Source organism: Panthera pardus, unplaced genomic scaffold (assembly GCF_024362965.1).
Source record: "Panthera pardus isolate Hobbes unplaced genomic scaffold, ASM2436296v1 HiC_scaffold_26, whole genome shotgun sequence".
In the NCBI taxonomy this organism is placed as follows: Eukaryota; Metazoa; Chordata; class Mammalia; order Carnivora; family Felidae; genus Panthera; species Panthera pardus.
This window is the reverse complement of record NW_026526832.1, coordinates 10,208,175-10,280,263: the sequence shown is the minus strand read 5'-3', so window position 1 is coordinate 10,280,263 and position 72,089 is coordinate 10,208,175. Positions and strand designations below refer to the sequence as shown.

The 72,089-nt window shown below is 42.9% G+C and overlaps 1 long non-coding RNA gene across 2 annotated transcripts; it reads right to left on the bottom strand.

Moving 5' to 3' along the window:
* Positions 1 to 13,807: 13,807 nt before the first annotated feature.
* On the bottom strand, positions 13,808 to 71,081 carry LOC109265722 (uncharacterized). 2 transcript variants are annotated; one of them, XR_002079341.2, is made up of 4 exons: positions 70,706 to 71,081; positions 36,821 to 37,061; positions 15,388 to 15,663; positions 13,808 to 14,805 (listed from the first exon to the last, which is right to left on the bottom strand). It is a non-coding gene; the product is annotated as an uncharacterized LOC109265722 (long non-coding RNA). The 2 variants fall into 2 exon arrangements; XR_002079336.2 differs by lacking the exons at positions 36,821 to 37,061; positions 70,706 to 71,081 and adding an exon at positions 20,770 to 22,204.
* Between the last annotated feature and the right edge of the window lie 1,008 nt (positions 71,082 to 72,089).

Here is a 72,089-nt window from a genome sequence, read left to right as displayed (position 1 = left end):
AGCCCCTCCAAGCACACATATACACAGGCCCTGAGAGGAGAGTGGAGTAGAAGAAACAGTCTCTGGCAAGCCTTTGACATGGGGGATGCGCAAGAATCAGTAATCAGACCCGTGCTAGTAGGCAGAGAAACAGAGATCGGGAGATGTACCAGGTGTCCGAGGCAACTGAGAATATGGCAGAGGGAGCAGCAGTAGGAAGCTGACATCACGTGCTGGGAATTGAGAGCATTCTTAGGAGTTCACACCCAAATCCTGTGCCCCACCTGACTTCCTTCTATTCCCTTCTTCCTGGTAATACACAGGCTAAGAAGCATAGAGCTAAAAAAAAGAAAAAAAATCGATCTCATTTCATCGAATCTCAGAAGCTATCATTGGTGGGATGCACTGTTATTTTATGCATTAATATAAAGGCGGGGGTGGGGGCTGCCATTTGTAATGATGCCACTGATTAATAAGACATATTCTAATTTCACAGACGTTAAAAAAAATTAAGTGTGTTTTAGGATCAACAAAGCCCTGTGCATGCTGGCAATGATTGTCCGGATCCTCTGCCTTTGTATTAAGTAGTAGTGGTCCTCGGAGCTCTTAGAATGAGACAGTGGGGCCAGGAGCGTTACCTACCAAAACCATCTCCCCTTTCATTTTTTTAAAATTTGATGTGAACAACTAATGTTTTCTCAATTCCATGTCAAGCGTGGGAAGAAACTGCTTTGGAAGATTTTGCTGATTTTATTGGCCTAAACAAACCGAAGAAAACAGTGCAGCTTAAGGTAAGTTTCTTAGCCCTCCTCCCCTTCCAAATGGAGTGCCCCACTAAGCTCTTTCCCTATAGTCTGGTATCAGTGACAGCCACAAAGCTACCCTGTATTGTTCCGGGTTCCCACCCAAATACTTTCATGTGTGTTTAGAAGTAAATGGGCATCAGTGTTTGCAACTTAGTCTCAAACAATTCAAGGCAAAAAGATGGGCGGGGGATGGTGTGGGGGGGAAGAGAGAGAGAGAGAGAGAGAGAGAGAGAGAGAATGGAAAATGATAAAGCAAACATGGTAAAATGTCCCTAATTGGAGAATTTGGGTAAATGAGAGTTCCTTGTGATGTTCTTGCCACATGTCTGTAAATTTGAAATAGTATCAAAATTAAAAGACACTCAAGAAAAAGTTAAAAGTTACTAAGAATAAAAACTAGGAGCATGGGAAAGAAATATCTTTGTAACCTTACGATCTTACATGTCTTCTCAGTTTTTATTGAGAGTCTCTTATAAGAAAGGACAGTGAAAATAACCCGGGACTGATGAGTCCTGCAGAGTCCTTCATCTGATACGGTTTTCTTGGAGTCCAGGGGCTAAGAAAAAATCTGTGCTCCATGGGAATGGTTTTCCTCAGCGCTATCTGATTTGACCCTTCCCTTCTTTGCTGCCCTCACTCTTTGAATGCTCTAAGTGTATCTGGGCCTATGATCTCCTCCAATTCTTTTTGAAGATAAAAGGAACATAATATGTAAACAGCTCCTGCCCTTGGTTTCACTGTGTTCTTGTTTTCAGGAGACAATCCACTTAAAATTTTTTGCGCTGCATAAAAGTAGCCAGGGGTGCAGTTCTCAGATTGCTTCTTCATGCTTCCTATGGTTTCTTTCCTTCTCCGCCATCTTTGTTCCCCTTGCTCTTCATTTTTCCTTCTTTATTCTCACCCGTTCTCCTTCCTTCCCCCTTTCCTTGGCTCCACTCTTATCCCACTTCTCCTGCATTCCCTCCGAGACCTCCATTCTTCCCTCAAGCTACCACCATCTCCTTCGTCCCCCTCTCTCCCCACCTCCTACTGCTCTTTTCTCTCTCACGGGACAATAAAGAGTGAGAGGCAGAGGAGAGAAGAGGAGTGAAGAGAGCAAGAAAAGGGGTCAGAGAGATAGAACAACTAAGAAAAGACAAAGGAGCAAAATATCCAATGCCGGAGCTAACAGATAACCTCGGCAATCAGTATGGGCTCCCACCCAACGGGACTTTCCTGCTCAGTGTTTGTGGGGTGAAGCAGCCTCTAACTCAGGACAGTGATGACTTCAGAGGAAGGGAAGGGACGCCAAGGTCTGGGGTTGCTTCTGTACATTTGTACCCTGAGTTTTGACTATCACCCCATCCAGTTCCTGAAACTCACCCTTTTGACAGTAGAACTAAGCCTGCTGTCCACTACCTTCCTTGGTCAACAGAAAACAACTTAAAATTTCCTAACCCTTTGATCGGGCAGAGAAAATCATTAGGCAGGTGAAGGATATGGTTTTTCATCTTTGTTTCCTAAAAAATGAATATTTACCAGGTTACCAAGAAAATGCATAAGGCAACAGCAAGTAAAGTACAACAAACAAACAGGCAAACAGAAATGTGCAGTGGGGTTCAGCTAACTGACAACATCTAGCCATAGGCATGCTGATTGGTACAGCTTCCCAATCTGGAATAGATTCTTGGTTGAGGATCCAGATCCCAGTCTTCTTTTACTCCATTCACCTCTTAGTTTTTAGGGTTAGATCTGTATTCCCTCACATGTTCTCTTCTCTTTCCACAAAGGAACAAAAATTCAGGTCAAGAACTGTAGTCACATCCAGGCTGAAGAAAATAATTGGTAGATAAATAACTCAAGTGGTTATTCCTCCCCTACACATTGCCGAAAGGGAACACGAGGGTTGGATAATTGTACGTTGGCTTGTTGACCATTGACCCCCAACAGGATTTTCCCATTCTACCAAGGAAGTGGTCATTTCTCAGCTGTCGCCTGTTCCTGTGGTTGGACTGCTCTGGTTAGAAAGCTCTCGATGTTGAAAGTTTCTTCCCAGTGTTACGAAAGAATGTGGAGTGAACGTTGTTGTCTTCTGCTGAACTTAGAGCTACCCTTTGGAGAGACATAAACCAAAACTAATTTCCCTTTCACACGACAGCCCTTCACATGTTTGAAGATGGCTATTGTGCTGCCACTGAAACATCCCTCCACCAACTATGAAACACCCCAGTCGCCTCCATCATCCTTGGAATAACTTGGTTTCCAGAACTTTATCCAGCTTATCTCTGCCTTCTAGACAATGCAGTTTTTCAATATGCCTAGGTATGTCCCTGCAGCTGAACACGATACTGCCAAAGGTGACAGCCTGTCTAGCACAAGGGGACACAGTTACTTCCCACCAGACACACAGTGTTTCTTTCAATACAAACTAAGGTTTGGGGACTATTTTAAAAATCTGCATCCCACTGTTATGCCCATACTAAGACTTATGATCAAGCAAAGTCTTCATCTTTTATTTTAAGATTTGATTCTATTCTGAGTCTTTAATTGCATTTATGCAATTGATTTTTTAAAAAACTAAAAGTGAGATTTGCATTTATTCCTATTAAATGCATCTTAGGGCTTTCAGACAGTGTTCCAGTTCATGGAGGCCATGCTGAACTCTCACTGACCCTGGGGGCCAGAGACTAGGAGCAGATATAGGGATCTATATGCTATATTTTTATTTGATATGTATATATATGTAAAGTATATTTTCTGTTTTGGTCAGATAGAAGTTCTTAAAACACACACACGTAGTCCATAAATACATTCTTGCTGCAAATGATTTAATCAGAATATAAGAATGTGCAGGAAGATGGGAAAGCCCACACTCCCACCCCTTCTCAGATGGAACCACGGGAACCGTGCGCCTTCTGTTTCTGTATGTGCATGTGTTTGTACCTATGTGTGAATTTGAATACAAAGGAGATCATAGAATTACTGTTCTGTGGCTTTTTTTCCCCACCTAATATTGTCTTGGTGGCCACAACAGCCAGTCTAGATCTACCTGATGCTTTTAAACTATTGTATAGTATTGGGGCCCCTGGGTGGCTCAGTCGGTTAAGCATCTGACTTCGGCTCAGGTCATGATCTCACGGTTCGTGCGTTTGAGCACCGGTTCGTGGGTTCGAGCCCCATGTCGGGTTCTGTGCTGACAGCTCAGAGCCTGGAGCCTGCTTCAGATTCTGTGTCTCCCTCTCTCTCTGCCCCTCCCCCACTCACGCTGTGTCTGTCTCTCTCTCTCAAAAATAAATCAATGTTAAATAAATAAATAAAATAAAAATATGAAGCCCTATTGTTTTAATTTAGCTTTGCAAATGTAGGAAGAGAACAAAACTACTACTTGTCTTTCAGCCCTATTCCTGATTTTAAAGCATACGCATGCTTGCATGCAGATGTCACCTCTTCTTGACCCATGAGGGAAATCCCCAGATTAAAGTCCGTGAAACGTCAGAGGTGGGGAACATTCTGGATCTCCACATCCCTACGGAAGACATCACAGAAGCCAGGGTGGGAGAGCGACCTCGGTGTGCCTTGATGTCCCCTCTGAGATGATGACAATTCTTCACAGGCCCCTGGGCACAGGCCCAAATGCCTGCCGGGTTTGTCTAATCCTCCCAAGGAGATTAAAAGCAGTAAAGCCTGGGGTGCCTGGGTGGCTCAGTCGGTTGGGTGTCCGACTTTGGCTCAGGTCATGATCTCATGATTCATGGGTTCCAGCCCCGCATGGGGCCCTGTGCTGACAACTCAGAGCCTGGAGCCTGCTTTGGAGTCTGTGTCTCCCCCTCTCTCTGCCCCTTCCCTGCTCATGCTCTGTCTCTGTCTCAGAAATTAATAAACATTAAAAATATATATATTATATATTTATTTACTGTATTATTATATTTTTTATATTTTATATTTTATATATTATTTATATATTATATATATTATATATTTATATATATTTATATATAAAAGCAGTAAAGCCTGCATGCCACCACTATTAGGAGTTCGACTCCTGGGGCCAGCCAGGCACTCTTGGGTGTGAGGCCAGGCTTTCTTATCTATAAGCAGTGACCTCGGCCAGGTTATTTAACTCTTTGGAGCCCACATCTCCACGTTTGCGCAAGAGAGAGAACACTATCCCAGCCACAGAGGGTACTTGTGAAGAGTCAAGGAGATATTGTGAGGACACCAGTCAGCGTGGCTGATGGTACAGTGAACTGTCAAGAGCCATTACTATTACTGCTGCTGTTGTCGTTTACTCCCAGTCCTAGCAAGCCGTTACCCCTTTCCAGTAAAATCTGAGTCACGCAAGGACTTGGAGCTCGCAGGGATAAAGATGTGGTTTTTTTTTTAATTTTTTTTCTACATTTTATTTATTTTTGAGAGACAGAGAGAGACAGAGCGCAAGTGGGGGAGGGGCAGAGAAAGAAGGAGACACGGAATCCAAAGCAGGCTCCAGGCTCTGAGCTGTCAGAACAGAGCCCGGCGCGGGGCTTGAACCCACGAAACGACCTGAGCCGAAGTCGGACGCTCAACCGACTGAGCCACCCAGGCACCCCAAGACGTGGTCTTCTTGGTTCAGTGTGATGGCTCCCAGGGCGACACGCCCTTAGCTACCTGCAAGCCTCTGAAAGCCTAGGGTGACGTGAGTCACCTGCTCCTTGTGTTTCTGAGGCAGCTTGTTGAGTGGCTACCAGCACCTTCCCAGAGCCGGCCAGCGTCAGAATCTGGCTCCGGTTGCTGCAGATCATTGCTCTGGGCCCAGGTGACGCTCGGGGAAAACTGGAAATGATGCCAGTACCTCGTTCACAGAGTTGTGGCGAGGACTCAAGGAGCTGACACTGTCTGAGCCCCTGCAGGGGCTCAGGTGTCCTTTTTCTGTCGGAGGCCATTCGCTGCGGCCTCTAGAAGGCCTTTGGAAGGCTGACCTCAGAGCCATCTGTTTTTGGCAGAAAGGCTCAGCACCAATAGCCAGTTGGCATTTTCCTCCAGCTCGCGGATGGCAGCCGAGCAGTAGTCTCTCCCTCACCTCGTGTCACCCCACCTTGGACGTGCTCCACTTCAGGACCCCAGTGCAGAGGCAGGTCTTTATGCAGGCAGAGGCCACGTTCCCAAAAGATTCTGGGCAAGGCCATGCTAGGTTTTTTTGTTTTTTTGTTTTTCCCTCTAAGCTCGGCTTTGGGCCAGTCCCACCATGGTTTCTGTGAATATTTTGCAGCCCTGCGGTGATGAGGCTCCGGGACGACACTCACGCAATTCCCTGCCAAGGGAAGTTGAGAAAGCACCAGTCCATGTGGTCCAAGTGGGAGAGAACTCCAGGGACCTCCCAGCGATTTGTGCAAATGAGACCATGCCATCTAGCTTCCCAGAAGCTCCGGCCCTCTTTTCCGACGTTACAGGTGTGGCTCAAAGCGGGCCCCAGACCCTGGCCCCAGACCTGCAGCCCCGGGCACAGCTAACAACTACACTGAAGAGGCTGAGGCCACTCCAGGAGCCAGAACCAGAAGGCAGGGCGGGGAGGCTCTCAGCATCCCCCTTTTTAAAGGCCAGGGGGTGGAAAATTGTCCAGAATGCTCCCCCATCCAGATTGCAAAGTTAAAGTCAATAGTGTGTACTTTAGTGGTGACTAACCTCCAATTTTCCTCTTCCCATTGCGCTGAGTCAGTCCCTGGCGACCTGTTCACTTTAAGGGTTTGGATGCAGAAGGAAGGAGGGGCCCATCCGTTTCTGGGCTTTGAAAGCATGGCATTCTAGTTTGTTCAGGTGTGGCCGGGGCTTCTCATCACTGACTGTGCTGTCTGGGTCCTTGCTGTCTGTTCATTATTTCAGGGACTTGACGCTGTAAGAATGTGACCGAGCCCTGAGTTTCCAGGCTCCCCCCCGCCCCCCGCCAAAGGAATACCTGGGGCTATGGAGTAAGATAGAAACCTACCTCCCCAGCCAGCACACATGAGGCATCCAGACTACCAGGAGCTCTCATTTCTGTTCTCTTTCACTGCTGGGCCCTGAGCACCATACCCGAGGCAGAGCAGAGAGGTAGAAACCCAATTACACATATCATTTAGTCGAACAAGGAATAAACACACCAACTGGGAGTGCCACTGTGTCCGGCTCAGGAGGATGATCCTCTTCTCTGTTTCAGTCATAAAGTGAGAGCCTGTGGTTTATGCCCCTCTATTCTCTCAGGGTGCCTAACACCACAGAGCGAGTTGGGACAGAGAAAGAAAGGGAGCTAATCTCCCCCCCCCCCCGCCGGTGCCAGGAACTTTTTTCTATGCTTTACATCTACTGTTTCATTTACTTCTCCTCATCCTCCTGAAAGTATTGCTGCTTTTAGCTTACATTACATATCAGGTGATTAAGGTTCAGAGGCAGTGAACTGTTTGCCCACCGTCACACAGATTGCAAGAGAGGGGGCGGAGATTTGAACTCAGGGCCGCAGGCTGCAAAGCTCATCCATACCCCAGCAGTAAAGATGCACTAACTTTCGCCTATCTTCCGGAATCTTATAGAAGCCCCTCCCTCCTAACTGTATGCTGAGTACAGACTTTTCTGCCCTATTATGGCTGCTGAGGGCCTGGGTGACGCCAAGCCTCTCCACCCACCCCCATCCTGCCAGGAGAGCTGACTCCCTTCAGGGGGCCAGACCCCCAGCAGGCAAACTATCTTGGTTCCAGTGAGGGATGCGATTCAAACCCTGTCCCTCCCCTCCCAGTGGAGACTACCCCTGGTGTCTGCCCTGCACAATTTAACCTCTGTAATTTACAGTCTGGTCTTGGGAGAGCCTAGAAACTCTTCCTTTAAAACAGTGGCTGGAACATGCAGAGAGCTGGGATGAAGATTCCACATGGGTTTCATGACTAGATCTACTACACTCGAAGCCATTATATTGAAATTACCATAAAATTCACACTATTCCAAATCCCCAGAAATGATGGTTTTATTTAGAAGTCAGTGAGCAAAGGGATGATTTCATAGATCCCAGTGCCAAAATCTGAGCTCAGTGCCTCTCAAATGTTTTGTTTTCAGGACCTCTTCATACTCTAAAAAATTACTGTAGAAACCAAAGAGCTATTGTTCGATCTAAGTTGCATCTACCAATATTTACAATTTTAGAAATGAAAATGCAACAAAACTTAAAATATTTATTCACTGGAAAAGAATAAACCCAATACATTTATGTTAACATAAATAACATTTTTAGGGAAAATAACTTTATTTTCCAAAAGCAAAAAGATTAGCAAGGGTGGCATTGTTTTACATTTTTACAAATTTCCTTTATTTCTGACTTAACAGAAGATAGATGAATACTCATATCTGATTCTGCCTTCAGTCTGTTGTGATCCCAAATGTGATGCAGCCCCTGAAAGGACCGTGACAGAAGGAGAGGGAAAAAAAGGCAAAGAGTATCCTATGACCATAGTTGTAAACTTGTGGATCCTCAGACGGGGTCTCAGGGACCACCCACCCTCCCAAGGAGTCCCAGGACCACACTCTGAGAACCACTGTCTAAGCTTAAAAGTGTGCTTTTCTTTACTTTGTTCTTTAAATTTTTTAATGTTTATTTATTTTTGAGAGAGAGAGACAGAGCATGAACGGGGGAGGGGCAGAGAGAGAGGGAGACACAGAATCGGAAGCAGGCTCCAGGCTCTGAGCGGTCAGCACAGAGCCCGACGCGGGGCTCGAACTCACGGACTGCGAGATCATGACCTGAGCTGAAGTCGGATGCTTAACTGACTGAGCCACCCAGGTGCCCCAAAAGTGTGATTCTTCTTTTGAGTGTCTCCCCACCCAAGCAATGTCGAAGCGACTATGGCCTTGATAGAGGAAGTTGGTGGGAATAGGGGTCAATTTCAGAGGTAGCAATGACCCAGCTACTGGTTTGAGGAGGAAAATCTCGGAGACAACAACCGTGTTCAGCCAGGCTGGGCTATCCCGGAAGTACCATCCATCCCCAGGGGTCTGGCTGCGACGATGCACCTTAACCACCAAGTGGGGACAGGAAGAAGAGATAGAGTGATCCCCCAATCTCTGCTGCCAGAGCCCAGGTGATGTCTGAATGAGGCATTAGGAGATCATGGCAGAAGTGGGGGGGCGGGGTACGGATCCTGCTCGGTTGTGGGACCGCGAGGGCCTCAGAGCCACAACCTGAAATGCAGCAGCTATTTGGATAGTGGATCTGCCAATCATAACAATGGCAACAATAATAATATACTACTAATAATGTAGAGCTACCATTTATTGAGCACTTTGAGCCAGGCAGTATGCCAAGGACTTGACAGAAATCATTTCATTAATCCCTCACAACCAACCCTTTCAGGTAACTATTAACCATAATCCCTTTTCGACAGACAAACAAAGCAAGGCCAGAGGAGTTAGAGTTATCAGCCAAAGGTCACACAGCTCCTGCGGTAGCTGAGCCAAAATTTGAATTCAGGTCTACCAGACCAGAAACTCTCTCCCACCACCCAGCCACACCAAGTGGGCAACCTCTTGATTGAGAAAAATCAAAGTTTGAGGGCAGGAAACATGAACGTTACTGCTTTTCAGTGGATGATGCATGGGGACAGGATAGACACCCTTTCCAGCTCTAACCACCCTCTTGGAGACCCCAGAGCCGAACTGTATTGGGGTCATCAAAGACTGAGGAAGGTGACGAGCCAAGGTGACAGCTCTGGGCGTATGGCCCCTTGCTTTCAGGGCCCTCCAATGACCCTCCTCCAACCCAACTCTGCCCCCCGCCCCCATAAGCCATCTTGCCATTGTTGCCACCAGCGGGGCAAGTGTGGGAATTGGCACTCCCACCGGAACCCTCCTCCGGAAGGTCTATGAAAACTAAACCCCTTCAAAGCTCTGCCTTGCAGTCCTTCAGAGCCCTGCTCCCCAGCAGACATCTGGCACGAGGCCACCTCCACAGCCCGCCCCTTCTGAGTTCAGCCTCCCAGAGGTGTGAACTTCTCATAAACAAGCTCTATCTCCTATTCCCTGCAAAAATAAACAGGAAGATTGTATGAGAATTCTCTTCCAAGGCATCCTCCCTTCTCCCTAATCAGAGGCTCCGAGGAATTCTGCTTTGCACGAACTTTTAATACTTTTAATTTGCGTGCAGACAAGCACAAAAGACCCAACCGGATATACCTGTTATTTCCCAATGACCTGAGAGCCCAAGTTTATATTAAGCCTTGGGTTATGGCTTAGCTTGCACGCAAGGTTCCAGGACTCCTGCAGGCAATCGAGAGGTGGTGGTGGAGAGGACAGGAACAACTCTGAAGTGACAGCACATAATTTAATTCCCCCTAAGCTTTCCAGGCATGCAGACTGTTCCTTTTTTGTCAGCATATAACCTAAGTGATTTGTTTTACTCAGGCAAGAAATGTCTAATTTAAACCATATTGCAGCTAAGCCTTCGGTGAAGAAAGAGAGCTCCCTGCAGCTTGGCGTGTGTGTGGAGAAGCCGCACGGGCGGCTGAGGCAAAGCAAACCCCTTACAGCCCCTGCATTTCTTACCCGGGTCATGATTGGAGAAGCATGCATTCTTGGGCTCTAATCGCCACGCTCACTCTTCGTTCTCGTGCTTTGTCCCTCGTGAATGGGTTTAATTTCAGTAAGAATGTTTATAGGAGCACGTTGACTCATTGTCCTCAACGTCCTAGGTTTGGGTTCCATCTGAGCCACCGGGGGCTGTGGGACTTCAGGCAAACCTCTTAAACTCCCATTACTGATTTTTCTTCTCTGAAATACAGCCGGGAGCGGTGCAGATTGACACATTTTGGTGGCGAGTAAGCTGGTTTAAGAAGGAAGAGATCTGTGCCCCAACCCTGCTTTACCCCTTACTAGCTGTGGATCAGAGACAAGAAATTTTCTCTGGGCGTCAATTTCCTCCTCTGTAAAATAAGTGAGTTGGATGAGTTGGTCTTTAAAGTTCCTTCAGCTCTAAAAGACTATATATGCCCTAAATCACTTCCAGTTTGATAAAATATCAGTAGCTATTATTACTATATTATTATTATCTGTGATTCCCTTCTATAATTCCAAAGAAGTCACTAGCCAGACAAATCTTCTTTTGAAGTTCTTTTCAAAAAATACTTTTATATGCCTAACTTCCATGAAACAAGGAGGATACTAGCCCCCCAAGCCCTCCATGGTGGGATTTGATGTGAAAGTTCGGTGTCCAACTCATTCCCATCAAATTATTGAATTTCCCCTGTAGCCTCGCCAGGAGGCTAAAAAGGGTCTATAAATACAGCCTACATTTCAAGGCTGTTCCCTCAGCCAAAATTGCCCCCTCCCTTTCTCTGCTGTGGAAAGCCTCATTCCCTTTGGCTCCTTTCCCCATTATGGAATGAATTGTTTTCTCCTCTTGATCCCTTGAGCACTTTGCACTATTATTTCATTGACTTCATTCGATCTGGTGTTATTTTTGGTTTCATATCCAATAGATCGCTACTCAACTAGACCTGGGGAGCAGGGACTTCGTCCTCTGTACAACCCAGACTCGCTGCCTTCCTTCCCTCTCCCTCCCTCCCCCAGGACCTGGTATACATTCAGTGTTCGTGGAAGAATTAAACTGTTGAGCCCCCGTGGATTTTATCACAATGGGATAAGAATGCTCCGAGGGTTAGAAGTTCACAGCCTGGGCTGAGCCGCACTGATCCCCACCCCCTCAAGGATCACTGATTAGGCTGGGGATCAGAAGGAGGCTGTGGGCTTGGGAGTGAGTGGGTGGTTGGGATCCGAGGAGCATGTGTTGTGGGGTGCAGGAGAAAACTGGCTTTCTGGGGGTGAGCAAAGGTTGGCTTAGCCTCACGTGATAAGATGGGCTATATATTCCCTTCTCCATAACCAGGCTTAGAACCAGCTGGTCGGCCCTCCTGTTCAGAATGCTTTGTAAATAGCACCCAACTCAGATTACAGGAGAGCTTTTCTGAAATTTAAAGAACAGTTGCTATTCAGTTTTACTTGCCCCAGGCCCTTCCTTCTTGTAGAATATGGTAACTCTCTTATGCACATTTCCCTTTGCCCTACTCTTTGTCCAAGGTGGACCCTTGAATGCATTGATGCCTTCCTCGCCTTTGGTGTAAAGACATGTTTGGAGGCATAAAGCCCTGTGTGGGCTTCTCTTTTTCTTGCTGAATGTAAATTCTAATTTAAAACAATTTTTTTAATTTTGACTAGGCAGAGATTTTGCAGGAAATCTGATTCTCATTTTAAAATGAACAAGGGTGGCACCTGGGTGGCTGTCGGTTAAGCATCCGATTTTGGCTCAGGTCATGATCTTGTGGTTTGTGGGTTGGAGCCCCACATGGGGCTCTGTGCTGACCACTCAGAGCCTGGAGCCTGCTTCAGATTCTGTGTCTCTCTCTCTCTCTGCCCCTGCCGGGTGCTCTGTCTCTCTCTCTCTCTCTCTCTTTTAAAAATAAAAATAAACATTACAAAAAATAAAAATAAAAAAATAAAATGAACAAGGATTTGAGGTTAGCCTAGTTAAGACGAGTTTAGACAAGGTGCTTATTTAAACACAGTGTAGAGAGATAAGGAAGAGCTGTGTTATTGGAAAGGCGAATTACATTCAGCAAAGCCTTTTTCCAATGAAAATGAACAAACAAAAATTTTGTAACGAAGAGTAGCAACCACCCCCCAAAAAGGTTCTGCCGTCCACCCTTAATTGTTGCCCTCTTGTGGAAGGAGTCATGGGTGCTGCAAACTTTGAATAGTTTCTTCAGAGAAAGAGCACTCTACTTGAAAAGCTGAATATCTTGGTAAAAATATTGTAAGTAGTGAAAGAATTAAGAGCTAAGATGACTGTGTCCTTGGAGTTACCTTTTTCTTAAAATATATGGATTATGTCATGAAGCAGAATCCGTGTGGCTGTTGCATGTAAGTAGCTCACAGCAAAGAAAGTTGGAATTTCATTTCTCCCAGGCTCAAGAAAAGCCAGAGGAGGAACAGAGGTCATTTGTGGTGACCGGGAGAGCACTGGGTTGGGGCTTCAATGGATGTCAGGTTAGTGTCCTTGTGCTTTAATAATTGGGAGAGACGTGACAGCCGCAACTTTATAAAACATTCCCAGAGAGTGGGAGAGCCAGAGAAGGCTGAGACAACTTCCATAAAAGCTTGGGAAGCAGAGCAGATAAAACCCGTGTGCTACCGCAAGAGCAGATGGGGAAGCAACATTCCAGAAATGGAGGGGAAATGAATGAAATCTCAGGTCCCAGAGGAGAAAGGCAACTAAAGGCTGACCTTTCCCCTCCCAGCTGGCCTGGAATGCTGGCTCAGAAGAAAAGGAAGGGTCGGGGGTTTCATTTCTTAAGCCGATGTCTCAGCAATGATAGTGAAGACAGCCCAGCTGGCTTTTGAAGATGAGGAGGGGAGTGAGAAAGGTAACAGTGGCCTGTGGGGAGTGTTGAGGGTGGGGGGGGGGGGGAGGGAAATGGACTTCTGAACCAGCACCTGGCAGCTTGGGTGGAAGGACTCTAAGCGTTGAGGTCCACAGACCAAGCAGAGATCTGGAAGGGCAACAAACACAACTTTGGGGGAAAGGCAGCAGAGTGGGGAGGGGTTCTCCCTTCTGAATCTGAGGAGGGGATTTCACCCTGAGGACAGCTGAGCAGGAGGGCCAGGATGGCCACCAGCAATGCCAGGAAATGCGTGTGGTATCCACCTGACTTCCAGCAACAATTTCTGCAAAGATTGTGACAGCGTGAGCATGTGTCCCTTCACCTCTGCTCTAAAAATGCCATTAGATAAATGCCTGTTTTATCAGCACTATGTGAGATTGGCTTTGTTTGTGGAATTCTGCAAGACAACTTGCAGTCATGGGAACGTCTATGTGACCCAAGGAGAAGCAGGCCCTTCTCTGAGGCCCCAGGGCCCTGGGGTTTGGAACATTTCCTTGGAGATTTTGTGAAGGGTGAAATGGGAGAGAATGTTTACCTTAGAGTAAGGTCGGGGAGCAAGAATACCTGTCCTCGCAAAGGTCCTTCCAGCTGGACTAAGCATCAAACTGACATGGATGGACCAATAGGAGAAAATCAAATTTAATAGCATACATACAGGGAATCCACACAGACATGGAAATTCCAAAGACAGGCCAAATGAGGTCTGTATGCCATCCTGAGGTGAGGAGAAGGGGTAGGAGTCTGGGACTTTGAAGGGAAAAAATGCAGTTGACAGGGCAGTAAGAAAAGGAGCAGGTGTTTGGTACTTAGATGTCTGCCCTGCCCTACAGATGGGTCATGCAGATAAATGTATCTGTGGTAATAACCATTATTCTGGGAAAGATTTCCAATCTAGATTCTCCTATGCAGCTCAGGGAGGAGCAAGGAGTTCCTCTTGACCTAGAGGGTCTCGACTGCTTTCAGCTCAAAACAGTCTTCACACCAAAGTGGCCCATCTTGGGACAGCCTGTCTTTGGCCCTCACAGTTCCGTCCCCTGAAACTTCCTGATGGTTCACACATTAAAAGTTGAGCTGGTAGATTGTTTTGTCTCACCGAACCACTCCCCCCGAGTCTTGATAATAGGTCAGCTTAGTTGAACTCATTTCAGAAGGTGGCGTTTCTCCAAGCTAGGCCTATGGTTCAAGTAATCAGGTATTAGATAAGAGGCCTTTCTACGGAAATAAAAGAAAAGCAGCGGTTAATGATTAGATCAGATTATAAACCTGTCTCTGAGTTCTGAGCCAGCCAGCTGACAAGACTTCTAGATGTCAGTCTCCGAGCATCTTCAGACAGAGTGAAAGCAGGCCGTGGCAATGCGACAGATTCTCCTGGTTTGTAGCTCACATGTCTCTAGCAATCTGTTGAGTGGCCCATAGTGCAGTAGGTACAAAGATTGTCTAGACATGAGCCATTGTGGCAATTTCTCTGAAGTTTACACCAAGCCATCTTATATTAAGTTTGCAGGGCTTCAAGGAAGAGGGAAGTTTTAGTTCTCAAATGATTCCAAGTCAGAAAGGTGGGAGAACATTCAAAAACATTAGTTTGGAGAGTTGTAGCCTGGCACTGGAGAACACTAGAAGAAATCAGGATTTAGGCCAGCTAATAATAAATAGTGTTAAAATTTACTATTTACAAAGGTGTGTTATCAAAACATTTTCTCTATAATCACCCTCATTTTTACCAACGGTAGCCAGATTAACACTAGTTTGCAAAATAAGTCTAGTTTCCAAAAAAAAAAAAAAAAAGTGGCCTGATTATTTACACAAGTGTAGCAAGAGTAGTGGTTGACCATATAGGCTTTTAAAACTCTGCTTTGCTGGAACTTTTCATAAGGAATCTCTAGAATGAACTTTTTTAAAAAATATATTTTTTTAATGTTTATTTATTTTTGAGACAGAGAGAGACAGAGCATGAATGGGGGAGGGTCAGAGAGAGAGGGAGACACAGAATCTGAAACAGGCTCCAGGCTCTGAGCCATCAGCACAGAGCTCGACGCGGGGCTCGAACTCACGGACCGTGAGATTGTGACCTGAGCCGAAGTCGGACACTTAACCGACTGAGCCACCCAGGCGCCCCTAGAATGAACTTTGAATAGCCTCTTAAGGCCAGAAGTCAAGCCAAATACTTGCCATCTGACTTAATCTGCAATACTTACAGACTTGGGTGAATTCCTCTCTTCTCGAGGTCCCCAGAACATCCTGAGCTTCCTGCACCTGCCAGGGAGTGACCTTCTTGATTCACCTGGTGAGGCTGCTGGGACCTTTGTAAGCAATGCACCAGGCTGATATTTTCCAAGGGGTTTTATTGGCTCCATAAAGTCAGGCTTAGTTCCTTAAAGCTGTCTGTTCATATCTGAGTCTATGCACGCCTCTCTCAAATACAACATTCCAGCCAAAGCCTTTGTAATATAACTAAGGCTTCCAATCATGTCCTGTCATAAAGAGAACAGGTTCTTGTTGAACTTAGGCAAATAAATATATTGCCATAAAAATATAAGAATACTCACTGAGAATTTCTGAATTCTGGGGCATTCGGGTAGGGAGAAAAGATAAATGTTACAATTTATTCACAAAGGTATATTTTATCAAATTGCTATCAACTAGTTAGCCTAAGAGAAGTTTTCTTTTTTAAAAACTCAGCAAGGTTTCAAACAAAAAGTCATAAAAATTATAATTAACCTCCTTAGTTTATGCAGTTCCCATGTTATTATTAATTCTTATTCTGCTTGAATCCAGTTTTTTCACTAGTTCTGGATTTTTTTTTTTTTTTTTTTTTTACTTAGTTCAGTTTGATGATCTTGAGCATATCAGGAACCTGTACTCAGAGTTCTTTCCATGAATCTCCCTGAAGATGAAGCATGTTTGCAGGAAGCTTTTATAAAATCACCTGAGTAAAAGTATAATTGCCAGTAAATAATAGAAGAATTAAAAATGGCACAGTTAACGATCTGATTAGACTCGTTACAATGCAGTTGACATGGAAATTTGGTTAGCTTTGGGGCCCACAACACGTCATGCCAGGACGTCAGATTTTTAGGACTTTCATAAAAGTCCTAAACTTTTTAGAACACAGATTTAATAATTATGATAAAAAGAACACTGATTTTCATAGTTTACCTGCATAAATATCATCTAAGAGGCTTTAATATCACTGATTGGACAATGCTACCCATGTAATTTAGCACACCATAAAAGCCTAATTAGTTTAATTTCTTGCAAACCTTTTTTGGAAATGTTCTAAGGGCCCCCTGTTCAGTTAGACTGTGGTCAAAAACTTGATTTTAGAATTTGATTTTGGGAAGTATATAAAAATTGATTAAATAGGATCACAAATCATTACGAAAGAATACCTAATGATACAAATAGCCAAAATGACAATATAAGTTTTCACAGGCAAGGTTACACAGTGGTAAGCAAAACATAGCTCTTTTAATAAAGACTCCATTTTCTTAACTAATCAAAGGCCTGATAAACATAGGAAATTATTTTGGCAAAAGAGAATTATTGTTTTTTAGGCAGATAACTTAAAATCTAAAGAAAAACTTTTGTTTACAGTTTCTCATTAAGAGCAGACCAATAGTTTAAGGAAATTTAGTCCTTTTCACAAAGAGAAAACAAAATTTTAATTTTGCCTCAGTGTGTTTTTGATATTAAAATAAATTTACTTACTTAATTTATCTTGATCTTAGCCAGGACTGACCACACATAAAATTTCTTTCCAAAGATTCTTTGTCCAAAAACCTTCTGCAACTTTCTTTTTTGCATTCAGCTGTTGCCCCAAGCTTTTCCAGCTTTAAATAACTAAGTCTCACTTTAGGACAAAATTATTTTGTTTTCCCTCAACAAAGATGTGTTCTTTTTCCTCAGACTTTTTCTTACCAAAAACACATATCTTACTTTCCTTGCATACAGGGTTGTTTCCCTTAATTCCAGTCATCTTAATTACATTCATCAGAATTCTTCATGCTTAGAAACCTTAATTTTTAGTGAAAACTAAATAATAAGAAGTTGCAAATTGTCTGCCGTACCATAATTCTTTAGATTGGCAAATGTATGAATATATTTCATAATTTCTAAAAAAACATGTGTTTTTCCATAGTATTATCTTTCAATAAAGCATAAAGCATGTTTATTAACAGATCCAAATTTATTATTAGTTTTTCTGTAATAAAACAAAAGCAGATAAGTTATATTCAGTATAAAATGTTCATTATGTTATCTTATTTGGAGATGATCTAGATAATCGATGAATTTAAACTTACGGCTCAACCTAGCAAAATTTTAAAGTTTTAGGTTACCAAAGATTTTGGAAGCTATTTAAAAGTTTATCTACAAACTTTTTTGTTTATCTTACTGACATCTATTTAATTTACTTGCTCCTAAGGATTATGCCTAGACTACCCACAAAACTTCATGAAGCATTAGACAAAGTCAGCCATTATTCTAAGGTTTTGTTTTGTTTTGTTTTTTTCCCCTGGCAAATTTGGCAAGAGAGAGATAACCTGACCGTCTCTGACTTTTAGTCAACACACGCAGAATACACGTTTTCTATTTAATGCTGATAACTCTAAAGATCTATTTTAATTAAACCAACAACCTTCAACCTGCTTTCTTTTCAGATATTTTCCCAAATCATATGAACCTGAAAAACATTTAGGTTAGTTTCTAACTTTCTGAGTTTTAGAATGCCCAATCCTTACAAGTACTTGCCTTCAAACCAGCTAAAATACACCTCTTTTACAAATTAATTTTAGCAATACCACCCAGAGATAGAGAAAACATTTCACCTTTACAACATATGTGGATGCAAAAATACAAAGACAAGGTACAAACAAAATCTTTCCCAGCTTTTGCTTTTTTTTTTTTTTTTTTACTGATATTTGTGTAGCCGACATTATAGACTCAATTTCTAAATACTTCTCCCCTCCCTCCCACGAGAAACTTCTTGAAGTTTGCATTTCAAGGAATGGCTCTTAGGTTCTAGAGAAGAAGGGGTAGAAGGGAGGGAGTTTACATCACAAAGACACAGAGAAAACACCCAAATTTTTTTCCAAGGTGGATATTTAGAACCTATCTGCCTGTTCTCAGATGTGATAGTTGGGACATTAGGATCCTTTTAGCAGTTTGGATTTTAAAAGGGCCTCTTCCCTGCCACCACCCTGACTTTTTTCCTTCAATCTCAGGAGACTGTGGGCTGTATTTATATTTCAAAGGTATGATAAGATTTATCATTTCAAGGGATAGAGAAAGAATGTAAAAAAAATGTTTTTCCCTTGAGTTTCAGGGTAATTTCTATTTAAAAATTACATTTTTTCCCCTTAAAATACAGGACCATTTTGTTTCAGTATCTTGGTCTTCTATAATATTCACAAACATTCTGAGAGGAATAGGTGAGTTTTGGAGATGGGTAAAGATAGGTGGACTTTGACTTGTTTCTAAATTTCATTTCTGGTTTCGTAGAGATTTGTAAAATAAAACAGTTGTCCCTAATTCCCCAAAGACCTAGATCACAGCCTGAATATCAAAGGACTGACCCACCTTTTAAACTAAATTTGTTTCTATCAGTGAGATTTTTAACCAAAATGGGAACCAAAAGATTTATGCCTTTGTAAAGTCTGTATAAAGCATTTTAACAAAGGCCTTTTTTCTGGGTAAGCCTTTTTTCTGGCTTCTATTAGCCCTTGATTAGTGACTTTTTGCAGATTATTTCTAGAAGGGCTTGTGAGAAATTTTGGTCCTCTGTTTCCTCTGTGAAGAGAAGGTTGTGAACATAGTCAAATAGTCTTTGTGATTTCCCTCTAAATTTGGTTGTCTTCGGAAAGTAGAGGGAAAGGGCTTTACAGTTTAAAAAATCTCCCGCTGTTCAGGGAACATGAATTCTTTTGCAGTAGGCCCTCTCAGATATAACAGCAAAGGACATTGTATAGGAATGCCCAAAGCAGGTAGAGCCTGACTCCAGAGTCCTGGAAGGTAGGGAGCCTCACTGCCAGTCTCACGGGCTTTTGCTAAATTTGTTTTTCTAGCTTTCAACATTTACATGAGCAACCTGTGTTTTTAGAACCTAGAAGTGAGGGCGGAGTGTTCTCTGTAGATCTTATAGGGACAGGGAAATTAAAATAGGCAGATGAACCTGGATTTTAAGAAGAGAAATATATGTTGGATACGGACATTTATCTTTAAGTCTTATTCTAATTTCTACTTTTTTATTTTGTCAAAGGAGTCCTTCAGACTAGTTATTGTACTAATAAGACAATTGAGAGACCTTCATTTTATATACGTATACACACACACACACACACACACACACACACACACACACAGGTATATATATAATTTAAATCTAGCCAATTTAAAGGATCCATTGTCTGGCCATTGATGAGTAGGATCTATTAAAAGTTACTCAAACCAATAAGCTTTCTAATGGCTTCACCGAAGAAGCAGGAAGTGTCCGCAGAGGGCATAGATGGTGCAGCCCCCATGATTCAAAAAGTTTACTCCTGCAATTAGTCTAGGAAAGCAAAAGCTTTTGTTGCATAGGCGGGAAGGATGGTGTAGTAATAACAGTGTCTCCAGTCTCCCACAAAGTCGTGGGATGCCTCCAGCCATCGACCTGCTCATCTGTGACACTGATGATTCCAGGCGCTACTGGAATTGGGCTTTCCAGCAAGAACAAGCAATGAAGGTTGAGGTGACAAAGGTTCCTACAGGCTGGGGCTGCTCATGACAAAGTCCCCTGAGAGCTGGAATGGCTGGACAAAGAGAGAGAGAGAGAGAGACTTAGATCCCCAGTCTATTTGACAGGCCGCCAAGGTGCCCCTCCACCATTCTCTGGATGGCGAAGACCAAAGAGAATGTTCTCACTGGCCACAAAGCCAAACTCTTGGGACATAAAACAAGACGAAAGGAAAAGTCTTATCCAGTATGTGCCCATTAACAGCTTCTTCTGAGCCCTGGAGCCAAACTAATACTTACTTAAGGAGGGATGTGCCACAGGGTTGGGGGTTTTGTGACATTTCACAGTGTACCTCACTGCATGGAAGTTTTCTTGAGGTTCAGCACTGTGGCTATTTAGGGAATAAAATAATTTATACATATATAAGCGTATTATTTTTTCTACGTGTTTAGTCCAAATGTTTGTTAAGTTAACCTGTTCCAGGGTCAACTTATCCTAACACAAGAGTCTTCTTCAGGTGGTGATTGCTCTAACAGTGTTTCCATGCTCGACCCCTGCCCGCTATTTTGTGGCTTTGTGGCTTTGGCTGAGATGTCTCACAGCAAAGTTTGTATGACAAATAATGTAAAAGACACAGGGACAGGAAAACAAAGACCATGTCTGGGAAGGAATGGATCAGCAACCAAAGAGTATTCTATCAAATTTAACCAAAGAGTCACTTAGCCCAAGGAACTAGTTTTGCAAACATTTTCTCCTGTTAATCTAAATTTACAAAGAGAGAGAAAGGACTCTCATCTTGTGATTCTCACTTCATCAGACTCCGCAGATAGAGATTCCGGCAGGCTGACGTGGTAAGAAATCTTACCTTCTGCCAGCTGTGTGTCAGATGTCCCAGGAGATTTCAGCTCCAGCAGCATCAGAGCGACTGGTGTCCAGTGACTTAAAACATCCTTTTGACTATGCCAACTGTCAAGGAGCCAGAATTCCTGTCCCCTCAAAGGCCCTTCTAGCTGGACTAAGAATCAAATCGACATGAGACAGATTAAAGGGAGAAAATCAAATTTAATAGTGTACAAATGGGGAAGCCACGTAGTCACAGAAATTCCAAAAACAGTCAGGCAAAAGGAGGTATATATGTCATCCTGAACTCGGGGGAATGGAATAGGGGTCTGGGACTTCAAAGGGAAAAAATGCCATTGACAGGGCAGTAAGAAAAAAAGCAGATGTTTGGTAGTTAGATTTTTGCCCTGGTATACAGATGGGTCACTCAAATAAACTTTAACTCTGGTAATAACCATTATTCTGGGAAAGATCTCCTCTAATTTAGATTCTTCCATGTAGTTAAGGGAAGGGCAAAACGTTTCTTTGGAGTTCACAGGATCTTGATTACTTTCAGCTCAAAATAGTCTTAATGCCAAAGTGGCCCATATTGGGGTACCCTCTCCTTGACCCCCAGCCAAACTCTTGGGACATAAAACAAGACGAAAGGAAAAATCTCACCCAGTATATGCCCATTAACAGTCACAACAGCACCAACCAGTGCCCCAGTGTCCAACAGGCTTAAATCTGCTGGGATAATTAGTCTAGAAAATTCATGAGTCAAGATATCCACACAGTGGACCCCACCAAGTCTGAAGAGGATGGAAAGATAAAGCCAGAAAGCTAGTAGACTAAGTGAGTGTACTGCAGAGACTTTCATCACTATGGCTATTTAGGGAATATAATAATTGATACATATATAAATGTATTATGCTTTCTATGTATTTGGTCCAAATGTTGGTTAAGATGTCTGAAAACAAATCCAGGCCAACCCCTGCCCCACCTTATTTTTATCCTAAAGGCAGTGTTATGGGATATTCGAATGTTCAGAGAGGAAGATCTTAAATACACAAGGATTTCCCAATTTATCACTACATGCATGATGTAAATAAATCCCTACAGTGCTGATTTGGGTAATGTCCTCTTAACTCTGAATTATAATTTAATTCAGGATGGGGGCCTTGATTTCAGACATTAGTTGCAGCAAATTGTAGAGAAAAAGCTATGATTCATGATCTAGAAAGAGCAGCAACAGCTTCTAATTTCCACTCATCCTTGGTGTCATGTGATATGTTTCAGAAACTCATTTAAAATTGAGAAAATAAGCCATTTCTAATTGTACTTAAGTAAGGAAATAGTTCACTTCTGACTCTAAGAAGATTAGAGAATCTTTAGTGTTTGTTTAGAAACTATGCCAACATTTTTTTCAGAGGTACAAACCTGGCTTTCCCTTTTCCTTAAAAGAAAAAAAAAAGGACAAAAAAAAAAAAACAACCTTTAATAAAGCCAAATATTAAAAAAAAAAAACAAAACAGCCTTCACATGCAATTATACCATTTAAGGATCACTTCTGCTTTGAGTGTGAGATTTTGCACGTTATGGTGTGTAACTTTGGAACAGAGACTTCTTATCTCTTTCACCATAGTCTTCCCTCAATGCTCAGCACAAAGTAGGTGTTCAATAAATATGTATTGAATGAGTGAATATATGATATGCCATTGATCTGTATTTATTTCTTTTTGAGCTGTCTTTGTCAATTTTTAGTATTGATTTTATGTGATGATTATTGAGACAGGGAAGGGGTGGGGATACAAGAGGAAGGGTCTCCAGGGCCAAGGACTGAGCCCTGAGGTGCTCCAATCTTCAGAGTTCATGTGGAGGGGGAGATGCCAGCAAAACAATCTAAGCAGGAGAAATGTGTAAGTTAGAAGAGGAACCAGTGGAGTGTATTATCCTAGAAGTTGGGGTGGTTGGGTTTTTCAGGAGAGTGGTTCCCTCTAGACACTGCCTCTGCCACTGGGAATCAGTCAAGACAAGGACCAAAATGTGTCCCTTAGATGTGGCAACATAAAAGGAATCAGTTGGATAAGAACAGGTGGGGTGAGTGGTAGGGCTCACTGGGAGAGTGTGGAGAGTGGATGGACAGTGAGGAATTTGTGGCAAAGAGTGTAGACAACTTGTTCCAGAGGTTTTGCTGGGAAGGGAACTGAAGAGAAATGGGGTGAAGGCTAGAGGGACCATGAAAGGAGTTTTGTCTTATTTTGTTATTTTTGGTTTTTGATTTGTCCGTATTTTGAGATGGGGGATGAGAGAGTTCATTTTATGCCATTGGCAATCATCCAGGAGAGAGAAGACAGAGATGATGAGGATGATGATGATGATGATGATGGATGGTGACGATGATGTAAGAAAGAAAGGGGATATCGCAGGACAGAAGTCCTTGAGCAGTTGGACAAATGTGGTTCAAGTGAGGTGTTAACCATGGCTAGCCACGTGGACACTGCTACAGTGAAAGAGGAAGGCAGAGACAATGGGGTTCTGGTACATAGTGCATGTGGCAGGGTTGGGGGTGTATTGATTTGAGGGTGGACAGGTAAGAGTGTTGCCCTCTATGCCTTCAATTTTTTTGCGGGGGGGACAGGTATGAAACCAGGATATCAGCTGGGCATGTGGGAGGGGAAGGGATACAGTAGGGTTAAGAAGAAATGAAACCAATTTAAAGGATTATCTTGAAAAGTAGGAAAGCAAACTATGGAGGAATGTGTGGTAGGATTGCAGTGCTGAGGGTCCATTTGAGTTTTATCGTCATGAATCTGAATGGAGACAGACAGATTTGGGGATTTTCCCAGTACTTGTGGTGGGAATAGAAATTGTTAGCACTCTTATGGAGAGCAGTATCTTTTGACCCATCAATCAGCCTCTAGGAATTCATCCTAAAGACAGTTGGACAAATTTATGAAGATGTATATACAAAGATGTTCAACAAAGTATAATTGATAGAAAATAGTTGGAAAGTACCTAAATATTCAACAATAAGGAATGGGATAAGTGAATTATGAGATATCCATGGGATGTTTTGCAGCTGTTGAAGACTATATGTCTACAGTCTTAGGGATGATATGGATGGAGAGCCAAGATATGAGATACTGAGAAAAAAATTGTGGTTTTCAAAGAGGCACATAGAGTAAAAACCCTATTTGTTGAACTCTGATGCAGTTGCTACAGAATTTCAGCTGATCCTACAGGGTGTACAGGAGCTGGGATGGCCCTTTCCACATGTCTGGAATCAAAGCAAGGGCCCAGAGAAGGAGTGAAACGTTGGTTGAGGCAGAGCCCTTCAATGGAGAGCAGTTCCCAGTGGGGGGGGGAGGGAGAGGGACTCAGCAGTGGACACTCCTACAGCTAGGGGGATGAGTTTCTCTGTCCTGAGGTAACATCTGCGTAGGACACCATAGCATCCGTTAGAGACCCGCAATTCTAAGTCTATAGTTGTGGAGATAATGGTAATGTCTGTGGTGTATTCCTCTTCGGACTATTGTGAGGAGCTAATGAGATAATGGATATGGAATTGATCTTTAAACTGTGAAACTATCAACTGTGATGTGTTCTTTTTTTTAAGTTTATTTATTTTGAGAGAGAGAGAGAGAGCGCGCGCGCGCGTGAGTGGGAGAGGGGCAGAGAGAGAGGGTGACAGAGGATCCAAAGCAGGCTCTGTGCTGACACAACAAGCCTGATGCAAGGCTTGAACTCACGAACTATGAGATCATGACCTGAGCGGAAGTCAGATGCCTAACCGACTGAGCCACCCAGCTGCCCCCGTGATGTTTAGTTATTCATTATTATCTGTGGCTCTAGCCTGCCTTTCCTCACCTTCCCTAGGCCTGACCAATCACATTTTCCCTTTCTCCTTAGTTTTATTCTTGGGTCACTGACACAGAGAAAAAATAAGAAGAAGAAACAGGGTATAATTCTGAAAAAGAAAAGTCTTGTGCTTTTCTGCCCAGTTTATGTACAGTCCTTAGTGGTCCTGTCAGGAGCCTGGGCCTTCCCGCTTGTCCAGAGGCAGACCCCCTCTTCCAGGGCGGGACTGAGTAGGGTCAGGAGAATAACCCTGTGAAGGTCTTCTTACTTCGCCTCCGGAGACACGGCCTGTGGATTATCTTGCAAAGATGGGAAAGAAAGGAAAAGTCACTTGAGCCAACCACATTTCACAGTAGCAAGAGGAAGTTGTGAGGGAAAACCAAAGCCGAAGTGAAAATCTGAAGCACGCTTGAAGAGAGGCTACAAATACCTCTCGTGTGGAGAGTCATACAAGGGGAAAGCAGAGAAAATGGAGAATATTTTCTTCAATTTTTTTTTATGGCGAATTTTGTTTTCCTGCGAAGCTAGTAAATATCTCTTAAAAGAATGTGTGTGGTCACACAAGTTGAAGGGCTGAACGAATTTCCTCCCTGCCTCCAGATGGTTTTAAATGGTAGCAGAGAGGAGGAGGAGCGGTTAAGGCTCCCCACCCATACCACAGGCCTACTGTCCTGGTCCAGCTCTAGAAGGGTGAGCGCTGCTTGTTAGACCCTGTCGGTCAGCCTGCAGGCATTCAAGAATCAGAGGTTTGTGTTTCCCAAAGTGCTCCCCACCCCGCTACCCCCAGCCAGTCAGAAATGCTAACACACAGACATGGGGATTCATGGAAAACAATAGACAACAAGTGAGCAGAGAGAGAGAAAAATCCCATCCAGTCACAGGAGGGAAGAAAAAGGTCTCTCTCCTCAGATACACACACAAGAAAGAGAACACAGCTGCCAGTGAAATGCTGGTGTCATAGGACTTTGGGGGTCATAGAGCCAAGCACAGAACTAATCATCTTTACTTATGCCTTGAGCCAAGGTTATGAGTAAATGTGCTTATCCCGATTGTAGTTAAAGTATCTGGCTGGGTGCATCCAGGCGTGGACTACTAGACCAGCATTGAAGATATCATGGGTTGGGGCACCTGGGGGACTCAGTTGGTTAAATGTCTAATTCTTGTTTTCCACTCAGGTTGTGATCTCACAGCCATGAGACTGAACCCGATCTTGGGCTGTGCACTGAGCATGGAGCCCACTTGGGATTTTCTCTCTCTCCTTCTCTCTCTCTGTCTCTTCCCTACTCGCGCACACACACAGTCTCTCTCTCTCTCTCTCAAAATAAATAAATAAACACTTAAAAAAATAAATTATGGGAGCATGGGGGAACATTCACCATACACCCTTAACTTAAAATGGTTTAATAGTACATCGTTAACATAAACAAACCAGTACGTTGAGTAAGATCCCAATTTCAGAAAACTAAATGAAGAACTCTCCATCTGCCACGTGAAAAGACGAGAGTGCCAGATACAAAATGTTTAAATGTTTCTCTTGGTGATGGGATTGTTTTCTTCTCTGTGCTTTTCTGGGTTTTTGGATTTTTTTTTTCCTCCAATGATCATGTTTTTACTGTCACCCGAGAAAGAGAGCACGAGTATAGTTTGGGGAGATTCCGTGATTGTGAACGCTTCCCAAACATACATTCACATCACGCACAGTATAATATGTGGGGTGTGGGCATGCATATGTGTGCAAGGCACTCACACGGGTGCCCCAAAGCTCCGGGCTACTCCCTTCCATCTCAACCACAATTCTTTTTGTTTCTGGTGAACTCTCAAACCCCACGTAACCTCAGACCACACGTCTGGAAAGATGATCTCCTAGAACTGAACCCCCAGCCTTCTACCAAGGGTTCCTGGCAGGTGGCCATTCCTAGTTGAACGGTCGTGGGGCCACCAGGGACCCTGCCTTTGGTCTCCACCGTCACACTCTGGGATGGGGGAAGGAGGAAGAGGAGAGGACCACGATTCGCTGGCCCTCAAGTTTGCTCCTATGCCCTTTAGCAGGAGCGCTCACAGGTGGTGCTGCATTCTGTAGGATTAGAGAGAACACCTCCAGGGAGCAGAACCCTCAAATAGCCGAGCTCCAGGGATCTGAGGGAGACTCTGCCAGACGAGCACCCACAGGCTGTTGGCTCAGCTGAAGGAGGAAAGAGACGAACTGCCTGATGCTCCAGCTTTATGTTCCCATCCTCACTTTCACACGCTCTGGATTTCTTCTGACAGTGACTGCTTCCCGTCCTCACAGGCTAGTGCCGCCTCTTCTAAGCATCTTAAAAGGCAGTTTAAACCGAACAAGGTATTAGGTGAAGGTTCATATTCGCCTGTGCCCTCTTCCTTTTGTGCCCCGTTGGCCCTTCTCCCATCCTATTGTTCTCTTGTCAAAGCCCATAAATCCTTAGCAGCCAGGGCATTGTCTTTGGGGGTTTAACTCTACCACCATCACATACCTGTAAATGATTAATAAGCAGTGTTTGGTTAATAAGTAACATTTGGCTCTGATATTAATAGCAGATTTGAAAAGCTAGACACAGCTGGTGATGATTTAGTGACACCGAGTCACCTTAGTTTTTTACCCATTAGCTTGGAGGAGGGACTAAACACTGCCAGATGTCACCAAGCTAAAAAACAAAACAACACACACACACACACACACACACACACACACACACACATACAACTGGGTCCTAAGAGAGGACCTTGGAGGTTGCGTGTGTGTGTGCATACATGCACAAAAGATTCCTGCTCTTCCCAAATGCCACCCCTGTTGTCATTTCCTGAGACCCGTGGGTCCATCTCATTGATAATGACTCTCCGCAGCTCTTCACATCCCTAGAGCAAGTACATTCTCCTGTCAGGGTTCACTGGTCGGCCATGAGTCAGAAATTAAGAATGCCCTAGGAAAGTTGGGGAGAATTGGTTGTTCAATAGTGAAGCATCAAGCAGCATTCCCAACAGGCCATATTTGTTCAGCCATATTGAAGAGCTTACTCAATGCTAAGTATTTCCAGGGACTGGGGTTACAAGAAAACTCCTGTCTTCCTAGGGCTTTGCTTGTGTGTGAGGGTGCCCTGAACAGGAACTCCATTCTGGTCTGTACAAGATGTTTGACCTTGCTCAGCTGTGGCAGATGGCTCCCCTGTTCAAGCCCTTCCTGGCACAAAGAAAAACATCTTTTTCCTAACTCTTACCCGGTAGGGACTAGAGTTCTTGCTTCAGTCAGAGAAAGGAGGTCCTTTTGTTGGCTTTTTCCAGACCGTAGTCTTGAGTTCAGTCCAACAGGATATCTCTCCTGTCCTCACTGTTTACATAGGAGCTTCTTTGGGTCAGGCCAAATTTTCCTTTTCCATCCCTAAACCTGGCTCTTCACACACTCATGGACTGGCTGCTTCTTGAGAAACTCATCTTCTACTTGTCCTGGTGTGATATTGGCTTTGCATCCATCTTTCAAGTTTCTCCCATCATACCCTCCTTATCATAAATGAAGATCCAGAAATGTCTTCATGTGTATTAAATATGTAACATATAGAGAGGGACTCCTTTCTTCTCAACAAAAATGAAAAGCTATAGGGACGATGTATCTAGTCCATTTTGACTACAAATGCTGACCTTACTGGGGAGTAGGGATGGGGGGGGGGAAGATCCCAGCCCACACCCACTACCTCTTAGGGGGTCCATAGTTTTTCTGTTTGCAATTCAAAGCTCCTGCAAAATGATGACAGTGAATTACTTTCCTCTTTTGAAGACAGAAAGAGACTCCTCTTTAGCAAGATCAGAGTGTTCACAAATTCTTGCCCCAATTCCCCTTTTTCCCCATCTGGACCCATCTCAGCATCTCTAAGGGCGGCTAATCTGCTGCCAGTCAGGCAGCCACTGCCAGGAAAAAACGCCTTCCCTTTTCTCACTCCACCGCTTTCTTCATAGATCAGCCCCCGTCTTCCCTTTCCACATGCTCTCCCTTCCTTCTCTTAGGAAAGAATGTGATATGTGATGGCACGTTGTCAGGCATGGGAGTTCTAATTATAGCTCCATCAGTCTGTGCGTGTTGGGGAACAGAACTCTAGTCAGTAAGAGATGACAACTTTCGCTGTGTAATTTAGTTCTTCATATCACTTCGTCATTCTGACTCCTTCCTATTTAACCAGATGCTTTGTCAGAAACTGCAACTTAACCATTTGAAGGGCTAAAAATAAAGGATTAGCAAAACCCTTTGGCATGAACATTTGCCTTTTGATTAACTTTCTCACTCTACTTACCTGAAAACCTGATAAAAGAAAGTAAAAATGGCCCTGATCGGTAAACTGTATCCAGACTGGGACAATTGTAAATACAGATTGGAAGCCACACCTTTGGGTGTCCCTTAGTGGGGTGACTCGTGTAACTGGCAAGATCTCACAGGGACTACAGAAGCTATGCCCATGGAGTATGGGGCTTCTAATCCAGGGTGACTTCCACACCTTTCTGACATAAGTCTCATTTCTTCACACCTGAGTCATCGCCTGGGGGCCAAAGACCTCGGTGGGGATGGCTTTGTGGTCCCGCAGAAGAGCAGAGTCAGTGCCCTGCATTCTGGCCTGTGCCTCCTTCTGAGTCTACTGGTGTCTGTGTGGCAAGGCAGTTTCGTAAGTCTGCGTATTTAGTGGAGACTTAGAAGACCTCCTGCTGGGCATTACAGGTGAGGTCTTGACTTTCACAGGTTTGAACGAGAGCATTTGCTTGTGAAGCTGTCTGCACGAATCAAGAGCCAAGTCATCTGTTTGGTTTTTTTTTTAACAATTGCCAATTTTTCTTTACAAATTAAAAGATAATATTGATGGGGCACCTGAGTGGCTCAGTTTGGCTAAGTATCCGACTCTTGGTTTGGGCTCAGGTCATGATCTCATGGTTTGTGAGTTCGAGCCCTGTGATGGGCTCTGCGCTGACAGCTCTCCCTCTCTCTCTCTGCTTCTCCCCCAAGCCCCATCTCTCAAAATAAATAAATAAATATTGGGAAAAAAATATAATACTTTTGTAAACATCGATACATTCCTCTTCAGGACATTACACTAAATGAAAGAAGCCAATCACAAAAGACTAATACTGTAAGGTTCCACTTATATGAATTTCAGAGTAGTTAAATTCATAGATACAAAAAGCAGAAGGTGGTTGTGGAGGGGTGCTGGGGGAGGGGAGAATGGGGACCTGTTTAACGGGTATAGAGTTTTGGTTCTGCAAGATGAAAAGAGCTCTGGAGGCTGGTTGCACAACAATGTGAATGTACTTCAAACTCCTGAACTGTACGCTTAGACATGGTCAAGATGGTAAATGTTATGTCACGTGCGTTTCACCATTAAAAGAAAAACTTGACCACATCCTCAGAATATCACACTTAAATCATACTTTCAATGACTGGGCCAATGCTAAATGTTTCCAGATTTTACTATAAGTAGTATAAGAAAAGTTTCGGGTCATTTTCCCAATACTGTCTTCTAATTGAAGTGACATACTTATCATTTGACCCCCTGACAGTTTCAGTGGTCACCACCTCCCAGGTAAATGGTTACCATGCCCCTTGCTAACAGGACACCATCTAGGGGTCAGTTGTGGAACTACAGGCAACCAGGCAGAAGAGGAGTAAGGCCTGCCTACATCTCCCCACCCCGCCAGACTCCACTCCTGGAAGTACCTGGAAAAGGAGCCAGACCTAAGTGCCACCCTTTCCCCATCCTCCTTCCAGTCAGTATAGTTTCCAAGATCTTGCTGCTATGAGAAAGAAGATCTCCCAATATTTACAGTACTTGAGGTTAGAATAAATAATCTTTTATGGATAGAGTACTAATGTCTTGCTAATAAAAGCTTCAGCTCCTAATCCTTTGTTATTCTCTTAAAACAATACAACATCTCCAGTGCAAATAAAGCTAAAAGTTCCTGCATAAATTCTTGTACCTACTTAGGAATGAAACAAAGTAGTTTGGGAGAATGGCCAAATGATTTTGTGTTTGGTAAATTTGCTACAAGCCAGTATTGTATTATGGAATCCCAGGGTCACAGACTTTTAGACCTTAAACAGCTCTAGAGACCAGCTGGGTTAGAGACCCTCTAGAGACCAGTGATTCTCAACCATTTTAGTGTCACAGACCCCTTTGACACTCTGATACAAAATGAGAGGCTTTTGTCCCATGAGAAGCTATTTTACACAGAACGTTGAATATAACTTTAAAGTGTTTGTGGATGCCCAACCTCCACCCCAAAGTTCATGACAGATTGAGAATTCCTGCTGTCGTGCTATCCCATCGTTTGGAAGTAGGTTTTCTGAGAAATACTACATGTGAAGAAGCAGCCTAGCAGAGCGGCATTCTGCAATGGAGATGTGGCCCCACACAGAGTGGTGCTGTGTCAGAGCCAGTCCTGGTAAAACCCATTCCATTCCAGGAGGGCACATGTCTTCTGTAGAACAGCAGGCTAAGAGGGTGAAGTCCAAATGGGGGAACCCATTCAGATTCCACAGCCAGGAAAAACAAACGTTGTCTTACTGACTGAAGAGGAAGAAGGACAGGAGTAGGTGGCCATCCAGGACGGTTACATGGAGCATGAACAACGAATGACCCATGGGCTGAACAGAGATGACGTGGGGGAATTTGGCAGCAGCATGGACTGTGAAGACAATCAAAATACAGGAATAGGGGACAAATAATAGTTAAAGTGGCAGAAGGGTACCAAGAGGTGCAGACCAAGAGCAGAGCAGGTGCTCCACAGAACTGCAGGAAGAAGTCTGGATTACTTGCCAGACCTCTCCCCAGGGACTTCTACAAAAAAAATCACTAGGAAGAACTGGAAGAAGACCGGACTTCCAATGAGGTGGGTAGGAATGTTACATCTTGGGTTCTTGCTACAAATGGGATACTTTGATTTACCAGGAAATACATGGTGGGGAAAGAGCCAATGATGATCCATTTTGGCTTAAGTTCCCTGTTGAAATGTGGCAGGAGTCACAATGGCTCCCAGGTGAGCGCTCAGCTGGCATGGACTTTGTAGCATATTACCATAAATCTTTCTGAAGCTCAGTTTCCTCCTCTACAAAGCAGGATCGGGACTTGGTGAACACCAAGTTTCCTTCCAATGTGGAAAATCTTCTGATTCTATTGGAATCGGAATTGGAAGGCCAGGGTTGGGCTGTTTCAGTTCAGCAGATCTAAGTGAGTCATTTCTGAATTGTTTACGTGAGCACTAGCCTCTTCACTCAAATATTCCCTTGAGGCATAATTTCTTGGATATTTGGGAAAGGGAGGATATAAGAGGCTGGAAGGAAACCTATAAGAGACTAAAAAACATTTCCTGTAACTAAGAGAGAAAGTAAAACTGATGATGGTCAGAACTGGAGTTATATCAGGTTGATGGATTCCAAGAGAATAGGCCACCAGGCGTGGGTCTCACTGGATAACAGAGGTGGGACAAGCTTCCAGGGTGACTGATCCAATGGCTCTAGTCCCTCTTCCACATGATGCACAGCTCTGTGGATGGGGTCATATGGCTGTTGCAGCAGTATGGCCAAGCTTGATGTTTGCATATTTCAGTGTCCAGAGAGAGACTCTTCCTTCCTATGACTCTCTCAAGAGTGGGGAATTTGCCAGAAGCCCCAGCCAACTTCTCCTTGAATCTCATGAAACCACACTGGTTCACATGCCATTCCTGAACCTATCGCTGGCAGGGTTGAGGAGATTACACTCAGACAATTTAGGCGTCCCCTAAAGGAACAAGGACTACAGTGGGGGAGGGGTGAATACCTGACCAAAAAAACAAGATTTGTCGGAATGACACAGAACAACGCTGAGCAGGCAAACATCAGGTTGTGCCTGCCACATGCTGTATTTCAAAAGTCTTACTGTATTCTCCTCTGCAGAATCACTTTTTGAAATACAGTGGGGGCGTGACCATGTTCCCCATTTTACAGATGGAGCAATTAAACTCAAGATCACGCAGTTGGTTCGAGCTCGGGACAAAAACATCCCTACTCAGAAACCAGAGCTCCTTTATGTACATTCCAAAAAGGTTTAAATTTTTGGTGTATCTTTTCACCCAGAAACTGTACTTCTGGAGATTATTATAAGGAAATTATTATAATTCACCATATGATGAATGGGAATAAAGAGTTAAGAGATAAAGAATATCTATCTATCTATCTATCTATCTATCTATATTTGTGATAAAGTGGAAACAACCTGAGAGTCCAATAATATGCAATTAGATAAATCAATGACAGTGCATATGTAACAATAGAATATCATGCTGGCTGTTACAATTAAATTGTAGGAGAAAAAGCAGTCGCAATGACCTGGGGAAACATTCACAATATATTATTACTTAAAAAGCAGGCTACAAAACTGTTGTAAAAGAGAATCGTGTCTAGAAAAGTGAAGAGATGTAATCGCCAACATTTTTTAAAGATTATTTATTAATTTTGAGAAAGAGAAGGAGCAGAGGAGGGGCAGAGAGAGGGGGAGCAAGCGAGAATCCCAAGCAGGCTCTGCACCATCAGCATGGAGCCCAATGTGGGGCTCAAACCCATGAACCAGGGGGTCATGACCCAAGCCTTAACCAGCTGAGTCACCCAGGCACCTCTGTAATTGCCAGCATTTTATCCATACTTATCTTTGCACAGTGAATAATAATAGATCATTAATTTCCTGCTTTGTGCTTACCTCTGTTTTCCAAATTTCTTTGGTAAGGATCTATAACAAAGGATTTCTTCTGTGGGAATATTATAATTAGAAAAAAATGTCTGTTAAGTTTAAAATTTTTTTAAGTGAAATAATTTTCTTTTCACTAGAACACTGATTTTCACTCATTGCTGCCAGGTATCAGAGGGTTCCACAAGGGATTTCTGGAAATTAAGTTGGGGACTAATGACAAGAGCCCTCACAGTGGCCTGTGCAACAATCCCCACAGACCTCTACTCAGTGCCAATGAAATCTTAGGCTAAGAAACATCATTCGTGAGGATTCTAAAATCTCTTGCCCTCAACTGCCTTCAAAATCACTGTATCCATGGCTGATGAGCAAAGCATAATATGTGCTTTGGGGACCATAAGGAGAACAAAAAGGTACAGATTCTTCTTAAGACAACACTTATGATAATAATTATTTCTGCAGTCCTTGGCACACGTTGAATGCCTAATAAATATTGCGTAAATGAAGAGATGCTAGGCCAGGAAAAATTATTTGAAAATATTAAGCAGTGAAATCACTAATTTCTAAATACTCAGCATAATCCCTTCTTCCAATTATATTTAGTAGAGGACAGAATGAGTCTCATGCACTCTGCTTTTTCTGGCCTCATTCCTGGGTCTCCTGACCACCCAAGTATGCAGAGTTCTCCCACATTTATCCCAGTTGTCACAGATGAGAAGCACTTTCTTTTCTGTTGACCTTCTAGCCCCTGGTGATTCTGTCTCCTGATAATGGAAAGTACCCAGGAAACAGCATCACCAAAAAATTCACATTTTCAGCCTAAAAGCAGAACCCCATAGGAAAAACAACAACAACAACAACAACAACAACAACAACAACAACAACAAAAGCCTGAAGGAATTTCAGGTCCAAAGTTACTCAGGTCAGAAGCTAAAATGAACTGGCCCACCCCACATTCTTCAAATAGGTAAAGACTAGAGTCTGCCAAATCCTGAGCAAGTATCTTTAAAAAAGAGCCCATCCAAGGGTACCCCGGTGTCCGTTCTGCTTTGAAGACAAACAGCCCCCCCGTAATTAGAAACAGCCTTAATTACATGCCAGATGTCCATGCATCCCTTCCAATTATTTTCAGAAACATCATAAAGATCCATTAATGACAGTGTGAAATGCCCTTAAAAAAATCTGTTCATCCTTATGAGTTAAGTCCGATAGGAAAATTGCAATCTGCTTATTCCTGCGAGTTGGGTTTTGTTTTTTGAGTTTTATGATGAGCATGTGTTTGACTTGAACTTTTATCACCAGAAATACTATCACATATTTGGTTCAGTCACAAAGAGCAGTCTTACAAAAATTTTAACCAACTGTCTTCTATCACACAGACACACACACACACACCTGAGTATACCCTGAGCACTTCCTAAAAATAATATGAACAATCAAAAGCTCTTGGAAGCACAGGGTCCATATCACGAAGTGGTAGTTCTTCTGAACTCTGCCCTGCTCAAATCACTTGGGAATATACTGCCAAGTTCTAGAAACCACACTTGGCCCATTCAGGAAACCCCAGAAATTGGAATAAACAGCACAACCAGTACGGACTTCAGACTTCTTCAGGGCAGGGTCTGTGTCATGTCCCGTCTGGTACCCAGGGCCACTGGCACAGTGCCTTATACATAGAACATGATCAAAAATGTTTGTTGAGGGACACCTGGCTGGCTCAGCTGGTGGAGCATGCGACTCTCGATCTCAGGGTTGTGAGTTCAAGCCCCACATTGGGCGTAGAGCTTACTTATAAATAAATAAATAAATAAATAAATAAATAAATAAATAAATGTATATTTGTAGAGTGATGTATAAGTAATGAATCCATATTTTATTTATTTTTTTTTTAATTTTTTTTTTCAACGTTTTTTATTTATTTTTGGGACAGAGAGAGACAGAGCATGAACGGGGGAGGGGCAGAGAGAGAGGGAGACACAGAATCGGAAACAGGCTCCAGGCTCCGAGCCATCAGCCCAGAGCCCGACGCGGGGCTCGAACTCACGGACCGCGAGATCGTGACCTGGCTGAAGTCGGACGCTTAACCGACTGCGCCACCCAGGCGCCCCGATGAATCCATATTTTAAGCATAACCATCAAGAAGCACATATATTTAAGCTGGAAAATAAAAGATACAGAGGATGTGACAGCTCATTTCAAATACTTGAAGGGTTCTCGTAGAGTACAGAGGAGGGACTTCCTCTCTTTTGTTCTTTGGACCAGAACAAGGGCTACTTAGTGCAAACCACAGGTAGGCAGCATTGATCCATGTCGTCAATGTTTTGTGTATCTACCTTGGACAACTGTGGGGTGCTCGGGTACTTGAGTTTAGTGTGAGTATCACAGAGATTTGGAAGAAGACATTTGGGCTTGTGGACGAATTAATAATTTGTTCAAGAGACCTTTAGGGTGCGTACTGCCAGATGATCCCGAGAGCAAGGTGTGTAGCTAACAAAAAGAGGCAGGGCTTCTTTCGTTTCAAAGCCTGCTGTCTATTCAGGAATGCAGATGAATAAACAGGTAATCATAGTACCCTGGGGCGGGGGGGGGGGGGGGGGGGAAGGGGGGGAGGGCTGTGAAGGAGAAGTCCAGGCACCTATGATGGCCCTTGGATGCTCAGGAAACCCTGCAGGCTTAGATCAGGTGATAACGCAGTGGAGTGGAGGGCAGAGGGGCGATGATTCAGCATGTGTAAATGCCGCAGGTCCCAGAGAAAGGACACCACGGAGAGCCCTCCACCACCTAAACCCTGAGTCTCGAAACCAACCACACTCGCCACCTTCCAGTTCTGTTCACTCTTGGCCTCCGGGAACCTTTTCAACCTTCTCCTATGTTAATCCCGCAGCTCAGCCCTGATGGCTGAGTTTTTCTTTTCAGGTTCTGATTCTCATTGCTAAGGCTTATTTTGAGACTCAATGTCTATCTCGTTCCTGGTCTATCTCAGAGGGAATCAGGCCTCGGGCAGATACACAGCTCTCCAAGTTGAGAGGGAACTTGGGATATCTGATCTCAGCCAAGATGATCACTACACTAGGGCTGGATGTAATATGCTGAAACCAAGAGCGAAGCTTCAAGGGAAGCTACACTCAACCCGACTAAGACTGACATCTGAAAAGCAGCAGAGCAATGAAAATGTTCTGGAATTAGATCCTGGTGATGGCTACACAGTCTTGGGAATGTACTAAAAATCACAGAAGCGTACACCTTAAATTGATGAATTTTATGGCATGTGAATTGTATCTCAATGATAACGATTTTTTAAAAAGCAACAAGAGATGGCCACTGTAGGAGACTGAGCTTAACCTCTAATTAAACTTATATTTACTGGAAGGGGAAGTATTTGTCTTTAGATGTACTTTTGCCACCTTTAGAAATTCCTGACAACTGTAGCCCTTTTAAGGCATGAAAAAAAATGGATTAGTGCTGACTCTATACACAGTGTATTAATTAAAAACTAAATAATTATATGTTGTCAGATTCATGACTTACCCTTTTAAACAAGCTTTCGTATTTGTCATCATGGGCGGCACTGAATTGTAGAAAATCACCTGGGGAGGATCTGAAGCTTCGTGCTGACTTCGCCATTCACCAAGACCTGGCGGGGGGCCAGGTGTCACAGAACCTCTGGGTCTCTTTTTCCTCAGCTCTGACATGAGGGGTTAGACTCAGTAGGCCCAGTTTGGCCCCAGGATCCTGTGTCTCTCCAACTTGCAAAATCTTCAGAACAACCCTGAAAGGTAAGTAAGCAAAGGTTTTTTGTCCATTTAAAAAACTAAGGACCAGGACTGATTAGTGTTGGAATCAGGACCTGAAGTGAGTTCACCTGAGTTCTAGTCCAATATTTCTTCCAGTGCAAGAGAAATGTGGGCCCTCCATCCCAAGAATTTTCCATCTAAGGTTATTCAGCTGGTGAGGGTTGGAGACAAGATCATAGGCTCTGGAGAGAGAAATCAGGGGAGGCAGAAACATCTGGAAGGGCCAGTGGGACCTGGGTCATGGCCACTGTGGAGGAGGTAAGTCAGGAGAGGTTGTTGGCTGAGGAATTTCATCCCCAAGAGCACCAGGAAAGTGAGAGTTGCCGGGAAACCCTGAGTTTTCCAACTTGGCAATCAGTACACAACTGAGTTTTTATAGGAAATTGCTCAGTTCTTTGGAAATTTTGTGTGGTATAAAGATGGACTTGAATTCTATATATGTGCTTAGCAAGAGGCAGAAACATTTTGGAACCCCTGCCTTTGGGAGGTTTGCTTGCATTATTATAATTACTTTCAGTAGAACTGTATAATATGAAATTCTATTGCTAAAAGCAGTTTAATTTTCTGATCTTTGTGACTTCTTAATCACAAGTAAAACCCAAGCAGAGGGAAAGTGGAATGCAAAAAGCAGTTTATTCTGAATCAAAAAAATTAGGTCATGGGCTAGCATCCAGCTAACTGGCTGTGTCCTTAGACAATTCACTTGGTCTCTCAGATCTGCAGCTTCCTCACCTGCAAATAAAGGAATTTGAGGAGATTATCTTTTAAGCCCAGTTCAGCTCTAGAATGCTATGGTCAGATACCATATATCTGGTACCTCGACCACATCCTTCCTTCTAAATCTTGGGGATCAGTCTCCTCCAGCCTGTACGTATCACCCTTATTCCTCTTTGTCTTGGGAGGAGAAAGGCCAGCACTGTCTGGTGCCACTTCTAAGAAACAGCTATAACAGGTGACACCCAGTGTCTCTCCCATGACGGTCTGCACTGCCTAGGCAAGTTACCTTGGAGCAACATATTGAGGTGGACCTTGGCTAGAAAGCCAGTATAGTGCATAGGCTCTGAAGTCAGACAGACCTGGGTTGAATCCTGAATCTGCCACATACTAGTGACCGTGGGCAAGCAAGTTCCTCCCCTCGTATCTAGTGAGCACTGCGTGAAGGTAAGCTGTGTAGGCCTCTGTTACGGAGGGACAGAACAACCGTATACAACCATAGCGAGATGGGAAAGGTCACACAGGCCGGATTTCTAAGAGGAAATGCCATCCCTCTTTTCTCCAACATCTCTGGCAAAGTTGTCACCCAAAGGTAACAGGCCCAGCCAGTCGTGGAGGGGAGGGAAGTGATCTCCATCCAAAAGGAAGAACGTTTGACTTGACATTTGAATGAGTTACTTTAATTCTTATGAAGGAGTGGTGCAAGAGAAAGGCAAAGAAAGCGAGGGGGTAGATAAGAATCGAAGGAACAAGAAACAATAAGTGGTGAATGAGGTTGATGCTGATAATTTCTGTTTTATGATAAAAGGCATTTCTGCGGAGGGGCCTGACAGACTGTGTTCTGACAGCAAGCGCGACTTAGCGTCGGGAAGGTCATAAGTTAACAGCTCTGCTCGGGAAGCAGGAAGGCTGGAGGACAAAGGGAGGGAGAGCTGCTGAGCCCCCGGACCGCAGAGCTCAGCTTGGCGGGGAACAAAGGTGCTCGCCAGCGCCATCTCCCCCCGCCCATCCCCCAGCCAAAATCCCAAAGGGAACCAGTTCCTGCCAGGGAACTTGCTCGCTCCGCGCAAACACCCAACTCTGTGCTTCTGCGGAGCCAAACCTCCGGCAGCGGATCTGACTCCCTCCCGCTGCCACAGGGCCCCTCCTGAAGTGGATCACCTAAGGAGAAGCGAGCTAAGCCTGCCCCTCCTGCCCCCGTGCACCTTGCCTACCCACCCCAGCTAATACGCCAGATCCCCAGCACCACAAGCCTGGCAGTGTGCAAGTAGCCCAGACGGGCCATGCCACCCCACAGTGAATCCCGCCCCTAGGAGAGGGGAAGAGAAGGCACACACCAGTCTGACTGTGGCCCCAGCGGTGGGCTGGGGGCAGACATCAGGTCGGACTGCGGCCCCGCCCACCAACTCCAGTTATACACCACAGCACAGGGGAAGTGCCCTGCAGGTCCTCACCACTCCAGGGACTATCCAAAATGACCAAACGGAAGAATTCCCCTCAGAAGAATCTCCAGGAAATAACAACAGCTAATGAACTGATCAAAAAGGATTTAAATAATATAACAGAAAGTGAATTTAGAATAATAGTCATAAAATTAATCGCTGGGCTTGAAAACAGTATACAGGACAGCAGAGAATCTCTTGCCACAGAGATCAAGGGACTAAGGAACAGTCACCAGGAGCTGAAAAGCGCTTTAAACGAAATGCAAAACAAAATGGAAACGACGACAGCTCGGATTGAAGAGGCAGAGGAGAGAATAGGTGAACTAGAAGATAAAGTTATGGAAAAAGAGGAAGCTGAGAGAAAGAGAGATAAAAAAATCCAGGAGTATGAGGGAAAAATTAGAGAACTAAGTGATACACTAAAAAGAAATAACATACGCATAATTGGTATCCCAGAGGAGGAAGAGAGAGGGAAAGGTGCTGAAGGGGTACTTGAAGAAATTATAGCTGAGAACTTCCCTGAACTGGGGAAGGAAAAAGGCATTGAAATCCAAGAGGCACAGAGAACTCCCTTCAGACGTAACTTGAATCGATCTTCTGCACGACATATCATAGTGAAACTGGCAAAATACAAGGATAAAGAGAAAATTCTGAAAGCAGCAAGGGATAAACGTGCCCTCACATATAAAGGGAGACCTATAAGACTCGTGACTGATCTCTCTTTTGAAACATGGCAGGCCAGAAAGGATTGGCACGATATCTTCAGTGTGCTAAACAGAAAAAATATGCAGCCGAGAATCCTTTATCCAGCAAGTCTGTCATTGAGAATAGAAGGAGAGATAAAGGTCTTCCCAAGCAAACAAAAACTGAAGGAATTTGTCACCACTAAACCAGCCCTACAAGAGATCCTAAGGGGGATCCTGTGAGACAAAGTACCAGAGACATCACTACAAGCATAAAACATACAGACATCACAATTACTCTAAACCCCGTATCTTTCTATAATAACACTGAATGTAAATGGATTAAATGCGCCAACCAAAAGACATAGGCTATCAGAATGGATAAAAAAACAAGACCCATCTATTTGCTGTCTACAAGAGACTCATTTTAGATCTGAGGACACCTTTAAATTGAGAGTGAGGGGATGGAGAACTATTTATCATGCTACTGGAAGCCAAAAGAAAGCTGGAGTAGCCATACTTATATCAGACAAACTAGACTTTAAATTAAAGGCTGTAACAAGAGATGAAGAAAGGCATTATATAATAATTACAGGGTCTATCCATCAGGAAGAGCTAACAATTATAAATGTCTATGCGCCGAATACCGGAGCCCCCAGATATATAAAACAATTACTCACAAACATAAGCAACCTTATTGATAAGAATGTGGTCATTGCAGGGGACTTTAACACCCCACTTACAGAAATGGATAGATCATCTAGACACACAGTCAATAAAGAAACAAGGGCCCTGAATGATACATTGGATCAGATGGACTTGACAGATATATTTAGAACTCTGCATCCCAAAGCAACAGAATATACTTTCTTCTCGAGCGCACATGGAACATTCTCCAAGATAGATCATATACTGGGTCACAAAACAGCCCTTCATAAGTTTACAAGAATTGAAATTATACCATGCATACTTTCAGACCACAATGCTATGAAGCTTGAAATCAACCACAGGAAAAAGTCTGGAAAACCTCCAAAAGCATGGAGGTTAAAGAACACCCTACTAACGAATGAGTGGGTCAACCAGGCAATCAGAGAAGAAATTAAAAAATATATGGAAACAAACGAAAATGAATACAATCCAAATGCTTTGGGACGCAGCGAAGGCAGTCCTGAGAGGAAAATACATTGCAATCCAGGCCTATCTCAAGAAACAAGAAAAATCTCAAATACAAAATCTAACAGCACACCTAAAGGAAATAGAAGCAGAATAGCAAAGGCAGCCTAAACCCAGCAGAAGAAGAGAAATAATAAAGATCAGAGCAGATATAAACAATATAGAATCTAAAAAAACTGTAGAGCAGATCAACGAAACCAAGAGTTGGTTTTTTGAAAAAATAAACAAAATTGACAAACCTCTAGCCAGGCTTCTCAAAAAGAAAAGGGAGATGACCCAAATAGATAAAATCATGAATGAAAATGGAATTATTACAACCAATCCCTCAGAGATACAAACAATTATCAGGGAATACTATGAAAAATTATATGCCAACAAATTGGGCAACCTGGAAGAAATGGACAAATTCCTAAACACCCGCACTCTTCCAAAACTCAATCAGGAGGAAATAGAAAGCTTGAACAGACCCATAACCAGCGAAGAAATTGAATCGGTTATCAAAAATCTCCCAACAAATAAGAGTCCAGGACCAGATGGCTTCCCAGGGGAGTTCTACCAGACGTTTAAAGCAGAGATAATACCTATCCTTCTCAAGCTATTCCAAGAAATAGAAAGGGAAGGAAAACTTCCAGACTCATTCTATGAAGCCAGTATTACTTTGATTCCTAAACCAGACAGAGACCCAGTAAAAAAAGAGAACTACAGGCCAATATCCCTGGTGAATATGGATGCAAAAATTCTCAATAAGATACTAGCAAATCGAATTCAACAGCATATAAAAAGAATTATTCACCATGATCAAGTGGGATTCATTCCTGGGATGCAGGGCTGGTTCAACATTCGCAAATCAATCAACGTGATACATCACATTAACAACAAAAAAAAGAGAAGAACCATATGATCCTGTCAATCGATGCAGAAAAGGCCTTTGACAAAATCCAGCACCCTTTCTTAATAAAAACCCTTGAGAAAGTCGGGATAGAAGGAACATACTTAAAGATCATAAAAGCCATTTATGAAAAGCCCACAGCTAACATCATCCTCAACGGGGAAAAACTGAGAGCTTCTTCCCTGAGATCAGGAACACGACAGGGATGCCCGCTTTCACCGCTGTTGTTTAACATAGTGCTGGAAGTTCTAGCATCAGCAATCAGACAACAAAAGGAAATCAAAGGCATAAAAATTGGCAAAGATGAAGTCAAGCTTTCGCTTTTTGCAGATGACAAGATATTATACATGGAAAATCCGGTAGACTCCACCAAAAGTCTGCTAGAACTGATACATGAATTCAGCAAAGTTGCAGGATACAAAATCAATGTACAGAAATCAGTTGCATTCTTATACACTAACAATGAAGCAACAGAAAGACAAATGAAGAAACTGATCCCATTCACAATTGCACCAAGAAGCATAAAATACCTAGGAATAAATCTAACCAAAGATGTAAAAGATCTGTATGCTGAAAACTATAGAAAGCTTATGACGGTAATTGAAGAAGATATAAAGAAATGGAAAGACATTCCCTGCTCATGGATTGGAAGAATAAATATTGTCAAAATGTCAATACTACCCAAAGCTATCTACACATTCAATGCAATCCCAATCAAAATTGCACCAGCATTCTTCTCGAAACTAGAACAAGCAATCCTAAAATTCATATGGAACCACAAAAGGCCCCGAATAGCCAAAGTAATTTTGAAGAAGAAGACCAAAGCAGGAGGCATCACAATCTCAGACTTCAGCCTCTACTACAAAGCTGTAATCATCAAGACAGCATGGTATTGGCATAAAAACAGACACATAGACCAATGGAATAGAATAGAAACCCCAGAACTAGACCCACAAACGTATGGCCAACTCATCTTTGACAAAGCAAGAAAGAGCATCCAATGGAAAAAAGACAGTCTCTTTAACAAATGGTGCTGGGAGAACTGGACAGCAACATGCAGAAGGTTGAAACTAGACCACTTTCTCACACCATTCACAAAAATAAACTCAAAATGGATAAAGGACCTGAATGTGAGACAGGAAACCATCAAAACCTTAGAGGAGAAAGCAGGAAAAGACCTCTCTGACCTCAGCCGTAGCAATCTCTTACTCGACGCGTCCCCAGAGGCAAGGGAATTAAAAGCAAAAGTGAATTACTGGGACCTTATGAAGATAAAAAGGTTCTGCACAGCAAAGGAAACAACCAACAAAACTAAAAGGCAACCAACGGAATGGGAAAAGATATTTGCAAATGACACATCGGACAAAGGGCTAGTATCCAAAATCTATAAAGAGCTCACCAAACTCCACACCCGAAAAATAACCCAGTGAAGAAATGGGCAGAAAACATGAATAGACACTTCTCTAAAGAAGACATCCGGATGGCCAACAGGCACATGAAAAGATGTTCAACGTCGCTCCTTATCAGGGAAATACAAATCAAAACCACACTCAGATATCACCTCACGCCAGTCAGAGTGGCCAAAATGAAGAAATCAGGAGACTATAGATGCTGGAGAGGATGTGGAGACACGGGAACCCTCTTGCACTGTTGGTGGGAATGCAAATTGGTGCAGCCGCTCTGGAAAGCAGTGTGGAGGTTCCTCAGAAAATTAAAAATAGACCTACCCTATGACCCAGCAATAGCACTGCTAGGAATTTATCCAAGGGATACAGGAGTACTGATGCATAGGGGCACTTGTACCCCAATGTTTATAGCGGCACTCTCAACAATAGCCAAATTATGGAAAGAGCCTAAATGTCCATCAACTGATGAATGGATAAAGAAATTGTGGTTTATATACACAATGGAATACTATGTGGCAATGAGAAAAAATGAAATATGGCCTTTTGTAGCAACGTGGATGGAACTGGAGAGTGTGATGCTAAGTGAAATAAGCCATACAGAGAAAGACAGATACCATATGGTTTCACTCTTATGTGGATCCTGAGAAACGTAACAGAAACCCATGGGGGAGGGGAAGGAAAAAAAAAAAAAAAGAGGTTAGAGTGGGAGAGAGCCAAAGCATAAGAGACTGTTAAAAACTGAGAACAAACTGGGGCGCCTGGGTGGTGCAGTCGGTTGAGCGTCCGACTTCAGCCAGGTCATGATCTCGCGGTCCGTGAGTTCGAGCCCCGCGTCAGGCTCTGGGCTGATGGCTCGGAGCCTGGAGCCTGTTTCCGATTCTGTGTCTCCCTCTCTCTCTGCCCCTCCCCCATTCATACTCTGTCTCTCTCTGTCCCAAAAATAAATAAAAAACGTTGAAAAAAAATTTTTTTAAAAAACTGAGAACAAACTGAGGGTTGATGGGGGGTGGGAGGGAGGGGAGGGTGGGTGATGGGTATTGAGGAGGGCACCTTTTGGGATGAGCACTGGGTGTTGTATGGAAACCAATTTGACAGTAAATTTCATATATTAAAAAGAATAAATAAATAAAGAAAGAAGGCATTTCTAAGCGACTTCTAACCATTTTTATCAAGAAGAAGGAATGAATTAGCTAACTTATGTTCCACTTAGAAATGCATGTGTATTTTCTCTGCATGTGGAATTTGTTTAAAAATTAGGCATTGCACATTTTAAAATATATGGATATATTCTGGACACACACAATCCATCTGATATCATCTTTCTTCTTCTCTTCCACGTACCATTGCTTTTCCTGCCAGCTTCGGACTCAGAGCAGATACTGCACCTGGTAGTTTGACACCTGCTAGTTTGTCAACCGTTGTGGAATAGCCTAGCAACTCAGAGTCTAAGACGAGTCCAGGCAGGCCTGCAGCTGCCACACTGTGATGCATTAAAACTACAACAAGTGGCTAAAACATGAGCTCTGGATCCAGATGTCCTTGGCTCAGAGTTTTACTCCATCATTTCCTAGACGTGTGACTATGGCAATGACTTACTTTTTTAAGACTCAGTTTCTACATCTGTAAAGTGAGGCTAATAATAATACTCGTCTTAAAGGGCTGCAGATTGAATGAGACGGTACATGAAAAGCATTAGCCCAATACACACCAATAATGTTCAATACATAGCTAATTACTAGGTTTTTTTTCTTTTTCTGGGAACCCTGAGATATAGACCTTTATGATCGGTCCCAAGTTCAAGGATATGGGTAAATGTAAATGTAAGATTGTGGAGGAGGTGGGTTTTAAAGGATATATGCCATGACCCCTACTTTATATCCATTTAATACCTACTTTCCACTGGAATCCTAGAAGACAAAAAAAAATTTTTTTTGTAACAATCAGGAACATGATAGCACTATCAAAAGTATATTCATTTAGTCAGGCACATTGTAAAATCACAAGTAATAATTTTATTTGGCCACAATTTAAGAGAGGAAATTTCCTGTAAGAGGAAGTAAATAAAAGCAAACAAAACAAAACAAAACAAAAAACAAAAAAACCAACCCAACATTGAATGACATCTATGGAAGAACCACTAATCCAATTTTTTTCAAAACTTTTTCATTGGGGTAAAATCTATAATAACGTAAAAGTTACCATTTTAACCGTTTAAGCATACAGTTCAGTGGGATTAAGTACATCCCTATTGTCACACAACCATCATCACCATCCATCTCCAGAACTCTTCATCTTACAAAACTGAAACTCTATGCCCATTAAATAATAACCCCCTATAACCCTTCCCCCACCAGCCCCTGGCAACCACCATTCTACGTTCTGTCTCTGCGATTTTGACTAATTTTAGTACCTCATATATGTGGAATTATACACTATTTGTGTTCTTGTGATTGGCTTATTTCATTCAATGTCCTAAAGTTTCAGCCATGTTGTAGCATGCATCAGAATTTCTTTCCTTTGGGGGCGCCTGGGTGGCGCAGTCAGTTAAGCGTCTGACTTCAGCCAGGTCACGATCTCGCGGTCCGTGAGTTCGAGCCCTGCGTCAGGCTCTGGGCTGATGGCTCGGAGCCTGGAGCCTGTTTCCGATTCTGTGTCTCCCTCTCTCTCTGCCCCTCCCCCGTTCATGCTCTGTCTCTCTCTGTCCCAAAAATAAATAAAAAACGTTGGAAAAAAAAAAAAAAAAAAGAATTTCTTTCCTTTGTAAGGCTGAGTAGTATTCCATTATGTGTATATACTACATTTTGCTTACTCACTCGTCCATCGGTGGACACTTGGGTTGCTTCCCATGCAGCTATGAACATGGGTGTACAAATATCTCTTCAAGACTCTACTTCCAATTCTTTTGAGTATGTACCCAGAAGGGGAAATTGCTGGATCGCATGGTAATTCTATTTTTAACTTTTTGAGGAGCCACCATAATGTTTTCTACAGTGGCCAATCCAATTACTATTACCCTGTCCATTTTCACCATGTTTTCACAACACGCTCATGAAAAATTAGAGGGATGCCTGGGTGGCTCGGTTGGTTAAGCACCTGACTCTTGATTTCAGCTCAGGTCATGATCTCATGGTTGGTGAGATGGAGCCCCGTGTTGGGCTCTGCACTGACGGTGCAGAGCCTGCTTGGGATTCTCGCTCCCCCTCTCTCTCACTCTGCCCCTCCCTCACTTGTGCTCTCTCTTTCTCCCCCAGAATAAATAAATAAACTTAAAAAATCAATCATTAAAAAAAATTAAAAATTAGAGTCACCATTTATTATCCCAAACAGCGTGCTATCCAAGACGTATCTGAAATAATGGTGCACTGTTTAGACTCGAGTCTTCTTAAGCAGCTTGATACTTCATGGAGTCAAGTGTTCTCTGGGCCAAATCACTTCCCCCCAAACATTGCAATATGCCTAGCCTTCTCATCATATGAGGTTCCCATATGATTTCTCCACCGTTTCTCTAAGATTCAGAATGTTTTTACATATAAGCCTTCATGATCTGACCAAATCACCTGAGAAATAGGCAACAGACAGGTAGTATTATTTTCACATTATGGACTGAGAAACTGAGATTTACAGAAAGAAATAAAGCGGCCACGTTTGGAAAACCGTCTGCAATGCTGTAAAAATGTCTCACCAGACTCTTGACCACATAGATCATGACTTTTATTGCCCTCTCCCTAGATGAGACACGGATTAGTTGGAGAGAGTTGTTTATAGTTTGGCAAGCTACTAAGTAAAAGAACCTAATTTCGATTCTCCATTCTGGTGGGTGGTAGCAATAAAGGGAATTTAGGGAAGAGGAAATGCTAAGCATTGGGAGGAAATGTTAGACCTGAAAGTTTTGTTTAGAATCCTACCAGATGGTCCACAGATTTAATTTAGCCAAGCATGGGTGTGGGGTCAGGTGGAGTTGGTTGAATTCCCAAGTCACCATTATGACCCTCAGTTAATGTTACTACTTACAACCTCCTTTCCACAGTAACAGCTCAGTGAGTTAACGCGTGACTAGGGTGTCACAAAGGAGAGGTCCAGAGGCAGAGGACAGAAAAATAGCTCATTTCTTCCATCTTTCTCAGTGTTTTTTCCTCTCTCTATGTTGTTCTCATCCATTTTTCACTCCATCCCATTTCCTCTTTCTTCCCTTTCATTTCCTCATTTGGGGACAGTTAGAAGTCACAGTCTTGCTGCCAACAGTTGCAACACTCTCAGGAGTCATGGCAGCCACAAAGCCCGGGTTGGACCCTGCCTAGCAGCCTTGAAGGAGTGTCTGTCTGGAAGAGTGTGGGGGAGGAGGTGGGGGGAGAGGGCCCTCAGCTGTCATGTAGATCCCTCATTTTAATTTGGCTCACAATGTCTTTTGCCAAAGAATATTTAAAATTTAAGGGTGGAAAAGTCTAATCAGTCAATCTTTTCTTTATTGTTTCCAGGTCTGTGTCTTTCTTAGGAAGACCTTGTCAATACTAAGATTATGTATGTAAATAGATATATCATATTTCTCCCAACAGAAATTTGGGCAAACTGACACACTGGAAACAGGGTTATCTCATAACATTTGCTTGTGTGGATATTGTGCATGTACTTGCACTCTAAGATTTAGTCTCTCCAAAATGTGCCCCGAGTTGTCTTTCCTCGTGGCTCCTTCACTCACTCCCTGCCCTGAACCCCCATCCCAACCATTTCATCTTAGGGTAGGGGAGCATTCAGTTGCTGTGACCAGAAACCCACTGAGACTAACATAAGTAAATGGGAATTTCTTATACATTTGTAAGGGAATATTATGCAACCTGATTTTGAGAATTCTTCCTGTGGCACTGAAGAGACAGCATCCCCAGGTAGCTACTCTTCCTTCTCCTTTCCTCTCAATTTTCTTTGTCTCTGAACATCTGTTCTGTTCTTCCGAGTCCAGCTTCCTTCATTTATGCATGAGTGAAGATGGCTGCCTGCCTCACACGGGGAGCCACAGTGTCTCATGGGTTCAGCACCTACAGACAACTAACAGTTTCAAGGCTCTTGGTGTCCCAACTCCAAGTTCTACATCAAGAGATCTGATAGGCTCAAGGTGGGTCAGATGTCCACATCTGGTTCAATCACTGATGGCCAGGGGTGTCAGCCATGTGGTTGTCCCTTAGGTAAGTCTAGGTAAGCTAGGTAAGCTTCTAGAAGAAGGGAATATGGCAGCGAGGAAATGACTGGTGTAACTAGTCCAGATCCCACATCCATATTACTCTGTGACTTCTGTTCCCTTCAAGTTTGCCCTTGATGTTGTCTCTGATTGGATTTCCTTTCCACCCATGATAGGATTTATACTAGATCCAGGACCTTTTCAGGACAGATTTTAGTCCCATTGACCCGGGACACTCTGACCTACCATTACATCCTCCTGAAAGTTAGGGAGAGGGGGGAAACTCCTGGGATATAGATGGAGGAAGATGAGTAATTCCAGCGGTTCTGGCCATGGGCACATCTGGTGACTGTCTCACCACCATGCCAGCCACCAATGGGGGTGGGTGTAGGAAGAATGGCTGTTTTAGTCCATTTCTGTTTTTTCTTTCTTCTGCATGCTACTCTTGTCACATGGCTGGTGGAGTATGGTGGTGGCAATGAGCAGAAAAAGATGAACTAAGAGTTGCTTCCAGAATTCTCTTCATAGAGTCAATATAGCCTAAATAAATTTTCCTCTGAAAAACCTTTTCCATTTTTTTGCAACCAGACTAAGGATTTGGTTGCAAATCCAAAAGGAAGGAGAGGATATGGTGGACCCTTAATCAGGCACACAGCTTCCATAATGCTCTGTTTCCTTATCTATAAAAGCCTGGTGATAGAAGCTCTTTTGAGATACCACTAACTTCAAAGTAACATTGTTGTATTAGTATAATTTATAACATAAAAATGATTGAATCAATATGCCACTTTTTAGCGCACCAAAAAATATTCACTGCTGAGATGCTTTTTGGAAAAAAAATCTGGGGGCTACATGTTGAGACGAAATACATATGGAAACTTTGTTAAAATGTGTGTCTCCAGTTTGCCTGTTTTTAACCAACCACCTTCCTCCAGAACATTCCTCCAGAGTATAAAATGCTTCATCAGCATGAGAGAAAAGCAAACGTTTGTAGTGATTCTCCATATGGAGGCTGTTACATAATCACCACAAAGGCACAGTTGGGTTTGAAAACCTCTTCGCACACCAGTTTTAAGCATTGACCCAGATTCTGTTGCTTACACAGGAATTGGCAGATGACTTTGGAAAAATCAATCATCCTCTGTTAACACATGATTCTTTTGGGAAACTCTGATACGACAATGGCAGTTACCTGCATTTGGATTTGGATTTAGAACCTCAAGGTGTGAGTGTGGTGAATATTCAGGAGCTCAGCAGGGTGTAAGGTTATCTGGTATCTTCTGAGCCAAGGTAGGTGGAAAGGGTTTGCAGTTCTGTCGTTTGGGCTACCTCTGACTGAAGGCACAGGCCTGGTTTGTGGAAGTTCTGAATCACATATGCCCAAACGTAATTCCAGACGCCTTCACGTCAAAGTGATTGTAATAGGCTTAAGTGGATTCATGGCATGTGAAACACAATCATGAAATGCTTATTCTTTTTCTTTTTATGTGAGTGGGCCCCAAAGAGTCAAGATTCCCTACTGTGCAAAACTTTTGTTCTTTTTTTTTTAAATTTAACTTTATTTTTTATTTTTTAAAATTTACATCCAAATTAGTTAGTATATAGTGAAGCAATGATTTCAGTAGATTCCTTGATGCCCCTTACCATTTAACCCATCCCCCTTCCCACAACCCCTCCAGTAACCTTCAGTTTGTTCTCCATATTTATGAGTCTCTTTGTTTTGTCCCCCTCCCTGTTTTTATATTAGTTTTGCTTCCCTTCCGTTAGGTTCATCTGTTTTGTCTCTTAAAGTCCTCATATGAGTGAAGTCATACAATATTTGTCTTTCTCTGACTTTCACTTAGCATAATACCCTCCAGTTCCATCCATGTAGTTGCAAATGGCAAGATTTCATTCTTTTTGATTGCCGAGTAATACTCCATTCAATATATATACCACATCTTCTTTATCCATTCATCCGTCGATGGACATCTGGGCTCTTTCCATACTTTGGCTATTGTTGATAGTGCTGCTATAAACATGGGGGTGCATGTGTCCCTTCGAAACAGCACACCTGTATCCCTTGGATAAATGCCTAGTAGTGCCATTGCTGAGTCGTAGGGTAGTTCTATTTTTAGTTTTTTGAGGAACCTCCATTCTGTTTACCAGAGTGGCTGCCCTAGCTTGCATTGCCACCAGCAATGCAAAAGAGATCCTCTTTCTCCGCATCCTCGCCAACATCTGTTGTTGCCTGAGTTGTTAATGTTAGCCATTCTGACAGGTGTAAGGTGGTATCTCATTGTGTTTTGATTTGTATTTCCCAGATGATGAGTGATGTTGAGCATTTTTTTATGTGTTGGTTGGCCACCTGGATGTCTTCTTTGGAGAAGTGTCTATTCCTGTCTTTTGCCCATTTCTTCACTGGATTATTTGTTTTTTGGGTGTTGAGTTTGATAAGTTCTTTATAGATTTTGGATACTAACCCTTTATCTAATATGTCATTTGCAAATATCTTCTCCCATTCTGTCGGTTGCCTTTTAGTTTTGCTGATTGTTTCCTTCGCTGTGCAGAAGCATTTTATTTTGATGAGGTCCCAGTAGTTCATTTTTGCTTTTGTTTCCCTTGCCTCTGGAGACGTGTTGAGTAAGAAGTTGCTACGGCCAAGATTAAAGAGGTTTTTGCCTGCTTTCTCCTCGAGGATTTTGATGGCTTCCTGTATTACATTGAGGTATTTCATCCACTTTGAGTTTATTTTTGTGTATAGTGTAAGAAAGTTGTCCAGGTTCATTCTTCTGCATGTCGCTGTCCAGTTTTCCCAGCACCACTTGCTGAAGAGACTGTCTTTATTCCATTGGATATTCTTTCCTGCTTTGTCAAAGATTAGTTGCCCATACGTTTGTGGGTCCATTTCTGGGTTCTCTATTCTATTCCATTGATCTGAGTGTCTGTTCTTGTGCCAGTACCATACTGTCTTGATGATTACAGCTTTGTAGTATAGCTTGAAGTCTGGGATTGTGATGCCTCCTGCTTTGGTTTTCTTTTTCAAGATTGCTTTGGCTATTCGGGGTCTTTTCTGGTTCCATACAAATGTTAGGATTATTTGTTCTAGCTCTGTGAAGAATGCTGGTGTTACTTTGATAGGGATCGTGTTGAATATGTAGATTGCTTTGGGTAGTATCGACATTTTAACAATATTTGTTCTTCCTATCCAGGAGCATGGAACCTTTTTCCATCTCTTTGTGTCTTATTCAATTTCTTTCATCAGCTTTCTATAGTTTTCAGTGAGAACCTTCTGTTCTAACTGCATGGAATGAGCAAGATGAAGAGCCGAAATCAGTAAGGGCTTGTGACATCTCAGTCGACCACCCTGGTTGTGCTCACCAGAATCCACTGGAGAGATGGCCTACCTTTCCCACCCACCCCTACCAGGAGCATTGGCTGAAAGCAAAGAGAATCCTGGACCGCCAGAAAAAAACTGGTCTTTCTCTGAAGCAGGGGCCACCAAATGGTCTCTGTAAAGGGCCAGATACTAAGTAGTTTTGCCTTTGTGAGCCTTCCAGTCTCTGTTACTCAACCTTGCCATTTGCAAGCAGTTATTAGACAAAATATTTATATGAATGAGCATGATCAGAGCTGGCCTGTGACCCACAGCCTGTAGTTTGCCAGCCCCTACAAGAGACGAACCCTTTAGGAACTAGAGCGTTCTACGTGTGAAAAATTGGGTGCGGAAAATAAGGGAAGGCAAACTTCACATAGCTGATGTCATGTGCCTCCTAAATAACCTGTGTCACTGTTGGTCCCCAGGAAGGTCTTGGGCACCAGCCACGTGTTGGCCTTGGGAAGAAAGGGCTATTGGAGTAGGAGTCAGAGGATGAGTACCTTGTCTCCCCACCCCGCCCAGAGCCTCACTCTCCAGACTGGCACAATAGACCATAGTCTCCTAAGTTCTCTGACTTGAAGTGTAGGAAACGCAGAAGTATAGGAAACCCCTGCCAGGCGGGGGCCCCCGGCTCTGGGGTGGGGCTGACAGCAGCAGTGAGAGTTGGGCGCGCACTGTGGATGCTTAGCTTGGGTCTAGTACAGGGGAAAGAGTGCTGAGCGGCACTCAGTCAACAACTTTCAAGTATCACATCTCTTAATTGTGTTACCGGATGTGTATCATCATCCTTTTTAAAAAGAGAAACAATATGAGCCTCTTCCTGCCAGCTCAGACTGTATCAGACAGCAGTCTTCAGAGTAGGATCTTGACACGACCACAGGCCAGCAGCTTTCCGCTTTTGTGTCTCTCCTTCAAACTGCCTGCCTCCGGCTCTGTCCTGCAGGGACCTATGCTCTCCTGACCACTTGTATGGAAGCATATCATCTGTCCACCTGGCCCCACCAAGGATCCAGGTTGCCTGTCTTTATTCCTACATGGGTTGGGGGAGCACCCCCTATTTGGGACCTCTCTCCTGGGGCTCACATTCCCACTCAGTTCAGAAAAGCAACAAAGTAGCAAGTGTATGGGCCGGCTTCACATATATCCTTTCAAAGAATGTCCTGGGAGCTTCCACTTGTCAAAACATTTTCAGAAACGTTTTACTGAATCTTTTACATTATTGCCACAGGGAAGCCCCTAAAACTAAGCCTAGGGTTACAAGGAACTTAGAGGCTTCTCTCAATGTGTTTCCTTTTCACAACAGGCTGAAGGAACAGATCCAGGAAGGTATCACATGAATGATGCCCAGAGATGCAATAAAAAGAGTGAATATCTATAGTATTATGGAGAGATTAAAGAGGTTGGGAATTACCCTCTAAGTTCATGTTTTAAAAGCTCATTATTTACTTTGCAAGTACTGTTTGTGCAGAACCCAAGGACAGGAACGCACTGAGCCATCCTTCCTCTGGCTGGCTGCCTTCCTGATGACCGTAAATATAAACCCCAGCAGCAGGGTAGTCCTAAACCGCCCAGTGGAAGCACAAATTGGAAAGTATAAAAAACGAGCTTCTTCAAGCCTCTGACTTCGCCAGGATCATGAATATGTAAGACGCAATGGTTCATTAGCAGACTCTAAGACATCGCAGATGCTGGGCGTGGGCGAGCGCCACTGACGCAAAAGTCAGGGTGTGTGGGACTCTTTGCCAAACTCTGGGGCCCTGTCTTGTTTGTGGCACACATGCTGGGGTCTCCATTAGGGCTGGGCAGAGGCCAGGGAGAACTCAGTGGCTGGGGTTGGGGAGAACAAGACAAAACTGAATGGATGCCTCAGAGTTCAGGATGCAGAGTCGTGTGTTTGAGAAATGTGTCTGCCCAGAGTCCTCTCCAGCTGAGGTCCTAGGGTCCCCAAAGAAGCAGGATGATGTCAGCAAAGAGGGGCCAGGAAGGCCAACCTGCCTACAAAACTTAACAGGTTCTCATAGGCCAAAGATCTCAAGGTTTCAGGCAGTGGGGCTAAAGGAAATGCAGTTCAAGACAGCACTGAGTTCAGGTGCCTTGTTCCAGGACCAATGTGGGATTTCCCTGAGGTCCTTCAAAAGAGTGCAGTTGACAGGCCTCTTGTGAAGACCTGCCTTTTTTTTTTTAAAGTTACCTTTTTATTTTTGAGAGAGAGAGAAAACAGAAGTAGAGGAGGGGCAGAGAGAGACAGAGAGAGAGAGAGAATCCCAAACAGGCTCCACACTGTCAGCACAGAGCACGATGCAGGGCTTGAACTCGCAAACTGTGACATTATGACCTGAGCTGAAGTCTGACGCTTAACTGACTGAGCCACCCAAGTGTCCCAATGATCCGCCTTTTCATGCATTCTCCATTCCATTCTCTTCGTTTTTTTTTTTTTTTAATTTTTTTTAACATTTATTTATTTTTGAGAGACAGAGAGCACAAGCAGGGGAGGGGCAGGGAGAGAGGGAGACACAGAATCAGAAGCAGGCTCCAGGCTCTCAGGTGTCAGCACAGAGCCCCATGCAGGTCTCGAACCCATGAACTGCAAGATCATGACCTGAGCCGAAGTCAGACACTTAACCGACTGAGCCACCCAAGTGCCCCACTGTCTTTGTTTTCAAGGCAGCATAGGTTTATAGGTGAACTTGTTTAGAAGCACAGCATTTATGCAAGGGAATGTTTCATATTCTCTTAGTGTAATATCATCAAGAAGCTAGTAGAAATCAGAGATTACTGGATGGGGATGGGGGTGGTGGTGGTGGTTCAGAATATGCCCTTAAAGCTGCCACAGATCTCATACCCAAGAAACATTTGGGAGGCAAAAGGGATCTAGATTCCATAGCTCAGGCTATGCGGTCTTCTTACTGGAAGTCCTATAGCCTTTCCTCTTCTACTCCCCAAGTTGTGGTACAAGAGCCCCCTCTGCATTGCCCCGGTCCGAATGTAATTTGCGATTAACCACAGTGCAATGCCATGGCAGCGGGGCTATCAGAAACCCAGGATATGCATCTCTCTCATCATGCTGCAGACTTTTGCAGACTGTTGTTACTGGCAGGGATTCCAGAGAGCTCTTCGGCTGGCCTTTCCGATTCTCCAACGAGATCCCTTACTTGGTGGGTCTGAGAAGCAGGTGTCTTCTTTCGGGAATCTTCATTTCTTCAGAGTTGATGGACTAAACTCTCCCATGGAGTTAGTTACAGGCAAATTCACCATGGCACTCACTGTTGTGAATGCCTGTACAGGCAAGTAGCGCAAAAGTAGCCACTCCTCTGGGCTATAGGCTGTTGAAGGACAGAGGTGATGAAGACAAACAATGGACTACCTACCATAAAGTAGCAAAGAGACTCTGCCTTGGGGTCAAACACATTTATACTTCAAGCTTGGTACCGTTTCTTTGGAAGTCAACCAGTACTAATGAACATCTCTGCTTCTCAGTTTGCTCATGGATACAAATAACGCCTCCTTCTGAAGTGAAGCATGACGTCTTACTATAATGTGGCCCAGCAGGCACTGACATAGGAGGTAATCAGTGCAAGGCAGCTGCTGTCCATTTTCTTAAGTTTTCATTCGATTTAAGCACATTAGCGGGTCTATTCAGCTGTTCCGTGAGCAAAAGATAAGTTGTTTTTCAGGATCGTTTAATTTTCTAAATGAAACACTTGGTGTGTGGGAGCCTACCACTTGGGTTTAATTTTCTTGTTTGGGACGAAGCTAAAAACTAAAAAATCAGCTCCCTTTGTTTGTGGCAGAATTTCATTTCCAAATTTGTTTTTAAAATGCTCTTTGTGACATGGAAATGGCTAAATAAGTTTTCCTTGTTTTTTTTTTTTTCTTAAAAATGAATAAAAATAAAAACCCCCTTTTGGGTTTGAGACGAATCACACTGGAACTTTGGGGAATGTAGTTATTTTTTCAGAAATGTGGCTTTAGGGTGGGAGAAAGGAAGGGAAAGAAAGGGCTCAGTGAAAATCTATTTGTCCCCTGGTGGTTCCCGGCATGTTGGTGGCTCAGTAACTCACTGACTTATCTCTTCTTAGCTTTTGTGATTCACAGGAGGGAGTCATCCTAAATTATTCTTTACTAGGATTCTGGAGTCCCTTCCTCCCTCCCTCCCTTCCTTCCTCTTCCTTCTTCCTTCTTCCCTCCCTTCCTTCCTTCTTTCCCTCCCTCCCTCCTTCTTTCTTCTTTCTTTCCTCTCTTCCCTTCCCTTCCTTTCCCTTCCCTTCCTTTTCCATCCTCTCCCCTCCCTTCTCCTCACCCCCCTCCTCTCCCCTTCCTCTTTCCTTTCTTGCTTTCTTTTTACAAAACTATGGCCATAGATACCAGCTTATCTGCCCTTTTCTTGCACACTAAACACACATTATGAGAGAAAGTGTTTGGGTTTTGTCCCCTATCTCTACCCCTCTTTACAGCAAAACTCTCTGTCTTAGCTTGGGCTGTAATAAAAAATTCCATAAACTGGGTGGCTTATCGACAACAGACATTTATTTCTCACAATTCTGGAGGCTGAAAGTCTGAAGCCAGGACGCCAGTCCCATCAGGTTCTGGTGAGGGTGCTCTCCCAGGTAGGCTGTAACTAACTGCTGACTTCTTCTGACCTCATATGGCAGAGAGCAGGGAGAAGAAGCAAGCTCTGTCCCGACTCCTAAGGGCACTGGTCCTATTCATCAAGGCTTAACCCTCGGTGGCCTCACTTAATCCTAACTTCCCAAGGGCCCCACTTCCTAATACCATCACATGGGTGGGGGATAGGGTTTCCACATATGCATTTCAGGGGGAAACAGACATTCAGCCCATAACACTCCTATTGTCTATAATTGCTATCTTTAACTCCTCTTCTTCTATATGGGGCTTTGAGGACTGTGGGGAAAGTGTGGTCTTTTCCCACAAGACCTATCTATGTTTATGGTGCTTTCGGCCAAAAGAAGCATGAGGTCCTTGGACATGGGGACCCCTATGTCACAGGGCATGCTCATCTGGGTGACAATCCTTTAGACTCCCTCAATTTACTCTTATGGAAGGTGATGATATGCATTTTAAGTTCTCCAAATTTACTGCCACTTGGCTCTAGGCAGTAGCCAATTCACCATCTACACAGAGAGAGCAATCAGAGACAAGAGAACAGAGAGCAGAGAGAGCAATCAGAGACAAAAGACTATGACATCTGCAACTGCCTCATTGCAGGCCTTCCTGGGCCCTGGAGCCTGCACGATTCTTTTGTCCTCCCTGGATCTCCCATCTTCCTGGCTATTTGGTCACTACCCTTGCATCTGGCCTATTTCTTATTTCAGTTCTAACAGATCAGCTTCATGTATTTTGAAGCTCTGCTATCAGAAGCATGTACCTATAGAGTTGTTATATCTTCTTGGTTAATTGGTTCTTTTATCAATATAAAATGCTCTTTAACACAATCTGATAATACTCCTTGGTTTTACCAAACCTCATCTCAGTAAGATGGCAGAGCTCTGTTTGAGCTGTCCCTCCCTTTACTGCAAACTGCAGACTGCCTCCAGACATTCGCGGGGGCAATCAGGGTTCACTTTGTTTGTTCTCCTCCTCTTAATCGCTACAAATCATGGGGCGCCTGATGTGTGGCTCAGTTGGTTAAGCGTCCGACTTCAGCTCAGGTCATGATAGCGTGGTTCGTGGGTTCAAGCCCTGCATCAGGCTCTGTGCTGACAGCTCAGAGCCTGGAGCCTGCTTCAGATTCTGTGTCTCCCTCCTTCTCTGCCCCTCCCTTGCTCTGTCTCTCTCTCAAAAATAAGTAAACATTAAAAAAAAGTAATCACTGCAAATTGTGCTTTCTGTCCAATGTTTGAACTTTGTTTCATGTATTTTGTATACTCCTCCCATATTCTAATAACTAAAGGCTGGGAGTGAAGATCTCTGTTTTTCCCTTAACAGGTAAATTAAGCATTTTCATATTTATTGATGTGACCGGTATTTTTGGACCCAATTTTGTCATATCATCTTACATTGTGATTGCTATGAGATTGTGTCATATTTACTGAGTTCATTATTCTATTTGGTGTACTTATTTACTTTTTGGAAAATTTCTTTTGGGATTAAGAAAAATTTTTAATTTTTTCTCTAATGATTACCTCTGTAGTGTTAATTGCTTTTATTTTAAATTTATTCTATTTTTAAATATTATAATTTTTTATTTTATTAAAAAATGAAAGCAATTTTTAAAAATTAAAAAACTTTTACTATCTAGTCTGTCAATTTTAAATGGTGTCTTCTGACTCCCACCTATTACTTTTAGGTGTAAAGTCAATAATCTTATTTCTACTTTCTTTTCTCACTCCCTTCTCTCATTTTTAAAAATTACATTCTCGGGCGCCTGGGTGGCTCAGTCGGTTGAGCGTCCGACTCCGGCTCAGGTCATGATCTCACAGTCTGTGAGTTCGAGCCCCGCGTCGGGCTCTGTGCTGACAGCTCAGAGCCTGGAGCCTGCTTCCGATTCTGTGTCTCCCTCTCTCTGCCCCTCCCCCGCTCATGCTCTATCTCTCTCTCTCTCTCTGTCAGAAATAAATAAACATTAAAAAATATTTTAAATTACATTCTTAGAGGGGCAGCTGGGTGTCTTAGTCAGTTGAGCGTCCTACTTGGCTCAGGTCATGATCTTGCAGTTCACGAGTTCAAGTCCCACGTCAGGCTCTGTGCTGACAGCTCAGAGCCTGGAGCCTGCTTTGGATTCTGTGTTTCCCTCTCTCTCTGCCCCTCCCCTGCTTGCACTCTGTCTCTCTCTCAAAAATGAATAAACGTTAAAAAATTTTTTTAAAAAATTACATTCTTGGGGCACCGGCTGGCTCAGTCTGAAGAGCCTGAGACTCTTGATCTCAGGGCTGTGAGTTTGAGCCTACCATCATGAGTGTAAAGATTACTTGAAAATAGAATCTTTAAAAAAAAAATACATTCTTTCTATTCTATCCAAAGATACAGTGTTTATATAACATTTTTATACCTATGTCTTCAATCTTGTATTAGTCCTCACTCTACAACATGTGAACAGCTCACCCTCAGTCCTTTTGCTGAAATGTCCCTAGTAATCTCTTGGCTTAAGGCAGCTCACTCTCTTGTGGACTCCTCAGGAGGGGCACTTGTGTTCAGTTTTCCTGAGTTCGGGCATATTTGACCCATTTGTCTACATCCTTGATACTTGAAGAACAGCGTGGCTGGTTATCAAGTTTCTTGGAAATGCTGCACCATTTTTGTTTTGCTTGATATGTTGTTTTTGACCAGTCTAATTCTCTCCCCCTTCCAGCTATTTCTGTGCTTGTCAGGACCCTCTATTGATTATCTTCTGTCTCCTTAAACCTAAGAAGCTTTGCTAGAATACCTCTCTGGGCTGATCTGTTCCATTGCTTTGATATTCTTGTTCAGGAACTCCAATAGGACATGCCTTGCCAGTCTTTCATTTCATTTGTTTTCCTCTGACCCTTTTTACTTATTTCTTTATCTCACTTTTATTCTCTTGGTTGTTTTCGTGCTTTTCAGTAATGTCTTTCATTAAATCTCTTTAAATGTACTCTTCCTTAGGCTTTATGGTTTAGTTTTCAATTCTGGTAAGATTTGTTTTTTCTTTTTCTTTTATATCTTTCCTATTTCAACAACTGGGATTTCATTTCTTCTGCTTTTCTTTTTTGGTCCATTTGTGTTGTTAGGTTTTATATTTTGTATTCAAAAAAATTTAATAACTCTTCTTTAAAGATAATTAATTTTTACTAGACTGTACTGGTAAAGTTTTCCTCGTTTCATGGAGGCTTTGGAGTGATATTTTCTTCAGCTGAATTACTTTGGTTTGCATTTTTTTTTTTTAAACAACAGTTTGGATATCATCTCTTTTTTCCTATTTCTGGTCATTTTGTGGAGGGGGTTTCGAGAGTGAAGGCAGCATCTCTTATGGGTTCTGCCCTTTTCTGTTTAGGCTCTTTAATGTAGGGTGTTGATGGTGAGGTTGGGAAGAAGGAAAGGGTTTAATGTGTCTTTTTTTCCTTCAGGATCATTAATTTTATCTTATTTCCTTCTTTCCTTTTACTGCTTGTCCCTCAAAGATACCCACAGCCTCTCATCTCTTATCCTCCCCAAGAAGCAACGCCCCTCCAATGCTGATGCTTCTGGTCTCACTCATGGTCATTTCCTTTCCTTGGAGCTGGTGTTGTGAACTACCAAGTTCCAAATCACATCCAGTATTTTTTAACTTAGTTGGATTTTCTCTTTCTGGGTCTGATATTGTCTGTGCTTCAGGAAAGTCCTTGATGCCTCTCTGCTCTTTTCAGATGCCCTTTAATTTTTTTTTTTTTAATGTTTATTTAGTTTTGAGACAGAGAGAGAGCATGAACGGGGGAGGGCCAGAGAGAGAGGGAGACACAGAATCTGAAGCAGGCTCCAGGCTCTGAGCTGCCAGCACAGAGCCCGACGCAGGGCTGGAACTCACAGAGCGTGAGATCATGACCTGAGCCGAAGTCGGACGCTTAACCGACTGAGCCACCCAGTCACCCTTCAGATGCCCTTTAATCCCCACTACTCAACTCTTCATGGCCACAGGCTTGAAGCAATGGGCACAAGAGAACTCTGTTGGCATTTGGCTCATTTTTGTACTTGCTGATGATTTGAAGCTTATAATATTCTCGGATTCCTTAGTAATGCTGAAGGCATTGCGTGTTATTTTTAATTTTCTCTCCTTATTTATCTCGTGGGTTTTGATTTTGTTTTTTGTTTTTGTTTTTGAAATTGTGTGGGGAGATTCAAAGTGAGGCAGCCACCATTGTTTTTCATACCTGGAAGTCTGTAAGTTTGAAGTTAAGAAGCAAGAAATTAAAAACTTCTGTCTTTACAGGTATATTTCCTTTTCTAGTGTTTTTTAAATTTGTGTAAACATGACTTTATATTTGACATAATTTTTCTTCGGCTTCAAGAACTTTTTTGTGTAAACATTTCTTTTAGTGTATATCTATGGGTAAGGAAATCTCTCAGGTTGATTTGCCTGAAAAGTCATTATTTCACCCTTCTTTTTTAATGATTACATTTTTTTTTTAATTTTAGAAAGAGAGAGGTGGGGAGAGAGGCACAGGGGAAAAGCAGGGGAAGGAGAGACAGAGCAGGGAGAGAGAGAGAGAGAGAGAGGGCGGGGGAAAAGAGAGAGAGAGAGAGGGAGAATCTTAAACAGGTTGCACACTTAGCACAGAGCCCAAGGTGGGGCTCAATCCACAACCCTAGGATCATGACCTGAGCCAAAACCAAGAATCAGACACTGACTGAGCCACCCAGGCACTCCAAAAGATTTTTTTCCTGGGTGTAAAATTCAGAGTTGAGAGTTCTTCTTTTAGCACTTTAAAGATATAATACAAATTTTTCAGTTAAAAGTCAACAGCTCTGCTCTCAGAGAGCAGGGAGAGTGAAAGGACGCCAGGAAGGAGAGTTGTTGAGCCCGGGGAAGAAAGAGCTCAGCTCCACGGGGGATCAAAGGTGAGGGTAAGCACCATCTCCCTCTCCCATCCCCCAGCCGAAATTTCAAAGGGAACCAATTCCCATCACCAAACTTGCTTGCACCACGGAAACACCCAACTCTGTGCTTCTGTGGATCCGTCCCTCCAATGGGTCTGCCTCCCTCCCGGTGCTGCAGGGCCCCTCCAGGAGGAGACCACCGATGGCAAAGTGAGCTAAGCCTGCCCCTCCCGCCCCTGTGCACCTTGTGGATCCGCCCCAGCTAATATGCCAGACCCCACTGAAGCAGCACCACAAGCCTGGCAGTGTGCAAGTATCCCAGACAGGGGCCACATCACTCCACAGTGAGTCCTGCCCCTGGGAGAGGCGAAGATAAGGTACACACAGTCTGACTGTGGCCCCAGCGGTGGGCTGGGGGCAGACACCGGTCTGACTACAGCCCCGCCCACCAACACAAGTTACTCCAGACAGCACAAGGGAAGTGCCCTGCAGTTTGGAGCCACCACAGGGACTACCCAAAATGACGAAACGGAAGAATTCTCCTCAAAAGAAACTCCAGAAAGTAGCAACAGCTAATGAATTGATCAAAAACGATTTAAGCAACATAAAGGAACAAGGGTTTAGAATAATAGTCATAAAATTAATCGCTGGGCTTGAAACAAGCATAGAGGACAGCAGAGAATCTACTGCTACAGAGATCAAAGGACTAAGAAATAGTCGTGAGGAGCTAAAAAATGCTATAAATGAGGTGCAAAATAAAATGGAGGCGGCCACAGCACAGATTGAAGAGGCAGAGGAGAGAATAGGTGAATTGGAAGATAAAATTATGGAAAAAGAGGAAGCTGAGAAAAAGAGAGATAAAAAAATCCAGGAGTATGAGAGGAGAATTAGAGAACTAAGTGATGCAATCAAATGAAACAATATCCATATCATAGGAATTGCAGAAGAAGACAGAGGGGCTGAAGGTGTACTTGAACAAATCATAGCTGAGAACTTCCCTGATCTGGGGAAGGAAAAAGGCACTGAAATCCAAGAGGCACAGAGAACTCCCTTCAGATGTAGCTTGAATCAATCTGCATGACATATCATAGTGAAACTGGCAAAATACAAGGAAAAAGAGAAAATTCTGAAAGCAGCTAGGGATAAACAGGCTCTAACTTACAAATGGAGACCCATAAGACTAGTGGCAGACCTATCTACTGAAACTTGGCAGGCCAGAAAGGAATGGCAGGAAATTTCCAATGTGATGAGCAGAAAAAATATGCAGCCAAGAATCCTTTATCCAGCAAGTCTGTCATTCAGAATAGAAGGAGAGATAAAGGTTTTCCCAAACAAACAAAAACTGAAGGAATTCATCACCACTAAACCAGCCCTACAAGAGATCCTAAGGGAGATTCTGTGAGTGAAATGTTGCAAGGACTACAAAGTACCAGAGACATCAATACAAGCATGAAACCTACAGACATCACAATAACTCTAAACCTGTATCTTTCAATAATAACACTGAATGTAAATGGACTAAATGCTCCAACCAAAAGACATAGGGTATCAGAATGGATAAAAAAACCAAGACCCATCTATTTGCTGTCTACCAGAGACTCATTTTAGACCTGAGGACACCTTCAAATTGAAAGTGAGGGGATGGAGAACCATCTATCATACTACTGGAAGTCAAAAGAAAGCTGGACTAGCCATACTTATATCAGACAAACTACACTTTACATTAAAGGCTGTAACAAGAGATGAAGAGGGCATTATATAATAATTACAGGGTCTATCCATCAGGAAGAGCTAACAATTATAAATGTCTATGTGCTGAATATGGGAGCCCCCAAATATATAAAACAATCACAAACATAAGCATCCTTATTGATAAGAATGTGGTAATTGCAGGGGACTTTAATACTCCACTTACAACAATGGATAGATCATCTAGACACAGGATGGATAAAGAAACAAGGGCCCTGAATGATACATTGGATCAGATGGACTTAACAGATAATTTAGAACTCTGCATCCCAAAGCAACAGAATATACTTTCTTCTCGAGTGCACATGGAACATTCTCCAAGATAGATCACATACTGGGTCACAAAACAGCCCTTAATAAGTATAAAAGAATTGAGATCAGGGGCCCCTGGGTGGCTCAGTTGGTTGGGCATCCGACTTCGGCTCAGGTCATGATCTCGCAGTCTGTGAGTTTGAGCCCCGCGTCAGGCTCTGTGCTGACATCTCAGAGCCTGGAGCCTGTTTCAGATTCTGTGTCTCCCTCTCTCTCTGACACTCTCCCATTCATGCTGTGTCTCTCTCTGTCTCAAAAATAAATAAACATTAAAAAAAATAAAAATAAAAGAACTGAGATCATACCATGCACACTTTCAGACCACAATGCTTTGAAACTTGAAATCAACCACAGGAAAAAATCTGGAAAACCTCCAAAAGCATGGAGGTTAAAGAACACCCTACTAAAGAATGAATGGGTCAACCAGGCAATTAGAGAAGAAATATCACTGTATGTTTCATATGTCTTTTATTCTCTGGCTTCTTTTAAGATATTTAAAAATCTTTGCTGTACAACTATTCGATTATGATTTCCTAGATGTGGTTTTCTTTGTTGTTGTTGTTTTTCCAGTCTGTTGTTCATTCAATGAACTTCTTAAATCACTGAGGTGATATTTTTCATCAAATTTGGAAAAAAACGGACTATTATTTCTTTAAGATTTTTTTAAATCTCAATCTCTCTTCTCTTTTTCTGGAATTCCAACTACATTTATGCCTGAGCATTTAATAGTGTTTTACAAATAATAGAGTCTATGTTCTTTTCATTTTCTCCAGCCTTTGTATCCTCTTCTTTTCAGGTCAGATGCTTTCTATCGCTCTGTCTTTAAATTCACTGGCCCTATCTTTTGCATTATTCATTCTTCTGTTAAGTCCATTCAGTGAAAATTTTCACTTCAGATACTTTATTTTTCAATTCATTAAGTTCTTTTTAAAATAATTTCTATTTCTCTATAGCAGTCTCCAATCTGTCAACTTATTATGTCTATCTTTTCCTTTAAACCTATATACATATAATGGCTGTTTTAAAGTCTTTGTTAATTCCAACATCTCTGAATCTGTCCTATTTTCTGTTATTTTTTTTTCCTATGTATAGGCCACATTTTCTTACTGCTTTATGTATCTAGTAATTTTTTATTGTGTGCTAATCATTGTAGATACTTGAAATTTTCTTCTCTTAGCCTCTGTGACACAATAATCTTAGGGTTTTTCTCCCACTTCTCTGGTATTCTGTCCATCTTCTTTAAGTCTGTCCTCTTCCCGACCTTTTAATGTTAGAAATCCTCATGTCTGAATCTTATATATTGTCTTTTATCACACTACATTTTCTCCCTAGGCAATCTCATCTGCATCTTCTGCAGTAATTACCACCTATACACTGATGATTCAAAAGCATATAAATTCAGTTGAGACCTCTCCTCTGAGCTCCAAGCTAACTGCTAGTTGTTTTAATGGTACATCAAACTCAATATGTGCAGGGGAGCCCAGGTGGCTCAGTCAGTTAAGCATTGAACCTTGGCTTAGGTCATGATCCTGCAGTTTGTGGGTTCAAGCCCTGTGTTCAGCTCTGTGCTGACAGCTCAGACTCTGGAGCCTGCTTTGGATTCTGTGTGTGTGTCTCTCTCTCTGCCCCTTCCCCACTAAACTCTGTCTCCCTCCCTCTCAAAAATAAATAGACATTAAAAAAAAAACTCAATATGTCCAGAACCAATCTCATGATCTCTCTAGCCTGCCTGTACACACACACACACACACACACACACACACACAGTTTAAAAGAAGACTTCACTGTAATCATCAAGACAGTATAGTATTGGCACAAAAAACAGACACATAGACCAATGGAATAGAATAGAGAACCCAGAATTGGACCCACAAATGTATGGCCAACCAATCTTTGACAAAGCAGGAAAGAGCACCCAGTGGAAAAAAAGACAGTCTGTTTAGAAAATGGTGCTGGGATGGGGCGCCTGGGTGGCTCAGTTGGTTAAGCGGCTGACTTCGGCTCAGGTCATGATCTCACGGTCCGTGAGTTCGAGCCCCACATCGGGCTCTGTGCTGACAGCTCAGAGCCTGGAGCCTGTTTCGGATTCTGTGTCTCCCTCTCTCTGACCCTCCCCTATTCATGCTCTGTCTCTCCCTGTCTCAAAAATAAATAAAAATGTTAAAAAAAAATTAAAAAAAAGAAAAAGAAAAAAGAAAATGGTGCTGGGAGAACTGGACAGCAACATGCAGAAGAATGAAACTAGACCACCTTCTTACACCATACATAAAAATAAACTCAAAATGGATGAAAGACCTAAATGTGAGAAAGGAAACCATCAAAACTCTAGAGGAGAAAGCAGGCAACAATCTCTTTGACCTCAGTTGCAGCAATTTCTTACTCAGCACATCTCCAAAGGCAAGGGAATCAAAAGCAAAAATGAACTATTGGGACCTCATCAAGATAAGAACTTCTGCACTGCAAAGGAAACACTCAGCAAAACTAAAAGGCAACGGATGGAATGGGAAAAGATATTTGCAAATGGCATATCGGATAAAAGGCTAGTATCCAAAATCTATAAAGAACTTACCAAACTCAACACCTGAAAAACCAATAATCCAGTGAAGAAATGGGCAGAAGACACGAATAGACACTTTTCCAAAGAAGACATCCAGATGGCCAACAGACACATGAAAATATGCTCAATGTCACTCATCATCAGGGAAATACAAATCAAAGCCAGACTGAGATACCACCTCACACTGGTCAGAGTGGCTAAAATGAACAAATCAGGAAACTACAGATGCTGGTGAGGATGTTGAGAAATGGGAACCCTCTTGCACTGTTGGTGGGAATGCAAACTGGTGCAGCCACTCTGGAAAACAGTGTGGAGGTTCCTCAAGAAAATTAAAAATAGAGCTACCCTATGACCCAGCAATAGCAGTACTAGGAATTTACCCAAGGGATACAGGAGTACTGATGCGTAGGGGCACTGTACCCTAATGTTTACAGCAGCACTCTCAACAATAGCCAAATTACGGAAAGGGCCTAAATGTCCATCAACTGATAAATGGATAAAGAAGATGTAGTTTATATACTTAATGGAATACTACTTGGCAATGAGAAAGAATGAAATCATACCATTTGTAGTAACATGGATGGAACTGGAAGGTATTACGCTGAGTGGAACAAGTCAGTCAGAGAAGGGCAGATATCATATGTTTTCACTCATATGTGGATCTTGAGAAACTGAACAGAAGACCATAGGGGAAGGGAAGGGGGAAAAAATAGATACAGACAGAGAGAGAGGGAAGCAAACCACAAGAGACTATGAAATACAGAGAGCAAACTAAGGGCGGATGGGAGGCTGGGGGAGAGGGAAAATGGGTGATGGGCATTGAGGAAGGCACTTGCTGGGATGAGCACCAGGTGTTGTATGCAAGCCAATTTGACAATAAATTATACTCATAAAAAAATGAAGAATAAAAAAATAAAAAATAAAATTAGGCTTTGATTGTTTTTCATTGCTTTTTTAGGATAAAAATAAAAATTATTAAGATGGACTGGCTCCCGTTTGACTCCTCTTAATACGGCTTCTTCTCCCTATGCCTCTCTGTTATCCTAGTCCTGTGTCTGCCTGTTAGCTTTCATCCTGCCTCTGGTCTTTGTCTATACTCTTCCTTCTGTATGAAATGCTTTCCTCTCTTCATCATATGGTTAACACCTTCTCCTACACCAGATTAGAACTCAACTGTCCTTTTCTGGAGGAAACCTTGCCTGACCCCCCTTGACGAAATCCAACCCACTCTTCTAGGTTCACATTGGCACAATGTACTTCTCATACATTGTGTATGCTATGCATTGTGTATTGCTTATAACAGTTGTAATTTTATACTGGTGTTCATGACTACTTCATTCATGTGTGACACCTCTACTCAATTTTGGACCCCATGAAATTTAAAGTTGTCTGTGTTTACTCACTCTTACATGTTAAGCATCAATCATAGCATAGATGTTCAATAAATATTTATAGGACAAGCGAATAAATGAACCAAAATGCTCTTCCATTGTTCTTTTTTTAGAGTCATGCTTAGATCTGTCTCTGCCTTTTTAAGAAATGTTCTAAGCAGGGGAGGATGCTGAGGGACTGGTCAAACAACAGGAAAATCAAGTAACATGGAAACAAAATAAGTTGGTCCCTTGCAATTAGGCTTCTCATAAGAATTCTTTGTTTCTTCCTTAAAGATGAAACTGGAATATTAAAATTGATATTTTGGTCCCAGAATGATAAACTTAAAAACCATAATTAAAACATGTCTACTATTGAGACTGGTGGTACACTTTGTCCTTCTTACCTGTAAGCCTCAAATGATTGAGCCACCCAAATGATTGTGTCATCAACGGGATCACAAAACCCAAGTCTTTACCCACTTTTTTAATGCTTCACTTCTAACATGGGAAGCTACCTTTTCAAGAGATCTCCTGCTACATTGTCAAGCCTCTGACTAGGCTCGGCTATAGTTGCCTTGAAGTAAGAGGGTCAGTGTTTTTAAGGGTAAGATATAGTTTGGGATGGTATTGAAAAGGGTAATCCTGGGGAAGTGAAGGCAATTATTAAGACCAAGTATGAAACAATGCCTGGTAGCCAAAAGTGAGTTCATATCAAAAATTTCTACAGAGAGAGTTATAGCTTCTGAAGTGGGAATGTAATACATGGTCTGGGGATAAAAAAAGAAACAAACTAAATATGAGAGAAAATACAAGGAATGATCCAGAAATTAGAGTAGATAGGGTGCATGTCAGGGGCAGAAAGGTATCATGGGACAAGTAAGGCCATGGATGTGCTGGTCTGGAACACAAGACAAAATATTACTGGTTAAGTTGGTTTTGTTGACTAGTAAACTAGATGGATTTGAGGCATTTTTATCTGTTCTTGCTCTTCATGTGATATTTTCTTCCCGATTCTTGCATCACTTTTGTTATCTCAGAAACACATCAGGAGCAAGACAGAAGCTCTTAGGTGGCTTATTAGTACTGGGACAAGTTGATCCTTCCTTCCACAAAGACATTCATTCCTCAATAAAATAGAACTTTCAGTCAAGTAGTTGGTCCTTAAAAGAAAGAAAAGAAAAGAAAAGAAAGCATGAACTCCGTCCCTTTTTTGACTAAATACTGAGAACCAACTTGTCTATTTCTAAGTAGAAACTTTCTTTCTTTATACATGTTAAATGCATATTTTTTCTTTAAAAAAAAAAAGCCATTTGGCCCCTTTATTCCTGAGTTCTTGATAGAAAAACAAAATGGTCAATAACTCATTTCAACATCCACATTTAGCTGAGAAGCTTTTGGTGATTCAACCCCACAGATGTAGGTAAAAGGTTCCAGAGAGCAAGTGGGAGTCATGAGTTTACCAAAACTCTGTGAACACATTCTTTTTAAGGCTTGAAAAACCCCAAGGCTTGCCCTTGTTTTAGGAAGAATAACTACCGGAGAAGTTTCAGGCCACTAGAAGATATGGCCCATCATGAGGAGGGCAGGGACAGCTGGGCCCAGGCCACAGTTGGCATGTCACCCGCATCCCACCCCCCTCCTGTCTTGCAGCTCTCCCCAGAGATATCCACTGGGTGGGAAGTCTGTTGCCAGAGAACACAGTCTGATGTTTTCCATTCCTGATCCAGGAAGTCCCCCTTCCCCTGCCACCCCCACATCCTCAGCCCTGCAAACAACTTTTATAGAGGAGAAGGGGAGCAAAGCTGAAAAAGGCAAATATCCCTGGTGGAGTTTGAAGAGAGGGGCCCCTTGTTCAAGGATTTCTCCTCTAGACTTGAAAGGACACTTCAGAGTCACTCATCTTAGTTCTGATCTTTCTCAGTATGTAAGAAGCCACTAAGAAAATTTACCCTGGGAAGAAAAATTCCTGAAGCTGAGTTAGACACAGATAGCTGTTACCACATGATCTGGCCGTTAGTTACCTCTGACTTTGTCTTCCCACTCCCCTCTATGCTGGACTGGGCTGCAGCCACTCAGGCCTCCTTGCTGATTGTCAAACAGCTAAACATGCTCCTCACTCACGGCCTCTGCCCACCCTGGTCATGCTCCCACAGATCTGTATGGCCTGCTCTCTCGCTTCATCCAGGGCTCTGCTCAAATGTCATTCTGGCAGACACATCTTTCCTGGCCATCCTGCTCATACCCTTATTCTATTTTATTTTCTTTCGTAGCACTATTTTCTACCACTTGATGCATTTTATGGTCATGTTTGTTTGTAATACAGCTCACTTGACTAGAATATAAGATCCATAGAGAAGAGACCTTCCTGCTATACCCACAGCACACAGTGGGTGCTCAGTAAATATTTGAGGAAGGAAGGAACGAAGGAAGGAACAAAGGAAGGAACGAAGGAAAGAAAGAAAGAAAGAAAGAAAGAAAGAAAGAAAGAAAGAAAGGAGGGAGGGAGGATTGTAGGGAGGGATGGAAGGGGGAAAACAGAAGAATGGAGGGAGTTGGGAGAGAGGAGGAAGAAGGGGATGAGATGAGAGGTGAACAGAGAGCTAAATGGGGTCTCTGAAAGTAGACATGGGAGGCACCCAAAGAAACATTCCTACTTCATCCATTCCCTGTGCCTGGGATAATCCATTCTGAGTGGTAAAGAAATATCTTGACTTCATGTTAAATGAACTATTGGTCATGTTATTGTCTTCCATCCCCCAAACCCACGTTAGCCTCTGCGTTAGTGCCTATTCTTTTGTTCTGCCGTGTTAACCCTAACTAGTCCCAAGCCCTTTCAGAAAGGTAGCCCTGCCCTGATCCTCAGTCTGATGGCTGGAGACCCTTCTGCCTTGCCTTACAGAAGTCTGCCCTCCTCCGTTGTCCCCATCCCAGCCTAGCAGCAGCCTGTGCTACCTGAAACACTTTCCCAATGTCAGTTGATGGGAACCCCCCTGACTCCTGTCTGCTACACAAACAGAGCCAACCCCAGCTGCCACAGTGATTTTCAGTCTTGTGCTGGATTCCAAACCTCTTCTCTTGCCCACCTTTGGTTATTGCAGAATAGACCATCTTTCTCTGTACCCAAGACATCATTAAAAGTTATAGAAAAGAGAATTTAAAAAGAAAACAATTAAAAAGTGAGATGGCATATGTGGATATATACATATGTATCATATATATGTATATATCAGAAGGCCTTTGGCCTAATAATAACATGTCACATCAAGGCAAATGACCAAAAAAGTAAAATTTCCCGACTTACCTCCCTGAAGTGGACTCATCTGCGGAGATATGGGCCTGGATGGGGTTCTAATTACTTCCTGCCCTTTAATTAGAAGGGCCTGTCAAATCCAGAGTTGACCCAATGGATCAGTATATAGGTCTAAGCTAAGACAGCAAATGGTGATTCCCTCTGAGATGCCAAAAAAAAACCTGGGCTCCCCTAGGTAAGCCATGGCTGGCCTTGGCTTTTTGGAGGTCCTGCATGACCAGCAAGTTCTCCCTGATCTGTGCAGGCCCTTGTCCCTGACACAAACCCCCAACATTGACCTAGAACCAGTGCCAGGTGGCTTCGGCCTGGAGTTTTTCTCAGCTAGACTCACTATCCTGGGAGTTTCCCAGAAAGTCATTGTCCTTCCACAGCCATCTCTCAATGCAGTGAGATTGTTTGTGGGAGAAAGTTGATGGATGAAGGGTGATGTCACAAGCTGCAGCCAGGCTGTTTTTCTTGAAGGCTGCCCACACAGTACTATAATCATGCAAACTGAAATTCAGGAAATAAAATGGAACACAGATAGTTTGTCATCCTTGTTAGCAATGGAATTGATGAATGAAAGGTCCAATCATCCAAAAGTCCTTGAATTGGGTCTTCTTGTTCAAGAAGACAACAACAAAAATTGGCTTTTAAGTTGCAAAGTAGACAAACTGAACAATAAATAGTTGTTGAAATAGTTGTTTGAGCTTCATCTCCCATTCTTGCTCCTGATCTGTGGTTTCCTAACCACAGTATGCAGAGCCAAGTGGAAACAAACTACCCAAATTCCGAATTATTAAAAACTGGATAAGCAGATTGAACAACTGAGAGAAGCCATATTTTCATAGTTTCCTGGGTGATTATTAAATACGATAGAACATTGTCTACTTTGTTATAGATTAGACACCCAGACTCACTTCCAAGAAAGGCTTCAGGTGAGCAAATGGTTGCCCTCAATTTTTCACTTTCCTTTTCTATGGCCCACCTAGGAGAGACTGAGGAGTTGAACCAGTCAGGAAGTTCAGCAGTTCTCAAGACATACTACAGACAAAAAGATGTAGTTTAAAAAAAAACAACTGCTTTCTGGGGTGCCTGGGTGGCTCCGTTGGTTAAGCACCAACTTCAGCTCAGGTCATGATCTCGCAGTTCATGAGTTAGAGCCTTACGTCAGGCTCTGTATTGACAGCTCAAAGCCTGGAGCCTGTTTTGGATTCTGTGTCTCCCTTGCTCGCTCTCTCTCTCTCTCTCTCTCTCTCTCACTCTCTCAAAAATAAAATAAAAATTAAAAATCTTTCTTAAAAAACTACTGCTTTGGGGACAAATGTATGACCTGGCCAGAAAAAGGCCTTCTTAACCATTGGATTCTAAAGAATCCAGCAAAACTGAAAGTAAC